We start from the raw sequence: 58,588 nt of genomic DNA on the forward strand, positions 1-58,588 counted from the left end.
CGTGAACTGCTCTACAGAGTCTCCTTGGCTACGTTATAGGAGTAGGTCACCAGGTGCCACTGGGTGGGTGAGTGTAAACTATTTGGTCCACTCAGGGACCTCAGGTTAGTGGGGCCCCTTTTTGATGGTATTCAGAGCCTAATTCAGAGTTACAAGGACTAATATCACAGTTGAAAAAAATCATACAGAATTATATTCTACCTCCCCCTTGGAATCCCCCCTCCCTCATTCCCTCCTGTAAAGGCTGGGGACGAAGCTGAATTGGCTTTATGGAAGGCACAGGGAATTACGGATGGGGGTTAAGGTTAAACTCTTATGGATCCCTCTCTGGCCCATAGTTAGCTGAACTCCACCTTGGTAGGGCTTGAATTCCAGAAATTGGTGTAAACATATATTCTGGCTCACTCACCCTGCTAGGATTGCTGCATGTGCATGGACAGGGTAGTTGAAGGCCTTCAGACAGAAAACAATGGAATTCATCATTTCCAAGATCTGAATGAGCCTAGGAATCTGTCCTTGAATTGAAACAGGTTTGCCTGGGACATGTAAAGTAGACAGAAAACCACCTGGGTCTTATGAGCAGTGCTTGGCAGCAGACCGCTTGACTTGCAGGATGTCATCAGTAGCCTGGTACTCCCCAAGGCATTGATATGTAGTACTGAATGGTTCAGAGAAGTATCAGGGATATATAGAGTTGCTAACTCCAAGGCAGGAGGACTCTAGTTGAAGCATTCATGTTACTGCTGCCAAATGTGGCTATCAGGGAGAGCAGAGGAATCCAAAGTTTCTTTCAACAGAAAGGACAGCACCAGGACTCCAACTTAGGTCCTGGTTTACATATTTCGATGGACCACCGGTTTGAGGAGGGAAACCAGTAAATTGCTATCTGGAAGATCTGGAAATGGATTCAATGGGGTGGGGGTGGGGGTGAAACCTGCATATTCAATAGGATTTCATTTATGGTAACTAAAAACAAAAACCTCACTGTCATCAGACAATTCCGACACATTGTGGGTTTCTGAGATTGTAAGTCTTTATGAGAGCATAAAGCCTCATTTTTCTTCTGAGGAGAAACAGGTGGTTTTCAAAATGCCAACCTTGCTGCTAGTAGGCCACCGCACCATATATAAGTAAACAGGAAGGAAATGTACTAATACTTAATGGAAAGGGCATCAACACATCAGGTTGGCTGCTCAAACTTAGTCTATTCGAAGAATACTCCTTGGGTAAAATTCCAGGTTTTGACTCAACAGGAAAACTTTCCATCTTTGTGCCATTCCACAAGTCCTACAAAATTCTCACTATACTTCCAAGAGCAGAAAAAAAAGATACCAAAGTGTGTGGGTGCTGTAGCAATGTGTGGTGAAGAAACCAGATGGTGCCCAGCTCTCAGACTAGCCTCTGGAATCTTAAAGGCTTGTTTTCAAACAAGCAGCCATCTAAGTGAGGTGTTAACTAAGTGCACATGGAAGAAGCACACCAGCCTGTGTGATCCAAGGATTGTAAACAATAGAATCCAAATTTAAAGGAAGGAATGATATAAAAGCTTGAATTGTGAACATCTGGTTTTCAGAAGGTTATGGATGAGAGTGGAAGCCCAAAATCCTTCTGCCAGGTCCACACATGGATTAAGCTTCTGGGGATTCTCTCTGCATGCAGAATTGTTGCAGATGCAACAATTGTTGCAGATGCAGTTAGGTTACTTTGGTAGTTACATTATCTGTTATTAACTTGAGACTATTTGCAGGTGAATTGTTGCAGATGCAACAATTGTTGCAGATGCAGTTAGGTTACTTTGGTAGTTACGTAATCTGTTGTCAACTTGAGACTATTAAGAGTGAAGGAGTGTAGGTTAGCCTGTCAATCAGTTGACAGCTTGATGACCTTATTTAGAGGCGCTAAGGAGATAAATAGCTTGCTGGAGGCAGGACACACACACACACACACACGCACACACACACTTCTTATTGACAAGTCACATGGAGACCCCTGATGGAGCCAGAGCCCTGGAGCTGGAGGAGTCACATGGAGACCCACACCAGCACTGTGATGGTCCCACTGCTACTGTATCCACAAGAATTTCCACCCACTGGCCTGTGATCGTCCAGCATTCAGTGCCATTGCATGTGTTTCATGAGTATGAAGAGGAAATTATAGACTGGTATCAGATATATGGGCTAATATCAGACTTATGGATTTGACCTGAACTGGGCTGGGATGTTTTCTTAATGTGCAATTGCTCTTTGATATAAAGTTCTCTCTTGCTCTCTTGTGATCAGACCAGCATGCGGCTGCTTTAGCTAGCTCTCTGCCTCAACTTGTGCGCTACACTACCTGTGGGACAAGCCAACCCATGGAGAGTGTAGCTAGAGCTTGAGGTTCCTTTGAGACCTGCTTCACCACGCTGCTGGTGTGTACATTGCTTGAGCTTGAGGCTGGTGGATCCTGTTGTCTTGCATTGGCTTGAGTTCCACATCCCACCCAGGCCTGTTTCACTAAGCTCCTGAACTGCTGACCCTTGGTGACCACCCTGTTGTTTGCTGCCTGTGGGTGGACTCTGCCTGCATTGCCCAAGGGAAGACTCAGCTGCTGGTTTCGAACCGCAGCCCTGGTGAGTTGAAGGACTTCCAGTATATATATTAATACATCATTTTATTGGGGCTCATACAACTCTTATCACAATCCCTACATACATCAATTGAGTAAAGCACCCTGATACATTCGTTGCCCTCATCATTCTCAAAATTCGCCTTCCACTTGGGTTCCTGGAATCAGCTCATTTTCTTTTTTTCCCTCCCCCTCCCTCCCCACTCCCCCCTCCCTCATGAACCCTTAATAATTTATAAATTATTATTTTCTCTTATCTTACACTTCCCGGCGTCTCCCCTCACCCACCTTCCTGTTCCCCATCCCCCCAGAGAGGAGGTTACATGTAGATCCCCGAGATTGGTTCTCCCTTTCTACACCACCTTCCCTCACGATGTTGCCACTCTGACCGCTGGTCCTGAGGGGTTCATCCGTCCTAGATTCCCTGTGTTTCCAGATCCCTACTGCACCGATGTGCATCCTCTGGTCTAACCAGGTCCGCAAGTTAGAAGTGAGATCACGATAATTGGGGGGGTGGGGGAGCATTCAAGAACTAGAGGAGGGGGAAGCGGGGAGGGAGGGGAAAAAAAAGAGGACTTGATACAAAGGGCTTAAGTGAAGAGCAAATGCTTTGAAAATGATTAGGACAAAGAATGTACAGATGTGCTTTATGCAATTGATGTATGCATATGTATGGACTGTGATAAGAGTTGTATGAGCCCCTAATAAATGTTTTAAAACAAAACAAACAAAAGAACTAGAGGAAGGTTTTAAGTTTTATTGTTGCTACACTGAACCCTAAGTGACTCATCTCCTTCCCACTACCCCTCTGCAAGGGATGTCCAGCTGTCTACAGATGGGCATTGGTTCCCCATCATGCACTCCCCTCATTCACGGTGGTGTGATTTTTGCCCGCCCCCCCCGTCTTTGTTGTTTGAAACCTGGTCCCCTCTGCCCGTCATGATCACACATGTTGGTGTGCTGCTTCCATGTGGGCTTTGTTGCTTCTTGGCTACATGGCTGCTTGTTTACTTTCAAGCTTTTAAGTCCCCAGATGCTGTATCTCTCAATAGCCAGGCACCATAAGCCTTCTTCACCATACTTACTTATGCATACATTTGTCTTCAGCGTTTATGTGAGGAAGGTGATCCCACAATGATGGTTTTTGTTCTTTGGTGTCTGCTACCTGGTCTGTTCAACACCTTGTATTCACTTAGGCTGTGTGCTTCTTCTCTGTGGGTTTTGTTGCTTCCGAGCTAGATGGCTGCTTGTTTGCCTTCAAGCCTTTAAGACCCAAGACGCTGTATCTTTTTGATAGCTGGACACCATCAGCTTTCTTCGCCACATTTGCTATGCACACGTCTGTCTTCAGTGATCATGTCAGGAAGGTGGGTATCATGGAATGACAGTTTAGCTGAGCAAGGTGCTATTGTATTGAGGGAGTGTGCGTGAGAAGGCGCAATGTCCACCTGCTACCCTACTACTGAACCTATAGATATATGCACATAGATCTATTTGCCCCATAATCATAAATATATTTACATATGTACATGTTTATATATAGGCTTCTATGTATTCCCTTTGCTTCCTATTCCTTTCCTCTATTTCCTTACGCTTTCCTCCTGTCCCACTACCATGTTGAGCCTTCATTCTGGTTTCAGTAATTCCTCTCAGTTACCTCGCCCTTGGTCACTCCCTACCAGTGCTCCCCTCCCCTCCCTGGCACTGATTTTGAACCACTCGTTTTTCCCTTGCCCCTGTGTTGGCCAACACCTCCTCCCTTCCCCTACCTTCCACACTCTCATGGCCCTCCGGGACCGTTGGTCCCGTTATTTTTTTCTCACATTGTTTTTCCAGCCTATCTTATCTAGGTGGACCTGCTGATATAGTAATATGTGCATACAAATGCAGATGGCTTTGACAGCACCCAAGTGACACATAAGAACATGGCACCGACAGCAGCAACACCGACACGCTGACAGACAAAAAAGCCACCGACATACAAACTTCCAGTATAATAACTGTTCCACGGAAGTGAGTTGAACTGAGCCTTCTGTACTGTTGTGTGGACTAATTAGCTATTATATTCCTTTGTGCTGTATAAACCTATTCATATATATGTATATGTATATATGTAAAATCATAAGTGTCCTTGTTTTGTTTCTTAGAGCAGTTTAGAGCAGTGGTTCTCAACCTGTAGGTCTCAACTCCTTTGGGGGGGCCAAACGACCCTTTCACAGGGGTCACCTAACACCACTGGAAAACACATATTTCCGATGGTCTTAGGAACCTACACACCGCTCCTCTATCCATCTCCAGGCAGGTCTGCCCTCAGGCAGATACACCCACGTATGAGAACCCAGTGTGAAAACTGTTACCCATGCTACACCATGCTTCAAGACAAAATTTCAACAAAAAAGAAAAAATTACATTTATTTGTAATTAGAAATAAACATTTCACAATATAGAATTACACAGTTTTGTGATAAATCACTATGCTTTAATTAAGTTCAGTTTGTAACAATGAAAATACATCCTGCAGATCAGAAATTTACATTATGATTCATAACAACAGCAAAATGACAGTGATGAAGTAGCAACGAAAATAATTTTATGGCTGGGGGGGTCACCACAACATGAGGAACTGTATTCAAGGGTCACGGCATCAGGAAGGTTAAGAACCACTGCTCTAGAGAACGGTACCTAACACAGTTACAATTTAACACCCTATCAGTTGATCTCCCTAATGATTCATTTAAATTTTTTCTAGTTTTTTAGATTTTCTGCTTTCTTTTCTATTGAGGTTTTCATCTGTTTTACTGTTATTGTTGTTAGTTTTTGTTGGCTTGTTTGTTTTAAAATATTTTTCTGATTGTGAAATCCAGGATAAGTAAATCTATAGAGATAGTAACTGGATTAATAGTTCCTTGGGGGTGTGGTTGTGTGGAATTAGGGAGCTAATAACAATGAATATAAGAATGAAGAAAATGTTCTAAAATTGATTGCAGTGACTATTTTATAACTTTTGTTGCGATGATTGAATTATTAAATTTAATGATGTATGAATTATATGCCAATAAAATTGTTGGGGGAGGGAGGAACATTTAGTTCAGTGAACTAATGAACCACTGGATCAGAAGAACTAGATGATGCCATTGTCAACTGTTCTGAAAGGAATCACATTAGAAGGTACTGAATAGAATAAGAGAAACAAAATCATTTTTACAAAGACCAAGCTCACTTGTCAGATAGAGACTGGTGGACCCCTCACTGATACTATGACCCAGAACATAGATCCAGAACTGAACCTCCCACTGTGTCTCAGTTTTCACTCAAATAATAGATGGGTCCATGAGGGGACCAATATCACTAGTGAGGTACCCATACATGCCTGATAATAGTCAACCTTTAGTGATCAAAAGGGCATTTACCCAAGGAGAAAATTCAGAAGGCTTAGAAAGGGAGGAAGCATGGAAACAGGAAATGTGGGATGAAGAGGGATAAGTGAGGTTACACTGAAGGGGTTGCAATGAATGAGATGAAATAAATTGTGTATAAACTGTTGAATATAAAACAAATGGCCTGCGATGTAAACCTCCACCCAATTGACACTAAAAGGTTTGAAAAACAAAGACAGGAGCCCAACTGCCCATTTCACTTGTGTCTATTTGGCGATGTGGTCCAGTTAAAGATGGAGAATTTTCTGGAGTCTTTTTCAAGCACACCTTCTGTTAATCCAGTGATGAGAAACCAGCGACATATGGAGCACTGCCACAAATCCCAGGCAGTCGTCTTCATAAAACACAAGAATGGGAGCAGAATGAATTTCACGATTACAGGGAGTGGATCTGGTGCTGCTTCAGTTTCGGACTCCCAGTAAACGTGACTCCCAGTAAACGTACATGCTGCAAAGAGCATTGCGTCGCCTTGAGGCTTTAAAACGGGCAGAATGAGTGTACCATCCGGACTCTGTGTGTGGAGGTGAGGGCTTTAGGATAGTTCGGGCAGTTGAATTTTGTCTTGCTTTGTTTTCAGGGGAGGGCTGGGATAATTTTGGTTTTGGCCACCATTCATTCCCCACTGCCCTTAGAGCCAAAGGTACACATCTACCATCAAGTGAACTGATTTGGGTGCAGTTATTCAGAAACCCACCTGGGAAATATTGACAACCCCCTGTGGTTGGCCTCTTTTAAGACTCTGAATTCCAAGGACATATATTCATTCATATAATTTTATGTGACCTTTTGAAAATAATTTGTGAAAAAGAATACCAAGTACGAACACAGGACCACTTCCGTCTTGCACTCGCAGCTCTGACTAGGAACAGTTTGCATAATCTTCCACAGTCTGCATTGAAGCTTAAATATTCTGCAGATTTTCAGAGTTGGCCACTTCCCTAATCCTATCGACCCATTTGGAAAGTTTGGGCCTGTGTGTCATAAGTGACATTTATATTGGAAGCTATTCCCCTTTGATTTCTGAGACATACAGCTAGGCTGCCTCATTGATAAAAGCCATACAAAATGCCGCATTCTGTTTGGTAATGAGGCCCAGGGGTGGCTCGGATGATGGTCTCCACATGTGAGGGAGTGTGGCTGCGTGTCGCCTCAAGACTGCTGAACTCAAGCAGCCAGAACTACTCCGTGTGCAATACTCACCCGGCTGCTGATTCGGAACACTGAGGGATATCGCTGGTGAGTCATGCTCTTGGAGAATGTGCTCAGTTTCCTCCATCAACCATCTCAGCCTTAAGTGAAACAGGAGTGGTAAAAGCCCCGTTGGCGCTTTAAATTTGAGCCATACCCAAACACTTTTGTCTCTAATTTTGTCTCAAGTTCTAGTGATGATCTCCCGGAGAGAATCCTAGGAAATAAACAACTGACGTAAACTCTACAATATCCCCCTTAAAAATCCATTGGAAGAAGAAAGTCTGCTCAGGATTCAAGGTGGAAGGTGAATCCGGCTGTTTACCAGAAACAAATGAGTGTTTTTGTTTAGTGTAACACAGTTTTCCTTCCTGTCTCTCTACTTGTCCCCTGCCTTCTCTTCTTGCCTTTCCTGTGCCGCAGCAGCACCGCCACATGCAGAAGATGTGCTCAAGTAGCAGTAAATAGACAAGTTGATTCTAGCAATAGAGTTTTTTAAAACATTTTCTTAGGGGCTCATACAACTCATCACAATCCATACATATACATACATCAATTGTATAAAGCACATCTGTACATTCTTTGCCCTAATCATTTTCTTTTTTTTTTCTCTTCTTTTAGTAATAGAGTTTTTCATTCAGCTTTAAAACTACTCAAATAGACTTCTGGCAACCTACAACTGCAAGTACTCCAAAGGAAACCGGCCAGAGTTCCCAGGAACAATAAATACATACTAATGATTGACCTGCAGCTTCTTGTCCTAGTAGCTCCATTATAGAAACTCTCTCATTTGGTCAAATGGATCTGCCCACCATTTTCCTAAACACATCTCATCGCTTCCTATCACCTGGAATGCTTGACACTTCCACCTTCTTAACAACCCAAGTTCAACTTGGAGCCCTGGTGGAGTGATGGTTACATATTGGACTGCGATCCTCATGGTCGGCAGTTTACAACCACCTGCAGCTCCGCGAGAGAATGACTAGGCTTTCTACTCCCATAAACAAATACAGTCTGATTGAATCCCAACTGATAAAAAAGAAAGAGCATGTTATTCATTAACATTTTCCCCTGCAAAACAAACAAACAAAGCAGTTACAGTCTCAAAACCCCACAGAGGGTCACTATGAGTCAGCCTGGGCTCAATGGCAGCCAGCTTTCTTCTCTGAAATCCAACTTTTTCCTCATACTTCCGAACTCCTCTGGTGCACCTCGTATCTTCAGATGACATTTTAGAACACACTCCCCTGTAGGTACTCATGTGCATGTTTCATTTCCTCTGTTGGCTTAGAGTTTTCTGAGGCCAGGGGCATTTCTGATTCAGATTTTCAATGGGACCAGAGCTTATCAGCAAACAAGTTCTAGAGCCAGACTGCCTGGATTCAAATACTTTGGACATTTGGGGGAGGTTTATCCCCAGCGCTTTCTCCCAAGGTTGAACTCAAACCTCCACCCTTTCGTTCAGTAGCTGAGCACATTAACCAGGGACTAGCTGAGTGACCTCAGTTATGTCATTTAGCCTCTCTGCCTTGACATAAGTATATTAATCGTGCCTGCCTCATGGGGTCTTTGTGAGGCTCAAACACGATAATATATGCACGACCCTTTGAACAGCAATGCCTGCTGAGAGTACAGTTGGAAGTAGATAACAAAGACCAGCCTTTCTTGCATCATTGTTGTGTAAAAGGCAACGTTCAAAGAATAACATTACAGACTATGGTCCGTGAGATATTGCTCAGTTTTGCCTTTACCAGCCCAGTGTACTAGATCCTCACTAAAGGAACTCTCTAAGCCAGATCCATTCCCATCCAGTTGACTGACCCACAGTGACCCTATAGGACAGAATAAAATGACCCGTTGGGGTTCCCAAGGCTGTAATCTTTACAAAAGCAGATTGCCACATCTACTAAGTTTGAGCCACTGATCTTCACGAATTTCCTACCTGATTTTTACATGTTTTCCATACTCTGGGCACCTCATCGAACTTCCACAGCTCTCCAACATACTCCTGCTTCCCCGTTGTCTCCCAGGTACGCCTTGCTTGTCCCTGCGCTGTGCCTTTGCTCACACTGCTCTCCCTTTCCCCTTTCCAAATCCTGCACGGCTTTTATTCCGCCACATGCGCCTCACCTCTCCTAGGAAGCCTTGTCTAATTCAATTTTCTCTCATCTTCCTTTTCCTTGAACTCTCTCAGTCTTCAAAGTTGGAATCACACAATTAATTGAACCTCTGCTGAGGCGCATGGTTATTTCTTGGTACATGTCTCCTCGGGAGATTGGTAAATTGGTAAAGCTGTCCTTAACAACAGCTGGCATGTTTTCCCCTCCCTGCCACCTACCCACAGCATGTAGTCCCTAGGCTGGGCATTCCATATGAGTCCGGTAAAGACTTGTTAGTTGATATATTGATATGCCTGGGTTTGACTAAGATAGGTTGAGGTTTGGGCTCTCTTTCTGGCAGTGGGCACAAACTGGGTGAAGAGCAGGAGGCAGAGGGACCAGGGTCTGCTGGCTCCATTAATTTATTTTATGCCACTCAAGCTTTAGATGTAGTAGCGTAGTCAGGTTCAGCTAAGTCCTCAGTGTGGAGACCTTGAAACTAGACTGATCCCCCAGTTAATAGTTGACAGTCCCTGTTTACCTTAATGATTGCCAAGATTTGTTGCTGCACAAGATACACTTTGCGGTTCAACTGTGTTGGCCCCAGATGAAAAGCAATCTTTCATTTTAAGGTTCTCAGACGAGATTGGAAATATTTTGGTCCAATCCCAGGCATTCAGGATGTGGACAATGGGCAAGGAAAGAGCCAAAGGGTACCTTGGTACTGCCACATGGGTGGGGAGCACCGACATTCCCCAAGTTCAGCCTTGAATGCCAGTAGGCATCACACATGGTGTTTTTCTCCTGAGAATTCTATCATTTCAGAGCTCAAAGCTGGAAGGGACGGCATCCAGTGCAGGCGCCCTCTCTGTAGCTTGCCCACACACTTAGAGCTACCTGAAGCCTGTTTCAGGGTGTCGGGAGGGCATAAGGCTTATTAACAATCCCAGATCCAGTTCAGTCTCCCATATGGGCTAAATATGGTCACATGGGTGGCAGTGATGCCTCTCTTTCTCTGGGGCAGGGCACTGACTCCAGGCTATGTGATCTGTCTCTCCAAACCCATTGGAAACTCATAGGATCAATCTTGTTTAATGATTGTGTGTAGGGAGAGGTGGGGCTGGTTAATGTTTGTCTTGTTCTTCTTGGGCTGTGGGCCATATCTGGCTCTGGCCCTGGACTCATTGTCCCTCCCCTGGGCTGGGCTGACAATACTTAGTGGCATAGGGCAAACACGCCTGCAGACATTCCCTGGGAAAGGGCAGCAGTCGTCAGGTGTAGCAGTGCCTGGGAGGTGAGGAGACCCGGGGCTGAGGGAGGGCCAGGAGGGCTGGTTTGGCACAGGGTGGGCATAAATGGGGACTAGGGAGAGGCCCAGGTCCTGGCTTCTCTTTGTCTCAGCATTCAGTCATGTATACTCCTTCCGTGCTTATCCTCTGAGCTGGGGTGAGGCCCCTCCTGCCAGGTGTCAAGTTTGCTTAGGCTCTCTCTGCAGTCCCCAACTCTCATCCTCTTTCCACATTCAAAGGTGTTTCCTCTTTCTCTCTCTCTCTCCTCACTCAAGTGTTTCACTAATTCTCACAGGGTCAAATTCCCAGGAATTCTTAAAGGACCCCTTAGGCTCAGGGCAGCCAAGTTCTTCTCCATACAACATTTCCTGCCACTCTGGCACTCTGAGTTAGGGTTACTTGAGACTACTGGGCACAGGCTGGTGCTCTTTTCCTGCCACAATTGCAAGGTGAAGCACGTGTGCCACCAGCATAGGGCTGTGAGTGGGAGAATACAGTGTGCTCAGCAGCTAGCAGAGGGCCAGCCAACAGGGCTGATTTGGGAACATGCACTTCCATTTTCTGGAGGGAGACCAGCAAGCTCAAGAGGTGCTTGGAGTTGCTGTTGCTTTGGGAATCTAAAGGAGGGATGCCCTGCCAGCTGTTTGGAAGTTGTTCTAGCTGTTGAGCTTGGCATTGCTGAATGCATGGACTTATAAAATGAAATGAGGAGAGAGAAATGGAGGCAGGACAGGGATGAAGGGAAAGAAGGATAGATACAGATGCACTGTCGCAATGCAGAGAGGACTGAGGATTGGGTGAGGTGCCATGAGTCTTCCTCAGAGCCCCAGTTCTTACGAGCTACATGATAAGCTGCTCGACTTCTTCGAGCCTTCATCCTCTTTATGAACAAAGACAAGAACCAGGGTGTTGTGAGGCTGAAAGCTAATGAATTTATAGCTCCTAGCACATGGTAAGCATTCCATAACTGGTCCCTGTGACGATAAGCCTAAGTAGAGAGTCAGATGAGTGATGGAAAAATAAGGGGGTACAGTCCAACCAGTGAAGAAAGGAGCTGCCACTAGCAGTTCTGTGGAAAGAGCATAACACAGGAAGAAAACATTGAAATTAGCTACACTGGACCTGCCCTATGCCTGGTCACAGAGTATGCAGGCCAGAGGGCGAAAGGTAAAGTCCAATGAGTGCGATACTCTAGAGTCATTGAGTAGAGGCAGGGACAAAGAAGAGAGCTTGAAAAAGAGGCTGGCTTTAGCCACCCAAACTAATGAAGGCAGCCAGAGCGTTAGAAGGACATCTCAAAGAAAGCCCCAGGTTGTTTCCTGCCCCGAGGCTGGGTAATGGGTTGCCTTGAGAGAGGGGTCCTTAGTGCCACTGAGAGCATCGAGGGCTGCCTGGGATGTGTGCGAGCCAATGTAGTGTTGGAGGCTGAAGAAGGTTCCTCATCCCACCCAACCAGGCTCCTCTTCACCAAACTAAAGCAGCACAAGGGTTTTCGTGTCTTTAGATGGGGGTGGAGACAAGGAAAGAAGTGGGGGGGGGACTTGATTAATATGTGTGTGGCACCTACATATACAGACAATCACACAGGAAGGAGTTTCTGAGTTGTGGGCCTGGTCTCAGCTATAATACAAACTCCTTAAAGGCAGAGAGGTTGTCAAATACAGTGGTTTTGAGGTGAGATGAAAATAAATTCGAAATTTGACTCTACGACTTAGCAGCAGTACAACTGCTATTGAGACGAGTTATTTAATCTCTCTCCGGGCCTCAAATTCCTTGTCTGAAAAATGGGATAATATTACAGAATCGTTGTAAGGACTAAGTGTGATCCCTTGATTTTAAACTGTGCTTTAGTGCTGGGGCAAATCTGAGTCTGTGGGTAGGGCCAAAGCCTGACATGAACAGAGAAGTCCTCTTGAATTAAACAGGACAAAACATGGTTGGAATAACACAGAACCCGGACTTTAGCCCACAGTCACTAAAATGGTTAGAATTTCAAAATCAGATTACTCCCTTGGATGTTTTTGTGGTTGTTAGAGTCTTCGATGAAGTCCATGAGGTATTGGTGTTGATATAATGATCCTCTTCCAAAGTGGAAGGCAGAGATTGATAGCTCAGTGTCCACACAAGGGTCATAAGGGGCACCAAAGAAAACTAACAGTTTATGTCCGAGGTGGCTCAAGAAGAAGAGAAACAGAGAACCTAAGTACTCCATGGTAGAGAACCTAAGTACTCCATGGTAGCCAAACTGTCTGTGGGAATGCAGCTGCAGGTACAGAGAAAAGAGAATAACTGGGGCTAACTTTGGAGCAAGAGGAAGCAACCCGGCAAAGAAAAAGTTGGGTGTGAGAGCCAAAGAAGAAGCAATAGAAAGCCCTGAGGGGAAAAAAAATAATTAATTAAAAAAAAGAAAGAAAGCCCTGAGAAAGAAGGAGGGAAAGAGTTGTCAGCTGATAGGAAAGGGTAGAGGGAGGAATGGTTAGAGAAGAAGGGCCAACTTTGAAGCTCTCCATTTTGAATAACCCCTACAGAAATCAAAGTGGTCATTTCATCCAAGGCAGTATTTTTCTGAGAATGAGTATGGGCTCTGAATGTCATTTGGGCTAACTCAATGGCCACTTTTTTTTTTAACTCAATGGCCACTTTTGACACTTATTATGTGTCTAACCCTTGAGCAAGTTCTTTCACCTTCCTTTGCGTTGGTGTCCTCGCCTGGAAAAGGAAGATAACCACCTCTACCTGAGAAGGTTGTTCAGAAGATTACACAAGATGGAGTGCTTGCAAAGACCTGGCCCGCAAGTACTCAGCGAACGGCTGTTAGCCTTCTCCTGGAAACCGCCCATTTTCCAGTCTGATACATGGCATTTCTTTTGAGCGAACTGTGTGGTGTCTCCCACAGCACCTCTGCCTTCAGAATCCCAGGTTGAAGTGGAAAGGTACCTGTGCTACCTTCCCACAATGATTTGAGCACACAGTATGGATTCACAAAGATGTTTTTTTAGCTAAATAAAGAGGCATTGTTAAGAGAACCTATGTCTCATAGACCATGTCTTCTCACATTTTCTTCCATGTCTTTCTCTAATCTCTTTCAGTTATGTATGTCCTACCCCTTCCCTCTACAACAGAAAGTCTCATCTAGAGATAGGTATGGGCTTTCTCCTACTACCACTGCCCTGGCAGTGGGGTAATGACTGAGGGCAGGAAATGCCCGGCATTTCCTGTGAGTCCAGGTCTTTACATCTCACCCAGTTCCTTGCTTCTAACTTGATCTTCTTGCAGACTTAATAGCAGAAGTTGAAGGTAAGGAGAGGCCTTTGTTTGTCTGCCTGGGGGCAGAAGGGAATTTCTCCCCTAGCACAACTGACAAGCTCCTGAAAACAGGATGTTAAGATAATGTATGTGCTTAACCTTAGGGGCAGGGCAGGAACTGAACAGCCTGTCCTATTCAGACAGATAATGGAGTTCAACAACAACATAAAGAAGTCAAAAAGAGGGATCTTGAGGTTAGCAGACCACTTACCAAGTGATTCTCAACCTTCCTAATGCCACAACCCTTTAATACAGTTCCTCATGTTGTGGTGACCCCACCCAACCATAAAATTATTTTCGTTGCTACTTCATAACTGTAATTTTGCTACTGTTATGAATCAGGCGGCCCCTGTGAAAGGGTTGAGAACCGCTGACTTAGTCCCTTAAAGCACATTGTTTTCTTTTCCTGAGAAGTTTCTTACTTCTCTTGATCATCAACAATGAAATTGGAGCTGAGCTAAGAACTTTTGCATGTTTGTCACATTGAATGTCCTAATACCCTCAGGTACTAACGTTGTTTACATAAAAGCATGCAGGCTCACAGAAGTTAAGTAAGTAGCCAAAGGTCGGGATTTGAATGAACCCAAAGCCACCAGTGATTCTTATGCATTCCATCTCCTAACCTTCTGTCTGCTGGTGACTCTATTTTCTCCTTCTGTTTTGTACTCCCCATATGCCCACTTTACTACATGCTGGCTGAGTTCCCTTATCTCAAACTCGGAAGGATGAACAGGGTCTGTTCTAGGACACTGGAGTTGAAAGTGCTCACAGGTCCCTGCTTCCCTACTTCTCTTATGTTTACCAGTAAACATTTACTTTTGCATTTTGCTTTGTTGTTGTTAAACCCCTAGCCTCTCCTTTTCCTGACACCATCTGTCAAAGCACAAGGAGTGTGCTGTGGACAGACCCTAGCCTTCTGCTTCAGCCTCTTCTGAGGCTTACTAAATAGGTTCAAAAAAGAAAGAAATAAAAGTACACATGAAAATACACTTAGATCGATTGGTCTCTGGCTGGATAAATGCAGCGCTGGGGGATAAGCATTGGCCTTCAAACTGCCAGGTCAGCAGTTCAAACCCACTAGTTGTTCCACAGGAGAAAGGTGAGATTGTCTGCTCCCATAAAGATGACCACCTCCGGAACCCTAAGCGCCATGACTAGGAGTTGACTTGAGAGCAGTGGGCATTTTTTTCATTGTTGTTGCCAGTTGTTGTTGTTTTTTGGGGGGGTTCCCTCTGGGTAGCTCGCTCACACCCTGGAGTGGATCCAAGCCTAGGAAAAAAATCCTGCTGACCCTAAGTTTCTCATAAGGACATTGGAGGAGGGCCTCAGCCCAGAAACTCCTGATTTCCTGAGGTCCTCTCTTACATACACCTGTCTTTGTTCCATCTATTTGTCTCCATTCCCCCTATTTCCACCACCCCCCTGCCACACACCCTGCAACCATGGCCGTTCTTCTGGTGGGGCTATGTTACGGGGGCGGCGATGGACCGGGCGGGCACAGAACAGGTGGGTGCAGGCTGGGTGTCGGGCGCTGGGACACAAGTGCTCTGTGTGTAGGGTGGGCGGAAGTCAGGGCGTTTGATCTGAATTCTAAAGGGCGTTGTTCAGAGCCCCACAAAGGTCTCATTGTGCAAACACTGGGTATAAAGCAGCATATGACTCCCCAGCACCCGGCTGTGATGAATTGGAACACAGGCACGGACCCAGGGACTGCTCCCCCTGCACAGATATGAGACCATAGGGGACCTGTCTGGGTGGCCTCAGAGACAGGCACTCAAGGTAACAGGGCTTTATTGAGTTTGCCCCAGGTCCAGAGCCCACGAGCTGAGAGACAGGGAGCAGGGAGGACTAGCTGATGGGAGAACAAGATTGGTCTGGCAAAGAGAAGGGCTAGAGACGAAAAAACGCTTTGGGTGAAAGTGAAGAAAGGGGATGGGATGCGGGGCTCAGGAAGGTCAAGACCAGTGTGGGAGGAGGAGGAGATGGAGGAGGAGGAGGAGGAGGAGAGGTAAGCAAAGGAGATTATCGTCATGGGAAAAACTATGGCTCTTGCTTCCTTTCACGCCTGACTCTTGGAAGAGGTGTGGGGCAGGGGCTGGGGGTGGGGGTGGGGTGCGGTGTGGGGGTGTGGGGTGTGTGTGACTGGCAGTGTTATAGCCCCGATCTTATTGTCCCACCTCTCTGACAGCTTGCTTTGTGGCTCGTGTTTTACAGGTGTGAATGAGGCAGGATGAACTGGGCAGGTTTGTACACCTTGCTCAGTGGTGTGAACCGGCACTCTACCGCCATTGGCCGGGTGTGGCTCTCGGTCATCTTCATCTTCCGAATCATGGTGCTGGTGGTGGCTGCAGAGAGTGTGTGGGGCGACGAAAAGTCTTCCTTCATCTGCAACACCCTCCAGCCTGGCTGTAACAGCGTCTGCTATGACCATTTTTTCCCTATTTCCCATGTTCGGCTGTGGTCTCTGCAGCTCATCTTGGTCTCTACGCCCGCTCTCCTTGTGGCTATGCACGTGGCTCACCAGCAGCACCTAGAGAAGAAAATGCTACGGCGTGAGGGCCATGGGGACTCTATACACCTGGAGGAGGTGAAGAGGCACAAGGTCCACATCTCAGGGACACTGTGGTGGACCTATGTCATCAGCGTAGTATTTCGGCTGCTGTTCGAGGCCGTCTTCATGTACGTCTTTTATTTACTCTACCCTGGCTACGCCATGGTACGCCTGGTCAAGTGCGACGCCTACCCCTGCCCCAACACCGTGGATTGCTTTGTGTCCCGCCCCACAGAGAAAACGGTCTTCACTGTTTTTATGCTAGCCGCCTCGGGCATCTGCATCATCCTCAATGTGGCTGAGGTGGTGTACCTCATCATCCGGGCCTGTGCTCGCCGAGCCCAGCACCGCTCCAATCCGCCCTCCCGAAAGGGCTCAGGCTTTGGCCACCGCTTCTCACCTGAATACAAGCAGAACGAGATCAACAAGCTGCTGAGCGAGCAGGATGGCTCTCTGAAAGACATATTGCGCCGCAGCCCCGGCACTGGGGCCGGCCTGGCTGAGAAGAGTGACCGCTGCTCAGCCTGCTGATGCCACATACCAGGCAACCTCCCAGGCCGCCCCCACCCTATCCTGGGCCTGTTCCTCCTTCCTCCCTGCTGCTACGCAGGCCTCTGCCTGCTAGGAAACACGGGATCCAAACCTTTCCTCCCTCCCACTTTGTCTTCCTCCAGGGCCTTCCTCCAGAGCGACTGGAGAGGGAGAAAGCCCGAAGGCACAGAAACCAGTCCTCCAGGGTAATAGGGGATGCAGGGTGGGCGTGGGCAACTCTTTCTGCCTGTACCCCTACCCCTTGCTCTGCCCTCTTCCTCTCCCGGAGACCACTGGGGACAAGAGATAAGATGGTCTGACAGTAGCTCCAATTATGAAACTAATCTTAACCCTGTACTGTCAGATACTCCATTCTTCAGAGTCACATCAGTGGGGAGGGATATGGGCCAGTGAAGTGAAGACCGGGATGCTGTGGGCTTATGGAAGGAGAAGGGGCGGTAACAACAAGGAAACCCTTTGCTGGATGGCAGAGTCTGCAGCGGGGGAGTTAGCAAAGGAGAAGCAGGCAGATCAGTTGGTGGTTGGGAAGGGCTGCCTTTGCCTTGAGTCCCCAAGGCCTCTCTCTCTCTCTCTCTGCCTGGAATGTTACACATTAAACAGGATTTTACAGTGAACGAGGAGGTGGCTTGTGTGTTTGTCAAGTTCTTTCTCCTGTAACCTCTGACCGCTCTCTGGATGAGCTGGCCTTGGCTTTTTGTAGAGCAAGAAAGGAATGGGGCAAAAGAAATAGTGGTATGAGGAAATGAAGCTGCAAACCGAGAGACCACTGCACTCCTGGCCCAGCAAAGCCAGCCCCTGAGCCCTTCTCTCCTCTGCTGTGCTGCTTTGTTTTCATTTTTTTTAATCACACCTCTAGTGAGATATAATTCACATACCTCCCTCCTCTGATTTTAAATTGATTAAAGTAACTCCATCTGGAGAGACAGGATATGATAAATTCCTCAAGTCTTAGAGAAATATGCACATATTCCCCTGGCACCTTGATGAGAGACTCCCCTGCTCCTTCATTCCTCCAAAATCCAAATCCAACTCACTGCCATTGAGTAGATGTCGACTCATAGTGACCTTATATGACAGGGTAGAACTGCCCCTGTGAGTTTCCAAGACTAGAACTCTATTGGAGAAGAAAACCCTAAGTTTCTACCTTGGAGTGGCTGGTGGTTGTGAACTGCTCACCTTGTAGTTACACCACCAGGTTGTTTCATTGCATGCCTAGGGCGAGGTATTTCCCTTCTCAAAATCAAACTCACTGCCATCAAGTTGATTCCAACGTATGGTGACCTCCTAGGGCAGAATACAACTACCCACCCACCCACCCACCCACCCCCCCCAAAAAAAAAGAACTACCCCTTTTGCGGCTTCTGAGGCTTTAAATTTTTACAGGAGTAGACAGCCTCATCTTTCTACCCTGGAGTGACTGATGGGTTCGAACCACTGGCCTTGTAGTTGGCAGCTCATTACGCTACCCTCAAAATTAAACATTCCCTCCAAAGGAATGCCCCTACCACTCACCTGGGGGATTGCACAATTACACTGACCCCTTTCCTCTGGACATCGCCTTCTCATTTTCTCTTCCTCCCCAAGTTTCTTCCCTTAGAAATCAATACCTCCACTCCACAGATGTCTCACCACAGGTTGAAAATTCCCACCAGCAACTTCCTGCTAGTATCGCTCTTCCAACTGGAAGGTAGCTTCCCTTCTCCCAGGCAGCTGGAGTAGGAAATGCTCCAGATGGGATCGGACAAAATTGGTTCAAGTTCTGGTTCTGTCACTTAGTAGCAAGACCTTCTTCCTCAAAACCCAGTCTCCTTGTAAGCAAACTTGGACCAGCCTAGTACATCTCTGAGCTCCTTTTAACATGCTCTGTTCTATGATTCCTTAAGGTTTCCTCAGCCTCACAGGGATTTCTCCATGTTAGAGTCACGGCCCTCACAAACGGTCTCTCATAATAAAAGTTTCCTCTATGGCAAATTTCTCTTTCAGCTTCCCAACCTCCCAAGCAGGAAAAATGATTAGCCACTCCCTCTCAGAGTATGCTGACTCCATGTGGGAAGAATAGCAGAAAGGAAGAGAGATTCTGGCATAACCTCATTAGAATTGTTCTCTGGGTTTTTGGTTTTGTTTTTCCTTCGGAAAGCAAGGAAGGTTTACTCTGTTCAAGGAAGTTCCTCCTTTAGGAAAGGAAGGAAAGAATAAGCACTCCCTCCCCTCAAATGCTACATTCTCTGAGAGAAAACTCTCTGCCCACCGCCCTCCCAGCCACCCCACCCCCCACTTGAAAAAAGAAACACATTCCTTTACTGCAGAGATTTCCTTTCTCCTCAGAAACTGACATCCTCTACTGTCAGAGGAGAGGTCCCCATCCTCCTCAGGGTGGGAGAGGGTTCCTTTCATGTTGAAGTAGACTTTCTCCCCCCACAACATAACCCAAGATAAGACAACAACCACGGAGTGTGTATCCTATGTCCATCCAAAAGGCCACCAAGAGAACGATTTCCTTGGAAATTTTCCATCCGGAGTCAGGAGGCAGCCTCGTGCTTTCCTCACACTGAGAAACGCTAAAGCTATCGTCTGCGCAGGAACGTAGTTTCTCTTCAAAGGTTCCACTGTTGTTCCCCTTGGGAAAGAGACTCCAACTCCACATCAAGACTTACCTCCCAGGCCTGGCGGTTCCTAAAAATAGATGACACAATATTCTTGTGTCCTATGACCCAGCCGGTGACTGGCCACAGGAATCGTGGAGAGTAGCTGATCTATACAATGTCTCAGGAAATAGGCAGGAAGGTCAGGCAAACCCCCCTGAGGCTATTTTTTTTAATTGGAAACTCTAGCACAATGATGTGTGAAAGAGAGAGGGGATTGAGGCTTAGTACCTGCCACTGAATGGACACTCAATGTTTTGAGTAACTGGAGTAGTAAATTTGTTGATGTTAGGTTCCAGGGAGTCAGTTTCCACCCAGAGTCGGTTCTCACCCATACTGACCCTATGCACAACAGAACAAAGGGCCTTCCTCTTGTTCCCGGCCCTTCTATGTTACCAAGCACGATGTCCTTCAGGGACTGGTCTCTCCTGACAATATGCCCAGAGTATGTAAGGCGAAGTCTCGTCATCCTTGCCTCTAAGGAACACTCTGGCCCTACTTCTTCCAAGACAGTTGCGTTTGTCCTTTTATTTTACAGTTGTTTGTCCATGGACTTTTCATCAATATTGTTCACCAGCACCACAATTCAAATGCATCCATTTTTATTTCGGTCTTCCTAATTCATTGTCCATCTTTTCACATGCATGCGAGACAACTGAAAATTCCATGGCAAAGAAAGAAAGAAAGAAAAACGAGGAGCTGATTCCAGGAGCCCAAGCAGAAAGTGAGAATTTTGGAGAATGATGAGGGCAACGAATGCATAGGTGTGCTTTACACAATTGATTTATGTGTGGATTGTGATAAGACTTGTATGAGCCCCAATAAAATGAATAAAAAATAAATTAAAAATTTTTTTAAATAAACTAAAAGTCCAAGGAAAAAAATTTTTTAAAAGAAAATTCCATGGCTTGGGTCAGGCACACCTTAGTCCTCAAAGTGATCTCCCTGCTTTTCAATACTCTAGAGAGGCCTTGTGCAGCAGATTACTTAGTGCAAGTCATCTTTTGATCTCTTGACCGCAGTTTCCATGAGGGTTGATTGTGGCTCCTAGTAAAACAAGATCTTTGACAACTTCAACCTTTTCTCGATTTGTTACCTATTGTTCCAGTTGTGAGGGGTTTGGTCTTCTTTATATTGAGTAGTAAGTCACACTGAAGGCTGCCAACGTTGATCTTCATCAGCAAGTGCTTCAAGTCCTCCCCACTTTCAGCAGGCAAGGTTGTGTCATCTGTATATAGCAGGTTGTTAAGCCTGATGCTGCATTCTTCTTCTTAGAATCCAGTTTCTCTGATATAGTAAAGAGAGTCGTAAAGAGGGTATTCAAATTAGGAAATTTGTTCTCCATTTATTAGTTATATCCCTTCTCAGTTTCCTTATCAATGTTGTTATTGTTGTTCCATGCCATTGAGTCAGTTCCGACCCATAGAGACCCTGTGCACAACCAAATGAAACACTGCCCGGTCCCGCTCCATCCTCACAACTGTTCCTGTGCTTGAGCCCATTGTTGCAGCCATTGGGTCAATCCAGCTCCCTGAGGACTTTCTTTTTTGCTGCCCTTTTACTTTACCAAACATGATGTCCTTCTCCAGGGACTAGTCTCTCTGATAACATGTCCAAAAGACAGGGTGAACAATAACCTCCCTACCTCTTTCACGGGGCTTTTATAAGACTCCAGTAAGATGTATTCAAAAGCTGTTTATAAACTCTAAAAACCAAGATGTTGTCATAAGCACCGAGACCATAGCCTTAAGGTATGCTAAGTACTTGAGATGAGCTAGAAAAGAGTGAGGTTGCTTCAATTAGGCTGAATTTGGAAAGAGTTGGCCACGCCCAGGCAGTGGCCAACAGTCCAAACAGCAAAGTCCAAGAGATGTTGCAAACTCGAGCATGACTCATTTAGGGTTGAGTTGAGTTAGTTAGTTTATTGTGGCAACCTGGCCAATAAACACATGTGGGGTTAATTGAAGGGCGGAGGGATAAATGGCTCGGTGAGCCTCGCCTTTCTAGTTTTCGGGTCGCTTGCTTTCTGATGGTCGGACCAGGGTGCAGCTGCCTTAGCCAGTTCCCTGCTTCAGCTGGCAAGGCTCACTTCCTGCAAGACATCCCTGAGAAGTCGCATGGACTTACCTCGATGCAGCCCTGGGTGCTGGAGCACCCGTGTGAAGAACCCTGCCAGCGCTGAGATGCTTACACATTCACTGATTCAGCTTTCCTCCTGCAGTCGGCGCCATAGTGTGTGCTTTGTGAGATGGAGGAGGACTTTGTGGATTGGTGTCGGACATATGGGTTAATGTTGGACTTGCGGGCTTGGGCAGCACTGGGTTGGAATATTTTGTTGATGCGCACTTAACCTTTATATAAAGCTCTCTCTTAAACATGAGTTTCTGTGGATTTGTTTCTCTAAAATACCCAGACTAACAGAGGGGTCAATGTTTAAGAGATTTGTTCTAGGGACAGAATAGGCCTAATCAGAGGGTGTCCGTGTTTATTAGGGATCGATCATCTAGGACCTTGTCCAGGAATCCTGGTGGCACTGTGGGGTAAGCACTGGGCTGCTAAACCCCATGGTCGGCAGCTCAACCCGGCAGCAGTTCCTCCGAAAAAAAGGGCAAAAAGATGAGGCTATCGGCTTCCTGTAAAGATTCGCTGCCTCCAAAACCTTACAAAGGATCACCTTGGGCAGGAGCTGATTCTATGTCAGTGGTTACAGTCTTTTAAAGAATCCCTGGTGGTACAACAGTTAAGCGCTTCACTGCAAACCCCAGTGTTGGTGGTTCAAATGCACCCCACGGCTTCATGGGAGAAAGACCTGCTGTCTGCTTGCAACTAGATTACAGTCTAGAAAACCCTAAGAGGTAGTTCTGTGTTGCCACATGGGTTCATCGTGAGTAGAAAATCAATTAAATAGCACCTAATAACAATAGCAACATGTTCTTTTAAGGTTCTAGGATGGTGCAATTGGTTTGCATTCAACTCTTCACTAAAGCAGCGGTTCTCGACCTGTGTGTCGTGACCCCTTTGAGGGGGTCGAACGACCCTTTCACAGGGGTCGACCGATTCATAGCAGTAGCAAAATTACAGTGTTGAGGTAGCAACGAAAGTAATTAAGAAAGTGGTGTTAACAAACCCAGGGACAAGGGAACAACAAGTGATCCAAATCAGTGGTGAGGACGGTGTAGGAGGCCTGGTAGGGCTTGATCAAGGGTAATGTAACCCAGAGGAATTACTGAAAGACAAAGGAAGGCTGAGCACGATAGTGGGAGAAGAGGAAAGTAAAAGGAAATAGAGGAAAGAGCTAGGAGGCAAAGGGCATTTAAAGAGGTCTAAATAAAGGCATGCACATAAGTAAATATATATATGAGGATGGGGAAATAGATCTACGTGCATATATTTATAGGTTTAGTATGAAGGTAGCAGATGGACATTGGGCCTCCACTCAAGTACTTCCTTAATGCAAGAATATTTTGCTCTATTAAACTGCCATTCCATTATGCTCAATTTCCCGACAGGATCACTGACGACAATGCGGGTACATAAGCAAAGTGGTGAAGAAAGCTGACGGAGTCTAACCATCAAAAGATATAGCGTCTGGGATCTTACAGACTTGAAGGTAAAAAAGCGGCCATCTAGCTCAGAAGCAACAAAGCCCACATGGAAGAAGCACACCAGCCTGTGTGATCACAAGATGTCGAAGGGATGAGGTAGCAGGCATCAAAGAACAAAAAATCATATCCTTGTGTGCTCACCTCCCCGATACAATCGCTGAAGACAAATGGGTGCTTAAGCAAATGTGGTGAAGAAAGCTGATGGTGCCCAGCTATCAAAAGCTATAGCATATGGTGCCTTAAAGGCTTGAAAGTAAACAAGCAGCCATCTAGCTCAGAAGCAACAAAGCCCACATGGAAGAAGCACACCAACCTGTGTGATCACGAGATGTTGAAGGGATGAGGTATCCGGCATCAAATAACAAAAAATCAGATCATTGTGAAGGAGGGGGAGTGCGGAGTGGGGACCCAAAGCCCATCTGTAGGCAACTAGACATCCCCTTACAGAAGGGTCGCAGGGAGGAGATGAGCCAGTCAGGGTGCAGTGTAGCAATGATGAAACATACAACTTTCCTCTAGTTCCTAAATGCTCCCCCCCCCCCACTACCAGGATCCCAATTCTACCTTACAAATCTGGCTAGAACAGAGGATGTATACTGGTACAGATAGGAACTGGAGTCACAGGGACTCCAGGATGGATGATCCTTTCAGGACCAGTGGTGAGAGTGGTGATACATGGAAGGTGGAAGGAAGGTGGGGTAGAGAGGGGGAACCGATTACAGGAATCTACATATAACCTCCTCCCTGGGGGATGGACAACAGAAAAGTGGGTGAAGGGAGACGTTGGACAGTGTAAGATATGACAAAATAATAATTTATAAATTCTCAAGGGTTCATGAGGGAGGGGGAGGGAGGAGGGAGGGGAAAAATGAGGAGCTGATGCCAGGAGCTTACATATAGAGCAAATGTCTTGAGAATGATGAGCGTAACGAATGTACAAATGTGCTTTAAACAATTGATGTATGTATGGATTGTGATAAGAGTTGTATGAGCCCCCAATAAAATGATTAAAAAATATTTTTGAAGCAAAAACAAACAAACAGAGATGGGGGTAAGTAAACAGAATTAGTTCCTGGATGAAAGGGGCTAACTGAACTAGGAGCATAATCAGGCCCTACCCAGCTGATTTGGGATTTAAAGAAGGCTGCAGTATCCACAGAGAATTGGCATGGCAACCACAAACTGGTTCTGATGCTCAATCAGATCACCTGGGCACACACAGAGGGGACTAGAGGGGAATGATTGATCTATTTACTGATTCTACAATACTTAAATTCCAGATCTGACTTATGATAGCGAAAGGGACAAAGAAGATCTAATCTCCCAAGTTGGGCTGCCTTTGATCCCTGGACTAGGCCAGGCTGAACCAGTCATCAAACGGGGGTGAAATTAAGGTGTATCTTCAGGGTTAGGTACAGAATCTGTGATGGAGGGTTCAAGGAATGGAATGGCTGGAGATGAGTTGGCAAAGATAAACTATGACCAGTTTGTGATGGGGTGATAGGTCATGGGAAACCATTAAAGGTTTTGAGTAGGGGAGTGACACCTTCAGATTTGTATTTGGAAGCTCATTTTGGCAGCAACGTGGAGAATCGATTGGGGGTTGGAAAGAGTAGCGACAGAATGGCTCGTTACGAAGCTACTGCCAAAGACCAAGTGAGGACTGAAAGACTAGGGCAGTGGCAGAGGGCATGCTAAGAAGAGAGATATGAGAGATATCTTTAATATAGAATCTCAAACAAGACTTGATGTCTGAGTGTGGGGACACGGAAGAGCTAAAAATCATTTGGAGTTTCCCTTCCCTCTCTTAAGGAGCCCTGGTGGCATCAGTAGGTTACTAGTTGGACTGCTAACTGCAAAGTCAGTAGTTCAATACCACTAGGTGCTCTCTGAAAGAAAGATGAGGTTTTCTACTGCCCAAAAGATTTACAGCCTTGGAAACCTATGGTGGCAGTTCTGCTCTGTCCGGTGTGGTTGATATATGACAATGAGAGAGAATGAGTTCCCCGTCTTTGACTGTCAAACTCCTAATCATTCAAGACTGCTCGAATGCCATTTCCAGTGGGAAATTCACCTTTCTTCTCTGCCTCTAGCGAAGACTCTCACAGAAAATTCTTCTTCCCCTTCACGCTGAGTTCCCATAGTGCATTCGAATGTATACCTGTTAGAAGGTGGTGATTAACACTTTTAAAGTGTTAAAAGCAAAGATGTCCTTTGGAGGAAGGGAAAAGGTGCACTTACTTGACCCAAGCCAGTATACATGTAAAAGCTGAACAATGAATAAGGAAATCTGAAGAAGAATTGATATTGGAGAAGAGTGAATGTACCACAGACTTCCAGAAGAAGGACCAAATCTGTGTTCAAAGCATAGCCAGAATGTTTCTTATGTAAAAGTAGTATAACCAGAATGCTCACATTAATTAGACATGGTATCAAGAGGGCCAGCCCCTGGAGAAGGACATCATGCTTGGTAGAGATTCACTAATGAGATTCATTGACACAGTGGCTGCAACAGTGGGCGCTGAAATGGCAGTGCTTACTAGGACAGCGCAGGACTGGATAGTGTTTCCTTTTTTTGTACATGAGGTGTACTGAGGAGTTGTACCTGAGCCAACAGCACCTAGTAACTAAAACAGCTACTTGCGTGTTTGACCCCTAGTAGCTGTTGATGTAGGCCGGCTGACTTGAGCAAACAGAAAGAGGGTATAAGCGTGTGCAAAGGCTTAGAAGTTTGAAAGATGCGGGGTGATGTGTAGGAAGTGAGACTGATAAAGTAGGTTGGGTGAGTCCGTGAAGGGTCTTATAGAGCGCGCACAAAAATTTGAACTCTATCATACAAAAACTTCAAACGTTTTGAAACTGCGAGCCCTTCCTAGCTTGCAGGCCAGTAAGCACAATGGTTAAGCACTTGGCTACTAATTGAAAGGTTGGTGTTTTCACTCCCTCAGAGAAAGATCTGACCAACTGCCGTCATAAAAGATTGCACCCTAGAAAACTGTATGGGGCTGCACACGGGATCACTATGAGCTGAAATGGAGTCAATGGCAACTAACAGCAGCAGGATTAAGGGAGAAGAATGGTGAGAACTGAAGAACGGGTTGCCTTGCTCTTAGATAGGAAAAGGAAGTATGGGGGGAGAGGGCATGTCCAAAATTTACCCATCCTCAGAAACAAGGCAATTTGTGGGGTACAGAGACAGAGTCCCTACCCCCAAAGGCCAAAATCAAAGTAAAACTTGTTTTTAATGTGATGTTGAATCACTTTATTGTGATTTGGGTGAAATTCTAGAGAAAATTAAGTCTCAACCCTTTTACACATTTTGTTCTGTGGCGTTACGTTCAGTCCCCTCAATGTAGCAGGCCTCTTTCCCACTTCCTCCATGGGTTATCTGTTTCCATTTGTTCATATTTCCTGTCCCTTCTTACAATCTGAACTTGGTTGGGGAGAAGCAATTCCTCAAAGGTGTTCCCATTCACTTCATAGTCGTCTTGTTTTACTGAAAGGTGATCTCCTGGAGGGTGTCCAGTTCCAGGTCTAAAGAATGCCTAGGAGTCATGGTCTCAGGGGTTCCACCAGTCTTATCAGACCAGGGAATCCAGTAGGATTTTGATTTTTGTTCTGGAGTTTTCATTTCCTCTGCCCAGGACCTTCTATTATGATCCCAGGCACCACATCGTGCTTCTGGTCTCAGGCACGATAAGATATTGAAACACCACTGTGATTATAGTATTCCCTCTAACCCCCACCCCCACCCGGCTCTCTCTTTCTTTTTAGCGCCTCCTCTTGCTTCCCTTCCTCCTTGCCTGCAATTCTTTGAACAAGGGACAAAGACTTTCCTTCTTCAATTAGAGACAAATGTCTTCAAATGAGGATAACTTGGAGAATTGAAACCAACTAAAACCCACTCAAATATAATCAGTTAACGAAACAGTCTGGTAATTCTGCTATCCAAATCTTTCTCGTATCCTTTTGCTCCACAGCATTCCTATTGCTGCTGCTGCCTTACCTTGGGCCTCCTAACTGATAATGAATGTCACCAATAAGAGCTGACATTAGGTGTCTGGTCTAGCACTTCAGGTTAGCTCTTACTTAATCATTATCTTTGATGTAAAAGCATCACTACTGTCCTTATTTTACAGATGAGGAAACTGAGACCTAGAGAGGTTAAGTAACTTGTCCTAGCTGCATAACAAGAAAATAAGGAGCTCGGCTGAGGGGATTGGATCTCATATCTGCCAAAGTTGAAGCGCGTAATCATTTCTGCACCATATTAACCTCCCTTGGAATAATGAAACATTTCCAGATGCCTAAGTGGACACCTCTTCTCCCTTTTAAATCTCAACTCAAAAGATTGGGGTCACTATGAATTGGAATCAACTCGATGACAGTGAGTTTGGAGTTCTTTGGAGTGGAAAGGGAGCCCTGGAGGCCTACTGGGCTGCTGACCACAAAGTCAGCAATACGAAACCACCAGCTGCTTCTCAGGAGAAAGACCAGGCTTTCTACGCCCATAAAGAGTTAGCCAAAAAAAAAAAAAAAAGAGTTAGCCTTGGAAACCCACACAGGCAGAACTATCCTGTCCCTATAGGGCCACTATGAGTTGGAATCGACTTGATTTGCAGGGAGTTTGGGCTTGGGGATCTTTTTTTTTTTTTAGTACATATGGGGTCCCTGGATGGCACAAATAGTTGTGTTCAACTGCTGGCTGAAAGATTGGTCATCTGAACCCATCGAGGTGCCTCTGAAGACAGGACTGGCCATCAGCTTCTAAAAGGTCACAACCTAGAAAACCCCGTGGACTAGTCCTATCATAGCAATAGACCAAGGCAAAGGATTTAAACCTTCTAAAGCCTAAGGGTGCAGTTGGATGGAAAGCATCAAGGACTATAAGAAATATGATGTTAAGTGTCCAACTTTGGGATAATAAAAGCTCTTTTGAGAATAGCTCGTTTCAGTCGGAAATTTTAGCTCAACAGCCATTGTAATAGAAAGCATTTAATCATCACTATTCAGCGGGGCCCATACCAGCATCAATAACCTGAATTCTAGGACCATGGCTCAATATGAGCAAAAGAAAGGAATTTCATTTTCCAAATTCCACTCATCTAAGAGAGAACCCACCAATTGCATCTAGGGACCAAGTTCCAAATGAAAGAAGTTGTCATTAGATGATTATTCTTATTCCTAGAGACCCCATCAGTGGCAGAGTAGAACTGCCCGAGGTTTTTTATTATTATTATTACTTTTATTGGGGGCTCTTACATCTCTTATCACAATCCATACATTCATCCGGTGTGTCCAGCCCATTTGCTCCCATCATCATTTTCACAGCAATCTCTTCCCACTTGAGCCCCTGATATCAGCTCCCCGTTTCTTCCTGCCCCTCCCCCTCCCACCCTTCCTCACAAACCCTTGATAAGTTATAGATTATTTTTTCCGTATGTACATTTTTTAAACGTCTGGAATTTTATTTTAAATCTATCCCTGTCCTCGCAGCCCCATTAAAGCGCAATGAATTTTAGCCACACTCCTTCCACGGATCTCCCCGTCTTCAGATCTGTCCCCATCCCCTTTTATATCGGTCTAGGTATTCTCACCCTCAGTGACAGATCTGACCCTGTCGTGCCCTGTTTGAAACTCCTCAGCTTTGCACTTTTCTGTCCGTTGACCATTGATAGCGCTGATGTGAGGCACAGGTCAAATGCCACCTTCCACAGTGAAGCCTCACTCAATTTCCCCATATCCCTAAAATGAGTTTCTCCCACCTCTGCTGTCCCATGAATTCGTTTCACTCTCGATGGCAGTGAGTGAGTGCTTGCATGACTATGTACTGGCCTAGCTCCCCCATAGCACAGGAGCTTGCTGGGGATAGGGCCCTGGTGTAATCAATCTTAGGTTTGTTCTTGTTTTTCTAAGGCATGGAATCCAGAGCCTCAAATCCAGTAGGTCCTTAATAAATGGTCATTGGATAGCTTTTTTCTTAAGTGTTTAGAAACTGATCTTAAAAATCATCTTCCTACTGGATTCATTCAGAGAGGTATTTCTTATCAGCAAAACTGATCCTTCAACCGGAATAGGACATGACTCTTTTTATGACACCTTGAGAGATCTGAAATTATCCAGGATTGCTCCTCTATATCCCTCCCCGCTCCCAACCCCACTCTAGCTCCTCCAGAGAAAGTAAAAGACCCTTTTGACTCTTTATTTGAAACAAACAATTCCATAGACAGAAGATTAGTCCTGACAACAGGTTTTCACTATAACACAAGGGTAGACATGGCTCACGGAAGGGATAGGCCAGGTGCCTCAGAACAATATATACAATTTAAACAGTGGCTAAACTGATGCCAGTTATAAAAACACCAAAAAAAAAAAGAAGGCCGAGGAACAGCAAAGCTGACAGGGAAAGAACTGGGTGCCCCCTTTACTGGACACTGATAATTTGCTACAAAGGAAAGATGGGAAAGAGGGACGATGTAGGCAATGAAGGCAGGACCCATGGCCATAGCTCCTCACCAATCCATTAACCACAGATTCCATCCTGCAGGACCTGGGTCCCCAAAGGCGTGGCCTGGCTCTTATGATGGTAGAGAGCAGGAGCAGGGAACCCAGCCCCAGCCTAAGTCAGAAGCGTTTGTTTCTTTTTTGCCTTGGAATCTCTGTCCATTGAACTTAAAAGGAGGCAGTTATAAAAGGGGCTACACACGTTGACATCATGGCTCATGCCAACCTAAGATGGCAGGGAAAAATAAAGAAATAGATAAAGGGGGCCAGGGGTCTGCTCCCCATACTTAGAGTTTCATTCTCTGCCTCTGAGGGGGGAAATGCCAGTTGGGGGGAGGGGGCGGGGAAGCCAGTCAGAAGTCTTTGTTCTTTGAATCACATCAGCACCAAGGGCTGGTGCTTGGGAGCAGCAGGGTGAGGGTGGGGGGATGAGGTGAGTCATAAGGTGGTGAGAGGGTTCCCATCACCGAGTTATATCATGGGAAGGGAAGTGTCTAAGCCCTGTGCTTTAGGTAAATGGTCCCCTCATTACTTTCAGAGTTTCTTTCATACAAGACCCTTGATGTGATGCTGGAGAAGAACGGAGAAGGCAGTGGGCACAGGGCACAGAAAGCAGCTGGGTTCGTCCCTGGGCCAACCCTAGGAACAAGGGGCTTGACTTACATGGGCTGGGCGAGGAAACCCAAAGCCAACAGGATCACCAGAGCTAGTAACACTCTACCCAGTCTGGCCCGAGGAGAAGTCATTACTCTGAACATAAAGTAACCGCATGAGCTTGGTTGGTTTGTTGGTTTGTTTTTGCCCATCACTGGGAAACAAGTCCCTGAATACAGAAGGCTGAGGCCCTGTGGTCGTCCAGTGGTATGTAAAAGCTAGGGGCTTCTAGGAAAGGCAGGGAATGGGTGAGTAGAGACGGGCAGTCACAGCCCTTCAGAATGAGGAGCATTGGCTCCTGGGCCAATCACCTGAAGGAATTTGGCCACGGGACAAACATTGGTATGAAAGGTGAATATGGATGGCACATGGGTTCAGTCCAGGTCTTCCTCCCCAGAACGACCCAACTCCTCATAAATCTCACGTACAGCCAGAATGCGATTGAGCATGCTCTCCAGCATGCTACGGTCCATGGGGATCACAGAATACCAGAGAGGTGATTCGGCGATGCAGGAGCGCTCGGGTTGCAGGTAGAATACATCGTTACGAGTCCGGAGGCTTTCGGGACTGCAATGTTGGGGGGTGGGGTTGAGGGTGGCAGGACAAAAGATCAGTACAAGGCAAAGTAGATCCTTCGATCCCAGTGCTAACAACATTCCTGCGAACCCGCCAACTCACCATTTTGAGAGATAGAATTCATAGAACTTGACAGGACAGCGAAGGGGATTCATGCGGTTCTCGCGCTGCTCTAAGACAGGGGCTTCGTCTTCTCTCTTCCGTTTCCCAGGACCGGTGTCTGTAGTGGAGGCAAGTGACCCCCACTCTCAGAAGAGCAGAGTCTCCAGGAGCCACCTCCAAGAGCTCCGTCCAGGACACACGGGGGTGGGGGGGCGCTTAGGACACAAAACAGTCTCATAAAGAAATTTAGGCTGAAGTTGAAGTTAGTCCTTGCCTTCACGCCAATCAAATATCTCATAGGTGTGTTGTTCTACAACCCTTCCTGGTCTGGCTGTTAGTATCTCTGTAAGTTCCCCTTATGTTGATTTTCCTGAAGAGCTGATCACAGATCTTAGACCAATTGACAAAACAAACTCGATGGAACAACGCTGGGATTCCTTTCTGGGACACAGAATCCGTATGACCCCAGCTCTCTGCACAGCAGTTGAGGGAAAGACTTAGATCCATTGAAGGGACCTTGAGAGCTGAACACAGAGAGGACGAGGACTCCAGAGGCGCAAAGAAAGAAAACAAAGTTACGAGTCTCATTCCAACAGCAAAGAATGATGGAAAGCCTATCGTCTACTCTGTCAGCTCTCCCCTACAGCCAGACCCACTCAACAGTTTCCTGCCCATTCACCATCTTAAATTTTAAAACAAAAATGCGCAAGCAAGTATGTTGTCTGGAAAAGAGGAGGAAAGCGGGCATTTGAAAATGTAACGCAACCAGCCACCCCATTAAATCAAAGGATTGGACATTTCTACCATGTTTACATACACAGGAACAGAAGGATGGGGAAATGAGTGGCAAAGGAAGTTATGGACCAACCGGGAAGTTGCCATGAGAGCACCAGGGGACGACCAGAGAAGGGCGAAAAGTAAAGGCAAGTGGGGCGGTCTCGTACCTCGTCCTTTCCTCTGGCGGACAGGAGCGTAGTATCGGATGCTCACCACCTTGGTGGTGCCCCTGGGGGTAGTGCACTTGCGCGACTGTCGGAGCACGTTAGTAAAAGAGAGCTGCATGTGTTCCTCGGCTGTCTGCAGCCCAAAGAACTTGGTGTTGAAGAACATGAGGGTGTTGAGGAGGACAAAGGGGGAATAGACTCCCAGCTGCTTACACTCCCAGAGGTGCTCCTCCTCCACTCGGGAAAACACGGTATCTGCCAGGGAACGAGATGCGTCAGGAGTGATAAGCCTCCCCCACAGTACATCTGAGCCCAGCTGCCTCTGCTCACCAGAGTCTATCGCATAATACCCACTCGGTACTGACATTGTACAGAAAACCTGGACACCCTAGACTGTATGTAGGACTGCTTCCCCCGCCCTCAGCACAGGGACGTCAGATGTAAACCTTGAGAAGTCCCACAACCCCTTGCTTGCTCGCTTTGCTTCCCACCCCACCTAGAACTAAAAACCAAACTCACTGCCATCGAGTCATTTTGACTCACCACAACCCTACAAGACAAGAGAGAACTGCCACTGGGGGTTTCGGAGACTTGAACTCTATATGAGAGCAGAAAGTCTCCTCTTTCCCCCAAGCTAATGTCATCCCTTTTTTTTTTTTTCTCTCAGTCTCAGAGACAGTTCTTCAGACCTAACTCTCGATCCCCTCTTCAGGTTCAAAGTGTTCCACTAGCACTAAATCCATGCAGCTACCAGCTCGTGCCCTCAGTTTCTTTTTTTTAATGCATATTTCTTTTTTTAAATCATTTTTAGGGGCTCATACAACTCTTATCACAATCCATACACACATCAATCGTGTAAAGCACATTTGTACATTCATTGCCCTCATCATTCTCAAAACATTTTCTCTCCACTTAAGCCCCTGGCATCAGCTCCTCATTTTCCCCCTCCCTCCCCGCTTCCCCCTCCCTCATGAGCCCTTGAGAATTTATAAATTGTTATTTTGTCATATCTTGCCCTGTCCGACATCTCCCTTCACCCACTTTTCTGTTGTTCGGCCCCACGGAGGAGGTCACATGGAGATCCTTGTAACCGGTTCCCCCTTTTGCTGCCCTCAGATTCTTTGTGAAGAGTGGCACCCTGAACAGAGTGAGGCTCTGGAAATGGTCTCTTGGAAGAGTGGAGATAAGAAGAATGGAGGGGGTTCTAAGTCCCTGTTCCTTACTGTTGGGGAGGAGTGTGGGCTGCCAGGTACTCAGAGACTTGTTGAGTTCTTGAACAAAAGTCAGGTAGTAGAGGTCCGTGAAAATGTTCACCATTCGGTTATTTTCCAGCAAGTACTGGAGAAAGAAAAAAAGAGATGTACATCGAGCTGGACGTGAAGTTCTCCAGGAAAGACGAGGATGCCCAAGGCCCCAGGAATACTAGCCTTGATTACGAAACTACGGGAAACTGTTTCCTGATTAGGGAACCTTGGGTGCGCTGCTCGGGTATACCTACAACTCTCAGGTAGCAAGGTTTGTTGAAACAGGAGGTGGCTTATGGATGGATGTGGCTTGTCTCTCCCAGCGCAAACCCAACATTATCCCACCACTCAAGGAGCCCAGTTGTGCTCGTTCCTCACCTCCTAAAATGGGTTTGGGGACTAAACAGGGGACTCAGATAGCAATAAAAACTGTTCCTTGGCCAATAGTCCTGCAATGCCGTTTTAGAAGAGTATTGTCATCTCTTACCCTGTTTGGAGTAGGAGATTAAAGGCACACTACCTGCTCAGGGAAGGAGGAGAGGTGAGGAGCAGAGAGTAGGACAGAAATGATTTCTGGTGGGACCCTGCCTGTTATGAGGGCCTAGTGGGGTGGTGTGCAGGGTATCTGCCAGGGGGTACCTGCTGGATGCCAAGACACAGATAGTAGATGCTGTCAGGTTCATATCGTTCACCATTGGGGCGGGTGATTTCTCTCACAAACTGGGCTAGGCCGTAGTTGAGCTCAGCAGCTGAGCAGGCCAGAATATCCTCTTTGATGCGCATAGGTTTAGCTGCAGTGATATGCAGTGGAGGTGGATGGGATTAAGAAAACTAGACATGGAGAATCTCATTTAGCTCCACCACTAACCCCTTCATGCTCACCCCCAGAACAAACCCATCAATCCCCAAAAACACCCTTAATCTTGAAACCCAGACAGCATCATCCTTTATCATACAACTCCTCCCCATCTTCACAGGACACCCCTTTAAGCAATCACACCCTTATCATTCCCAGACATCTCGAGCTGAATCGCAGAGGCAGGCCTCCCTTCCTCCTCCCTGTCCCTAGCTTCCTCTCCTGGGCACTTACGGCCAAAGCGTAGCTCATCCCCCTTGCTGGTTTCTCCATTGGCATATTTTGACTGTACCCAGCATTTCCAAGCATTTACACCATATGAATAGTTGAGTCCGGTACAACTAGGCTGGCTGCTCATGGAATCCCTGGAACAGCTTTCAGAGAGCACTAGCCGTTTTTGACCCTAGGGAGGAAGTAAAGGAGTAGAGTGTGGACGTACGGCCGGAGGCACCATGAAAACTAGTCAGGGCAGTCTGTACCACCAGCAGCTTGAACACAGCATATTTCTACAGCACAGAGCCCCAGGAATAGTTTTGATGATGTTGTAAATTGGGGAGAGAGCAAAATTCCGCTGTATCTTGGTACTCACAGTGGTGGGAAAAGGTGGTTAGCGAAGGTCAAACTGAGGTTGCTGGCTTGGCTAAGACAGCACCCCCTCCCCTTTGGGCCTCCATCCTTCTTTTGTGGATACAGCAGCCCCAGCCCTCACCTTCCTCGTGGTTCGAGGTAGGTCTTGTTCAGTAGACACGTCCTCTGGCCCCACAAGACCACAGTCAAAGAGGAAGTCCACACTGGGGTTAATGTCCAATGGATCTAACAAGAGGGGAAAGAAGGGGGAAAACAATCCATGTTTTAAGCTATCAACCCTGAAGGAAAGGAGAGAGAAAATCTTGAAAAGGTGCTGGGGCTTATCCCTGTGATTCTATGGGGTCATTCTCAGCATCCGACACATTTGCACCTTTCAGCAAAATCACTGTTGCCTATGGGTACTTCGTGAGATTAACTGCATTGGAGACCTTTCGGTCCTGGTTTAAATAAAAATGAATACACTGAAGTCTTTGATACACTTAGGCTTCAGAGAATACAGCATTATTTTTTTATTTTGCATTTTTTAGAATACAGCATTATTCCAAAAAAATAGAAAAAGATACCAGCCTTGTACTCCTCCCACTTTTTCCCCTGCTACTTGTCCCCCTGACTCGAGAAGAATCTCTCAGACTGCTTCATTGTATTCAGGAAGAACCAGAACTACATCAAAAATATGTTCAGAGGCACAAAATCAAGATTAAGTCTTAACTAATGGGTCTTTCCTACTATCTCGGTTACTACTCCCTGTGAGAACCTTGTCTCAGGAACACAGAGCACATTGTTCAGGATCCCAAGGAACACTCCCTTTCGGATGGCATAAATTCTACTAAGCCAGCAGGCTTCGAGTCTTACTCACTCTTGGGAAAGTCTGCCTCCAGGTCTTGTCCAGGCTCATCCAAGACATTGGCCATCTTGACAGCCATGGCCAAGACATCATCTCGAGCAGGCCCAAAGAGGTCACAGTCTTCCAGAAGTCCCTCTGCACTCTGGTTGCTCACCAGGTCTGGGAGGCAGAGGAATGGGCATAATCATGGCAGCCACTTCCCAGCACCCTTAAAACCCTCCAAGGGAGTTAAACCCAACCATTCCCCACCCTTCTCCTATTCCACTAAGTATACCAAAATCACTACTTTCCACCGCCTTAGGCAGAAGCAGACTAGTATCACCTCATCTCCCTCAATATCACAATATTGCTGTCCATAGCATACCACAAAGGTCAGAAGAGGCCTTGTCTAACTCCTCAGCCTCTGCGATCATTTCTGCCATAGCCAGGATGTCAGCCTCCAAAGGGTTGGAAGGGATCTTGACCTTCAGCTCCTCAATGGTCTCCACAATCTTGTCTGTGTTCTCCAAAGTAGTGGGCAGGAACATGGGCACAGGTACCTGGTGACACAGACCCCAGCTAAATGCCAAGATATGTACTAGAAGATGAGAGGAACAGCTGGTGAGAGTAGGGAGCCTGGTGCATATCCATTCCCGCTGGGCAGGGAGACTTACTGGGATAGGCATCGAGAAAGGCACTGGGACTTTCTGGCAGTACAGATGCATAGGCACTGGCACGAAGATGGGCACTGGGATGGGCAGCACGATCACCTGGGGCTTCCACTCTTCTGCTGACAAGAAAGAGTCTCCTCAGTGCTTCTGCCAGACTGATTACATCCTACTCAACACAGGTGGTGCTCGCTGGTTACCCCCTAAAAGCTCTAACGCGTGCCCAATGTCACCGAACTGACCTGGAACCAAAGGCTGAGAGATAACTAGAGATAACTGTGATTTTAGGGCTACCACACACTCCACACTTCAGCCACCCCCAAATAGCGCCCAGGTATAGGGATGGAGGCTTTGGATGTCAGAACATGGCTTACGGTGTCTAGGTGCCCTAGCTCACCTGTCTGACTCCCTTTGGACTTCATCTCCACCTTGCAGGAAACTCCCCTGTTCTGCATCAGTGGCTTACACATGGCAGCTTTGTTTTTACGGGGTGTTGCCGGAGGTGGGGGTGGGGGTGGAGGGGTGGGAGCAGTTGGAGCTGATCGGGTCTTGGCAGGGATCTGGAGAAACAAAGGATTGTTAGTACCACTAACTACCTTACCCTCCTCAAAGATTATCCACCCCCAACCCCCAGCTTTTGCCTTGACCTTGCCCAAATTCCCATTTTCCTCTGGAGTCCTCACTGTGTTGCCGTTCTCCACTTTGGTTTGAGAGGGTGTCTGGGGCTTTGACTCAGAAGACTGACCTGCAGATCAAAACAAATGAATGCTGTCATCTGAGGACCTGGCTGTCCGTCTCATCAACCCTGTTCCAGGAAAGCTTCATTAAGAGATATACCCAATATAAATGGGGGGAGGGGTGTCTATGCTCTCCTTTGCTCATCACCTCAGGCCTAGTCTTCTCTAAGCTCCAAGAGTGTGACCAAGAAGATTCTTTGTTCCTAACTGCCAAAAAAATTTTAAACAGTGTTATTTCCCACACTAACTCACACTTTGAGACCTTCCATTCAAACCCCTCAGGAGTTTGGCTTTCCTACAGCAGAGGGCTGGGGGAGCAGTCAAGAACCAACAACATTGTTCAGTCCCACCACAAGCTGTGCTTACACTGACACTTCCTTCTCTGAAACTAGGATCATGGGAACCACAGTCCACGCCCTCCCCGCCATCCTACTTCAGCGGCTAACTGCTCCCTAAATATCTATTGTCTTTTAACATCCAGTAGGATCTCACGCCGAGGACTTTAAAACTAGACTCTCCCTAGTACTTTCAGGATGTGGAAGCTACATAAAACCACAGTCCCAGGAACTCAGGCCAGGGATGTGGTGACAACATTAGAGGAAGGAGAAAGGGGCTGCGCCTGGGACGACAAGGTGGGGGTCTAGTTCTAAAGGAGTGCGCCCCCCTGTCCTGGACTCACTGTTCAGGAGGCTCTCAGGCCCACTCTGGGTGTCCAAGTTGGGCTGGTTCTGCTGACTATAGAAGCGTAGCAGACACTGCTGGTTGCAGAAGTGACGGATCTGCCCACGCCAATGAATGGTCTCCAGCAGCTTCCCCTGGCGCTTACAGGCATGGCACCGCGCAGCCTTTGGGAATCAACAGGACAGTCAAACTGCCTCCCTAAAATATGCTGGGCCCTTTCCCCTGGCCTCTCCCCTTGGAGATGGGGCCAGCTAGACCCTGGTCAGGTAGTAGCCCCTGGAGGAGATCATCGTGCTTGGTCATGTGGTAGGGCAGTGAAAGAAAGGAAGGGCCTCAACGAGCTCGGTTGACACCGTGGCTGCAATCATGGGCTCAGGCATAGGTACCATGGTGAGGATGGCACAGTTGTCGCTATCGGGTCTCTATGGACCGGAACCGACTCGATGGCACCTAACCATGACAACAGACCCCTCCTAACTCCACCCCGAAGATCTGACCGTACTCCCACTGCACAGTGCGATCGTCCATGCTCCCCACCGCCGTCTTCCCTCCGCGCGTCCTAACCGACTGCTGGTCACCCTTACCTTGCAGTACCACAGCAGGTACCTGCTTTTACAGTCCTCACTGCAAAAGTCCCAGGTGCTGCCATCCAGCTGCTCAGTGACACCGCGTTGACAGGTCTGAGAGCAGTAAGTACAAGTGATGCAGCACAAACCCAGCTTCTTAGTGAAGTCCTGTTTGTACAGCAGCACGCAGCCTGGAAAGAGAGAGACAGGAAAAAGTGTCCCGAGACACCCGAGGCTATGGGACTCAACCTTTTAAAGGTGCCGCACTTGTAACCTCTCTAACCCCCTGGACACGCTCTCATGCCCAAAGCCTTCAGAGGGAGAGGGGTCAAACCCAGAGAGCAGAAAAGCCTGGTCCAGGCTGCATTCCAAAGCCTTCCCCGCCTTCCCCCTGGCTGGGAGCTCCTTACCTTCACTGCAGAAGCTCTTTTCCACCCCACTGAATCGAAGCTTCTCATGCAGGAGCTTCTCTTGCCGGCAATGCTCACACTGAGACACCACACCCCGAAGCCGTTTGAAGTCCTCACAGCAATCTCGGCAGCAGAACTGAAATGCCTGGTCCTGTGGCAGAGGCAGAGAGTGGGGATGGTAGGACTGTGGCATTGGGACTTGGCAGGAGTCAAGGGACAGGACCCCTTCAGTCATGTTGCCTGGTTGCATGGCAGATGTGGGTGAGGTGGGGGTCTTACCTGCCAGTCCAAGACCTCAGGCTTGCCACTGAAGAGGCTATGGCAGTAGTGACAGCTCAGGTGAATGCCCCCTTCAGGGCTTGTGCGCTGGAGGGAAGGAAGACAAGTAAGGAAGGGGCCAGATGTGTGTGGTGGTGGTGGTGGTGGTGGTGGTGGGGAAGGGGAGCCAGGCTTGTTCTTTCCTCTGCCCAGGCCTACCTACCCCAATTCTCCTACCCTCTCTCTGTTGCCACACCCTTTCTCCCTGGTCCAGGGCCTTGAGTACCTGGAACTTGGTCCAGCAGCTGGGGCTGCAGAACTGGTAGACTGTGCGATCAACCTTGTTGTAGTAACAGGGGTCAGAGAGGCTGCGGCGGCAGAAGCTGCAGGGTCGGGGAGGGCCTGGGGCAGAGAGAGAGAGAGAGAAAGAGAGAGAGAGAGAGAGAAAGAAAGAAAGAAAAAGGGGGCGGGAGAGAGAGAAAAGGAGAGAGAGTACACAGAAGGTGTAAGGCAGTGCAGAGCTGGAACAGGAAATCCATGGGAAGATATTGTTGGGGCTGAGGCTGGGCAGCAAGGATTACTCTAGAAGAGGGGAGCACGGAAGGCCAGCAAGGGTCTCAAAGAAGAGGGCTTTGCACCTACCAGTGAGCCCTGCCTGCTTCACTTTGTAAGAAGTGGTACAGCACAGGGAACAGAACAAGCTGGTCTTGCCATTACGATCCACATGTGATAGCATCTCAAAGTTCTTACACAGGGTCTTGCACCAGACACATGGGTACACACGTGTGTTTTTCTGTGAGGATGGGGAAGGAGAGGCTGAGGCTGGATTTGTCCCTTCACTTTTATTTTTAAATTTTTTTAAACATGAAATATTCAGGCATACAAAAAAAAAGTATAGATGATGATATAACAAACACCTGTGCATCCACCAGCCAGCTTAAAAAAATGAAACATAACAGATACAATTGAAACCCCCTTTTATTATTAGTAGTAGTAGTAGTAGTAGGAGTAGGAGGAGTAGTAGTAGTATTAGTAGTAGTAGTATTTTTTATTTTCTCCCAGCCCTTGACCTATCAGGCACCTTTATTTATCACCCCAAGAACCGCTCCCCCTTCCACAGCCCGCTAAGTCACTACTCCCTCGGCCCCACCTTCTTGTATGCCCCCAAGCAGGTTGTGTTGCAGAACCGCTTCTGTTGGCCCTCATGGAAGAGGAGCTCGGGGCCAGGGCTCCCAGTCTTGGTGTAGATGTAAGCCCCACACTGGTCACAACAGTTGGTTTTTAATCCCTTGTTGGCCCGGAATTTGGAGAAGCAAGAATCGCTGCAGAGCCGATGCACCACGCTGCCATTGCTGACCTCATGTAGGACCTGCCACACATACACACACATATACTGAGCTAGGGGTTGGTTACTACCACCCACCCCATCGCAAGGACATATACCCATCTCACCCTAGACCTTCACAGCAGACAAAGGGCCCAGGGACCCCCCAACCTGCAAGGCTGCCGACTTGATGGTGAAGTCCTGGGAGCCAAGGAAGGCCAGCTGCACACATCCTGGAGAAGCTCTATCCTTGAACATGCTCCCTTATGAGACCTGCCTGTCCTCCCCACTCCCTTCTTTCCACAGGGCTGGCCCCTGCAGCCCCAGGGTTGGAGGGGCAGGCCAGGAATTGCCAAGCTCTGTTATCAGCCCCACCAAGCCTCCTCACCTCTCCAGTCTGCTGGCATATGCTGCAGCGAGTGGCCTCGGCAGGATCTCCAGACTGGGGGAGTGGGCGCTGCTGCTGGGCCTCATACAACGAGAGACAGACAGATGTGCAGAACTCATGGAAGGAGCCTCCTGAACCAGTTTGTGCCACAACGGAGTCCTTGGTGTTCCAGATCTCCCTGAAAGTGGGAACAGGTTTCAATAGTCCCCTATTATCACCCTCTCATTTGATCAGTGCCCACCCTCCTTGGAGATCAATGACCACCAAGCCAAGAACGCTGGCTTCCTCCCTGTCTTGTCTCTCGCTCAGTACCACTCTTTCCCTCATAGGTTCTTTCCCTCATAGTCTCAGACTTGGTCAGTTCTCCCAGCCAGATCCCTGCCCTCCCCACCACCGGGGATCCTCACGCACTTCTTGCAGAAGGTACAGGGTTTTTTGCCTGATGGCTTCTTGGAGAAAGTGGTGAGACAGGATGAAGAGCAGAAGAGCTGAGGCAGCCCCTTGCGCTGGTAGGCCGTCTGCCCCTTTTGCAGTGGTGTCCGGCAATGTGCACAAGTCATCTTGGTGCCCACTGCAGAGCGCCCAGACCTTTGTGCCACACTTGAGCGCAGGGACATGCGAGGAGAGCGCCGGGGCCGGAAAGGCACAAAGTCCTCATCATTGGGGTCATCTACCATGGCATCAGAATCCTCATCTGATACTGGAACTGAGGAAGTGTGGGGGCAGTAAGAAAAGGCAACCTGACCACATCTCCTTCCACCCCAGGACCTATAGTTAATCAGCTCAACTATGCTCTTTGTTCTTGCCTTCACCCCCCACCCCCCATCCCCGCCCCATTATGCTGGTATCTTAAGACAACGGTGGCTACTATCCCCCTTGGTTATGCCATAAGCTCTCAGGGAGGGTAAAGGAGAGCTCTAGGTGCAAAGATTTAGGGACAGGGATGGCATGGCTAAAACCGGAAACTTTCTATCCTCACTGCTCCTTTACAGTTTCCCCCACTGTCCCTGGTTCCCATGCCAACCCAGAGCAGAGACAGGCATTTCATGCTCTACATGGAGCAGAAATAAAGGAACTAGAAGATCTATGTCCTGCCACATCCCACTTTCTGTTCTCCCATCCAGAATTCCCAGTTACACTTCCTCAAGTCCTACTCACTGCTCTCAGTGGAATCCACAACCTCGGGTTTTGGAGGCTCCATTCTCCGAACGCGCTCACTTCTCTTCTGTACCTTAGGAACATCGGGAGGGGAGGTAAGATGATACCCTGAGCAGGCTCAGGGGCCAGCTGTACTACCTGAGCACAGGGTTCAGGGGCAGAAACCTGGGAGTAGGGAAAGAGACTAACTATAAACCCTTGGTCCAGGAGGAAAGACGAAAAGCGGGCTAGCTTTTCTCCTTGAATAGACACAAGAGCTCCTCCCTCCTCCTAACTCTCCACTCTCTACCCGCCCCCACACCATCATCTGGGCTGGGAAATGAAGTATCTGTCCTTCCCAGAGCTATGGGGAAATCAGATTCCTTCCAATCCCCTCCCACCCTCTCACCCTCTCAGGTGGCTTCTCACTCGCCTTCCCAGTCAGGCCATCTCCTGCAAAGGAAGCAAAAGGCAGCCTAAATCTTGAGCCTACTCTCACCACCTCCACCTGATCTAACCCCTGCCACCATTCCAGGGAGGAATTTATACAAACTGGAAAAGGAAAACTCAGGAGTATCTGTGGTTGCTTAGGGTTCCTTTTAGGAATACTTCTGACTAAGAATGTGTGTGTGCTGGGGGAAGAGCAGGGCGAGGGTGGCTATTCTCCACGAGGGAAAGTCCTATTCTTCCCACCAGCTTTCAGCCCCTCTCATTAACAGTAAATAAAACACAGGTAAGATATGTTTCATCCATCATTCGTATTTTACCAGCAAAAACAAATGCAACCATCCACAGGGAGCAAGGGGGTGAGGAAGAAGCATAAATGTATGACTAGGTTCCTCTGACCTCAGGTGGTTGTATAAGCCCCAAGACCCTGCCCACCGCCTGGCAGAGACACACCATTAGGCACAAAGGAAAGAAATTAGACTCGCTCATGTCTAGGATGACCCTTCCACCTCAGCACAGAATCTCAGATCCCAAATTTCTGTAATTTCCCAGAAATCATGACGCTGTTGGTGGCTCCAGAATCTAGTGAGCATTTCTCAAACCTAGAAACCCTGCTCCTACCTAGAAGAATACAGCCAGCAATATCTTGGAACCAGGAAAGCTGGTGTCCCCCTCAAATCCCTGGCACCCAGAGCTCACTAGGGTTAAGAAAAAAGGAACCTCTCCTACCAAATTCACTTCTCCTAATAATCCACCTCTATACCTTACCCATATTCCCCACATGATCCCGGGGCTCGCCATCCCTGCTTCCCACATCCAACTCCTCCTCGCCATAATCTTCCTCTTTCCCCCCAAACACAAGTCCACCCCTCCTTACTCCCACCCACTTCTCAGCCTTGGTTTTCCAGCTGATTAGATAACCTACCTGGCAAGGAAGGATGTGCAGGGGGGCTAAGGACCCCAGGTTTGGTCTGAGAACCTTTCATTTCATCCCCTAGTGTCTCTCCCATGGAAGGGCTGGGAGGGCCATTAGGGCTCTGTGGCTGTCCCTGGGGAAGCTCCTCTTCCTGCCCCGGGGAGCCTCTTCTCCCTGTAGTTATGCAGGTGGTCTCCTCTTCTCCAATGTGAGCAGACTGCAAGGTTATTGGAGAATCTGGAGCCAAAGGCTCTAATAGCCCCTCTGGCGAAGAGGGATTTGCCCCAGCCCCTGGGTTAGATGGCACAACCTCAGGGGTCTGGCCTCCTGGTCCAGGCTCTAGGGTCTGATCCCCCGCATCCCATGCAAGGGTCCCCTCAGGACCATGGTCCACCTCTGGGGAAGAAGGGGCTTTATAGAGCAGCCCCCCCAGCCCCAGCAGCTCAGTGGCTCCATCCAGCACTTCAGGGTCTTTTTCCAGGCCAGCAGGGGTATCAAGCAGGTCTAGGGCTCCAGAGGATAGAGATGGGCCAGGGGGGGCCCATCCTCGAGTTGGGGCAGTCTGAGACTCCAGCAGATCTTCTCCAAATTCCATGTCTACTGGAAGGTCTCCAGGCAGGGGCTTCTCTGGCAGGGTCAAGGAGTCAAATGGACTGGGGAAGTCACTGGGGTCCATTAGGATGGCTGGGTATGTACTGTAGATCAAGGGTAGAAGAGGAGGCAAAAGAGGTGATCTTAACCAGATTGTCTTACAGACTCTAGGACACACCCCACCATTCACTTGGATTTCATGTGAACGCCCCCACCCCCACCCCCACCCCCACAAGCCGCCCCCAGCACAACCGACTAGCATTTCCACAGGATTTAGTCCAAATGACCGCTCCCCCACCCATACAGTGCCGGCTCTCCGCCACCCCCACCCCCCAAGGATAGAAGTGTTCCCTGCCCTGGCCTAGGGCCCAAATAACCAGGCGGGTCATTGCACCGCCTGCGCCCCCTCCCATCCCAGACTACAACTCACAGTTCCCCTTCACCCTTACCTTTCACACTGACACCCCCCCACCCTCCACCCCCCCACCCCCGCCCAACTCGGCTGAACTCCTTCTTAGTCTCCTAAGGAGGTCGCCATCAGGAACCTTTCCCATCTCCTCGATATCAGTTTCTATCCTTTTCCCACTCCCGAAAGCCCCCCAGTTTTTCAGTCTTTACCCACCCTATCTAGCCCCACCCCCTCCCCACGTTGCCCATTTCTCAGCCTTTCCCCCACCCCCACAAACTGCCCTTCCTAACCCCTCCCCCACCTTTTACCTTTCAGGGTTGCCCACTTACTCAGGTCCATCCACCCTTTCCCACTGCTCCCTCAATCCTCCCTTCTGTTGCCCACCCCCACCCCCAGGCATTTACAGGAAGACATTTTGGAGCTACGATCTCTCATTAGACACCCCCACCACCACCCAGACTACAGCAAAATCCAGCCTGCAGGTTCGGTTTGATTTGGCCAGAGCCCTACCTGCAGCAGGGTTAGTGTAAAGGCTACAAGCCTAGAACTGCAGACAGCGATGGCCCCGCGCTCCTTCTCCACCTCCCTCCCTAGCAGCCTGGACCGGGGTCGCGGCCCCTTTAAATGGCAGCTCAGCTCACAGCACCCAGCGCTCTGCACCAGGCGGGCGGGTGGCGCAAGCAACCAACCCCATTGGCTGGCTCGTGGAGGGGGCTCGCGAGACAGTGCCGGCCCCCGGCGCGAGACTCCCAGCCCAGTGGCCGCCTGGAAATTGCGGAATGGAGCAGAGTCGTGGGAGATGGAAGCTTGAGCCCCCGCTCGGGGGCCCCGTTAGTTGAAGAGGAAAAGCCTCCTGCGCTTTGAAGCCCGCCCCTAGGAAAGGCGGCACCCCATTTCCAATGAAGGGCCGAGTCCACCAACCCACACAAAACACAGACCTACGCACCTGCTTCCTTTACCTGGCCCAAGTGTCTGGCCCCCGTCACACCAGAGCCTGCCCTACCTCCAGGAGCCCACTCTACCGTGATCCCCTCCTCTCATTCAAATGGTTCCCGGCCCCCTCCGCCCCCACCCGCCGTGTCGCTCTTCTCTTCCCACTCGTGTTCGATCCCCCGCGTTCAACAGTGCCCCCCGCCCGTGCGTCCGTCCCCCTCACCAGTCCCTACCTACGCCATGCAGCAGACGCCAGCTAAGATTACCCTCCCCCATCCCCACCTCTCCAGGGCCCGCCCTCTGGACGACTGTTGGGGTAATGAGTGACAACAGAGGGTGGAGGGAGGCTGGGACCCAGCTTTCACGCGCCCCTCCTCCTCTTGTGTGCAGCCTTCGGCCCCCTCTCCAGTATGAAAGTCATAGTTATGGAGTGTCTTAAGCTTGGTCTTCAGCCACCTCGGGCATGTTCTATGGCTCTGGCTCGGTGACAACGCCTCTGCAGCAACCTTTACTACCTGGTGACCCCCGAACCAGACCCTGCACAAACACCCCACCCCCTCAAAGATCTAAGCGTAGATTCTGAATTCTTCACCCTGTGTCCCCCAGCAGGAGCTCCTGGCATTATCTCTGAAGTAGTTTTCCTCACCAGGGCTCTTAACTCTCCTTCCTTCTTCAATCTGTCTCTTTCTCCCTCTCCCTCTTTTTCTGTTTCTATCCTCGTCTCTTTCTTTCTCGAGCTCATTTTGTCATGGTCTCTATCTCTCAGCCTTTCATACCACGAACACGCACGCGCGCAAATACACTCCCCACTCCACCCCCGCCCCCCACTTTCTGGAGGGCTTAACATGGGGGTGTGGCTAAGGTTGAGGCTAGGGGAGGGGGGAGGGGCACTAGCATTTGGCTATGGGCTTTTCGAATCAGCATAAAGATCCCTTCCCAGTCATACAGTTAGAGCACTTCACAATCTCTGCCAACCTTCCTTCTCCAGTCTTTAAGGCCTGGGAAGCGTTTAGCAGCGGAGACACTCGAGAGAATTCGTCCACAGATTTAGTTCCTAGACTTAGCTTCCAGTGACTACGCTGGCCTGTCTCTTTGCCCTGGGGCCTAGTGCCTAGTCTCCTTTTCAAGCCGCATTTCTTCCAACCCTGCAGTCCTCTGGTGTTTTATTCTAGCATTTCTCTTTTACTTTCCCAGAAACTTTATCCTTCTTAGCTTCCCACAAGACCTTGAGGTTATGTTTGTTATCTCCCACATAAAAAGATAAAAGAGCTGGATTTTTTTCTATGTAATCTTCCCAAACCTAGGTTGTTTTTTTTAATATCTTAACCAGTATTATGTGTACCCATCTCCCATCTTCTGCTTATCTCTATGTTCTGGTGCATCTATTTTCTTTGTTCCATCTCAGTTGGGTTACCCAGTTATTTTGTATCACTTCTTTGTTCCATCTCAGTTGGGATACCTTGTATCACTTGTTCTTATTGAGGGAGCTCTTCTGACCACGTAAGTGCTTAAGGCATTGGGCTCAAGCCACATGGTCAGCAGCTGGAAACCAATAGCAGCTCCATGGGAGACTCCGTGGAAAAAGACTGGGCTTTCCACTCCCAAAACAGTTAGTGTTTGATATGAGTCAGCATTGACTTGATGGCAGTGAGCTTGGTTTCCGTCGGTTTGTCCTTATTAACACATGCTTGGCCCCTTCACTGCTCTGGTTACGAAAGAATGACTGGTATTATCTTTCAAGATGAACGGAAACAAGGAGTAGTTAATGGTATATTATTTATTCTAGGGATGATATGGTAGTATAAAAAGTACACAGGCTCTAGAGTCAGACCAACCAGGATTCTAATGTAAACTCTGTCTGATTTTTAGCCAGGTGACTCTGGAAAAGGCACTTCTCAAGTCACTGCATTTAGTTTTCTCCTCTTTAAAACAGATGTAGTCAATTCCCTGTTTTGGACACTTAGATTGTTTCCGCATGTCTGTTTTGATACATTTACACAATGGATGTAGCCATTGACCACCATATTTTTTAAAAACTAATGATGCAAAAATGCTCATGGTATAATGTTAAATGAGCAAAAAAGAGTTAAAATTATCTATGTATGAAAAAAAATTATCTATGTGTGAAAATATTATATGTGTGTGTATATACAGAGTGAGCAGGACTAACTATACCAAAATATTAAGCATAATTATCACTATGTGGTGGGAATACATGAATTTAAAAAGAATTGTCTCCATCACTATTGTTAGTTGCTGTTGAACCAGTTACAATTCATGGCAACTTCAAGTGTGTCCAGTTGAGCTGCTCCACCCATAGGTTTTCTTGGAGAGAGAACTGGTAGCATAGTGGTTACATGTCAGGTTGTGATGTGCATGGTCAGCAGTCCAAAACCACCAGCAGTTCCATGGGAGAAAGACTGGGCTTTTCATTCCAATAAACACTTAGGGTCGTGGAAACCCACAGGGGCACACAATGAGTCATCATTGGCTTGATGTCAGGGTGTTTAGAGGGATTTTGTTGTTCTTTAATCTTAATGGAAGCCAATAGTCATGCTTATATCTGAGTGAGTTCCAAGCACCAACCAAAAAAAAGAAAAGCCTGTAAATAGTTTAAGGTCTATTTGTTGGCCTTTAGGAGTGTTTTCCTGTGGAGTCTGATGAGGTTCCAAGCCCTGGCCCCACCCTCTATTTTTTGGTATTCCCTAGGGACTTCATTGCTCTGTTCCTCTTGCTGTTCTGTTGCACGCCCTTAGTGTTTCGCCTCAGTGTGGTGGGGTCAGATCGGGGGCAATTCCCACACTGTGTCTCCAGTGTTGTCCCCCATAGCGCTATGGGTTCAGTAATTGTTTTAATGTGTTTTTTTTCAGTAATTTCTTTTTTAAGGAACCAGTGGTGCATAGTAGAAAGAGCATGTACTTTGCTGTCAGAAAGTTGAGGATCCAAATCCTAATTCTGTCATAAATAGATATATGCACACCCATGTTCATTGAAGCACAGTTTACAAAGGTGCTATCTTTCATAGAAGCAACCTAAATGTCCATTGGTGAGAGAATGGATAAATAAACTTTGGTATATACATAACATTAAAAAGTAACGATGATCCCCAATGAAATGATTAAATAATAGTAATGAAAATGAAACACCTCATAACATGGATGAACCTAGAAGATGTTATGCTGAGTGAAATTTGGTTGATTACAAAAGGACAAATATTATATAAGGCCACTACTATAAAAAGCCAAGAAAAGATTTTCCCAGTAAAGAAAAATACTTTGATGGTAACCAGAGGTGGGATGAAATATACAACTGTCCTGTAGTTCCTTTTTATTATTATTTTTTGTCCTCTAGTTCTTTAATGTTTCCTCCCTCCCCATGCCCCACTATCATGATCCAAAGTCTACCTTACAAATCTGCCTAGACCAGAGCATGTACACTGGTACGGATAGGAACTGGAAACACAGAGAATCTAGGACAGATAAACCCCTCAGGACCAGTAATGAGAGTAGTGATACCAGGAGGGTAAGGGTAAGGTGGAGTCAAAAGAGGGAAGCGATCACAAGGATCTACATATAACCCCCTCCCTGGGGGACAGACAACAGAAAACAGAAAAATGGGTGACGGGAGATGTCAGGTGGTATAAGACATGACAAAATAATAATAATTTATAAATTATCAAGGGTTTGTGAGGGAGGGAGAGTGTGAGGGGAAAAATTAGGAGCTGATACCAAGACCTCTACTTGATACCAAGTAGAAAGAAAATGTTTTGAGAATGATGAGGGCAACAAATGTACAAATGTACTTGACACCATGGATGGATGTATGGATTGTGATAAGAGTTGTATAAGCCCCCAATAAAATGATTAAAAAAAAATCTAATCCTAAAAAAAAAAAAGTTACAGTCTCAGAAACCCATAGGGGCAATTCTACCTGTCCTAAAGTGTCACTATGGGAGAGAATTGACTTGATGGCAGTGATTTTGATGTAGGGTTTGGATAGCGTAGGAGAAAATATGAAGCACAATTCAAAGTCATAACAAAGACCAGGTTTATTGTTCAGATACACAGGTGGGACTCCCAAGACTATGGCCCTAGTCTTCCTGTACTTCTGGACCAGAACATGCCCTGTAGAGCAGTAATCAACCATTTAAGATCGAAAGGAAGCATTTACTCAACAACAAAGTTCAGAGGGTTCTGAAAGGGGCAGGAATCAAAAAGGAAACACAGGGATAAAGTGGGATAAGTGATGGCACATTAAGGGAATTGCAATGGATGAAAATGTATGTTAGTTGTTCGATGTAAGTAAGACTGATGATGTGCTCTGTAAACTGTCACAAGAAAACGTTGAAAGAAAACGTTAGAAAAAAGAAACCTTGTACCCTTTAATATGCTCTTATGCCTCTATCCCACCAGTAGCAAGCAACCATTAATCTACTTTCTATAGCTATAGAATTGCTTGTTTTGGACATTTCGTATAAATTGAATCACATATTATTGAATCAAATAATATGTGGTCTTTTGTGATTGTCTTCTTCCACTTAATATGTTTTCAAAGTTCATCCATGTTATATCAATATTTCATTCATCTTTATAGGTGAATAATATTCCATTGTATTCATCTACAATGTCGTGTTTTTCTATTCATCAATTGATAGACATTTGTGCTGTCTCCACTCTTGGACGATTATGAATACTGCTGCTAGAAACATTCTTGTATAAGTTTTTGTTTTGTATGTACATGCTTTTGAGTGCACACATTGTCATTTCCCTGGGGTAGACACCTAGGAGTGGAATTGCTGGGTTTTATGATAGCACTATGTTTAATCATTTATATGACAACTCTATGTTTAATCATTTGAGAAACTGCCTGGCAGTTATCCCAAGGGGCTGCATCATTTTATATTCCTACTGGTTGTGTATGAGGGTCCTGATTTTTCTAAATCCTCACCGACACTTATTATTTGATTTTTTCATTCTCAACATTCTAGTGGGTGTGAAGTGGTATCTCATTGTAGTTTTGATTTGTATTTTAGATAATTATGACTATGAGTATCTTTCTATGTGTTTATTGGATATTTTTTATATCTTCCTTAAACATCTGTACAAATTCATTTGTCTATTGAGTTGTGAGAGTTCTTTACATATTTTACATACAAATTCCTTATAAGATATATGATTTGCAAGTTTTTGTCCTTTGAAGAACAATGTTTTTATGAAGTCCAATTTACCTGTTTTCCCCACTATTGTTATAAGTTCTTTTAGTATCACATCCAAGAATCTCTTTCCAAAAGCAAGATCTTGAAGATTTATATCCATGTCTTCTTCAAAGAGTTTCATAGTTTTAGCTCTTACATTTGGGTCTTTGATTTTTTTTTTGGTTGATTTTGTGTATGTTCTAAGGATCTAGCTTCATTTTTCTTATGTGGAGATTCAATTGTCTCAGCCCCATTTGTTAAAAGACAATTCTTTCTGTCTTAGCACTTTTGTGGAAGGTAAGTTGATCATAGATACATGGGTTAACATCTGGACCATTACATTAATGAACTACATACAATAATTAATTACATTACATTAATTAATATCTATCCTTATGCCAGTACTACATTGGCTTATTATTACTGTCTTGCAGTAAGCTTTGAAATTGGGAACTACAAGTCTTCCAACTCTGTTCTTTTTCAAGATGGTTTTGGCGATTCTGGATTACTTTCAATTTCATATGGATTTTCAAATCTGTTAATTTCTGTAAAATGCTAGTTGAAATATTGTTGGGATTGTGTTGCATCTGTAGATCAGTTTGGAGAGTATTGCTTCCTTAATCATATTAAGTCTTCTGATTCATGAACGTGAGATTCCCACCCCAACTCTATTGACTTAGATCTTCCTTAATTTCCTTAACAGTATTTTCGTTTGGTTTTTTTTTTCAGCGTACATAGTTTATATCTTGTTAAAATTGTTCATTTTATAGCTCTTGTAAATTGAATTGCTTTGTTAATCTCATGTTTGTATTGTGCATTTATGCTCAGGCAAGAGCTGAAACAGATGAAGGTATAGTAATCTTATGAGATTTCTGGAAGAATTATAATAGTCTTCAGTATATTAGGAACATTGAATCTTCCTGGAGGGAAGTTATAGAATGTACATGAAGAAGATATGGGGTAAAAATGCTGGGTTATGTCAACATGTTCAGGCATTTGATTAGGACAATATGATGGGCGAGGTTGGTGGGAAAACTATACATATGGCAAGAACACTGAATTAAAAACTTAATATGGCTATATGGAACAGCTCATAGACACAAAAAAGGGAAATAAATAGATTAGGATTTGATGATGAATTTTGAAGAAGAAAGAAGCGATAAGGATGAAAAAGGAGACAAATTATCATTTTTTAAAATTGTCAAATATTTTACAGTGAAAGAGTTAGTTGGAATTTTTTTCTAATCTAAACCAGGGCCTCCAACTTGCTTAAAAACATGGACCCATGTAAATGAGGGGGAGGGAAGAGTGCAGACCCAAAGCCCATCTGTAGACAACTGGACATCCCCTTATGGAAGGATCACAAGGAAGAGACGAGCCAGTCAGTTTGCAGTATAGCACCAACGAAATATACAACTTTCCTCTAGCTCTTTAATGCTCCCCCACCACTATCATGACCCCAATTTTACCTTACAAATCTGGCTAGACCAGAGCATGCACACTGCTATAGATAAGAGCTCAAAACACAGGGAATCCAATACAGATAAACCCCTCAGATACTATAATGAGAGTAACGATACCTGGAGGGTAAGGGGAAGGTGGGGGGGACAAAAGGGGGACTGATCAACATATAACCTCCTCCCAGGGGGTCAGACAACAGAAAAGTGGGTGAAGGGAGACAACGCTCAGTGTAAGACATGAAAAAAAAAAAGATAAATTATCAAGGGCTCTGGGGGGGGGGGGGGGAAGAGGGCCTGATGCAAGGGGCTTAAGTGGAGAGCAAATGCCTTGAGAATGATTGGGGCAGGGAATGTATGTATGTGCTTTATACAATTGATGTATGTATATGTATGGATTGTGGTAAGAGTTGTTTGAGTCCCTAACAAAATGTAAAAGAAGAAAAGAGAAAAAATGATTAGGGCAAAGACTGTACAGATGTGCTTTATACAATTGATGTATGTATATGTATGAACTGTGAAAAGAATTGTATCAGCCCCAATAAATTGTTAAAATAAAAAAAAATTGGAGAAAAAAAATTATCAAGGGCTCATGAGGAAGGGAACATGGGGGAAAGGTAAAAATGAGCTAATACTAAGGGCTCAAGTAGAAAGAAAATGTTTTGAGAATGATGATGGCAACATATGTACAAATGTCCTTGACACAATGGATGTATGTATGGATTGTGATAAGAGTTGTAAGAGCTTCCAATAAAATGATTAAAAATACATGGACCCAAATTCTGATTGTTTTGCTAAAGTCACTATGCAAATTCAAGAAATAGTGAGGTGTTACTGTGATGTACAGGAAGAACAAAAGAAACCTATCATGCAGACAACTTTCATTCATTTTCTAACTACAAATATCATCCACATTCCAATGGATAATCCAGAACCTATCATAACTGCCAAAATGTTAATATCATCCAACTCTTCTGAATTGTCAAAGTAAATTTTTATGATTTGTGGTAGTTACATAATCTGGTACCAACTTGCGACTATAAGAGTGAAAAGGTGGAGTTCAGCCTGTGAGTCAGGTCACTGCTTAATGACCTCATTTGGAGGTGCTATGGAGATGAATAGCTCGCTGGATGTGGGACAGACACACTCCCTCTGAGACATTACTGATGAGGAGCCTGATGGAGCTACACTGACGCTGCCAGAGCGCTGGAGCTGTAGGGGGAGCACTGAGATGCTTCTACTGTCACTGGACCCACAAGACTTTCTACCCACTGCCCTCTGATCTTCCTGCATTTGGCATCATTACATGTGTTTCATGAATCCAAAAAGGAATTTATAGATTGGTATAGGACATATAGGACTTATGGACTTGAACTGGACTGGGCTGGGATGTTTTCTCAATATTCAATTGCTCTTGTATATAAAGCTCTTTCTTTTTTATAAAGCTTTTTCTCATACACAAATAAGTGTCTATAGATTTGTTTCTCTAGTCAACCCAGACTAACAAACACATAATTTCTATATTTTATGTATATATGTGTATATTAAAATCTATCTACAAGGTTATATGTAATGTTTCCAATCCTCAAAGACAACTAGACATAAGATACATAGAGATGTTGATAATAAAAGATAATAATAATAAAAACTAAAACAGAAGAATTGGAATTACATCAGAACTGACTTACAACTGATTCATGAGAACAGAATCCCATTGTAAGTCAGAGACTACCTATTATACTAGAGTGCTTCAAAAAGTTCCGTGGAAAAATGCTATAAAAAAATAGGATTCTTCCACAAGCTTTTTGAAGCTTCATCATGTTTGAAGCTCTATCATGTGCCAAGTCAGTTCTGACTCAAAGTGACCCCATGCACAACAGAATGCCATCCTCACAACTGTACCTGTGTTTGAGCCCATTGTTGCTTCCACTGTATCACTCCATCTTCTTGAGGGTCTTGTTTTTTATCCACTGCCCTTCTACTGTACTAAGCATGATATCTTTCTCCAGGGATTGGTCTTGAAGCAAAGCCTCACTGTCATTGCCTTTAAGGAGAATTCTGGCTTACTTCTTCCAAGACAGAGTTATTTGTTCTTTTGGCAGTCCATGGTATAATTCAAATGCATTGATTCTTCTTCAGTTTTCTTTATTCAATGACCACCTTTCACATGCATATGAGATGATTGAAAATATTATGGCTTGAGTCAGGAGCACCTTAATAACATCAAAGTGACAACCTTGCTTTTCAACATTTTAAAGAGGCTCCATTGTATGTGTGTGTATCTATCTATCTATATATTATATATATGTATATATATGTGTGTATATATATGAAGCCCTGGTGGCACAAGGGGATAAATGTTGGAATGCCGAGGTGGGGAAGCTTTTTTTCTGCCAAGGGCCATTTGGATATTTATAACATCATTCTGGAGCCATGCTGGTCAAACATTTAATTACCATATGTACTTGAGTATAAGCCTACCCGAATATCCACAGAAGCACCTAATTCTACCACAAAAACTGCATTAAAATGTGCTGAAAAACTCGGTTTATACACGAATATGTGCGGTAAATCACTGTAATGTGATAACTAGAATTGCATCTCTTTGGTGAGGCATGTGAGGTTAGCTGATAGTGATGATTTCTTGGGTCTTATACACCCTGAGGGTTAGACGTTCTCCTCCCCTGCTATACAGGGTCACTATGAGTTGGAATCAACTCTGTGACAGTAGGTTAGGGGTGTGTGTGTGTGTGTGTGTGTGTGTGTGTGTGTGTGTGTGTGTGTGTGTTAGATGGTCTAGAAGAAAATATGCCAAAATCTTAACAATTAATTCTGCGTAGTAGAATAATGATGGTTTATCTAATTCTGTTTATTTTCCAATTTCCTTCAATAAGCACATATCAGTTGCTTCTATAATGAGAAAAGGCAATGTTATTTCTTAAAAATATCAAAAACTCTCCAATGACTCCCCATCTTCTATAGGTTAAAGTACAAACTTCCAAGCATGACCCGAAAAAAAACCCAATAAACCCACTGCTGTTAAGTCAACTCTAACTTACAGCAACCCCACATATTTCTGAGTAAAATACTCCATAAAATTTTCTTGGCTGTGGTCTTCACAGACAAAGATCATTGGACTCTTTTTCTGTGGCACTGCTGTGTGGATTTGAAACACCAACCTTTCCGTTGGTAGCTCAGCACAAGCTGCATGACATTCAGGGATTGTATCATGGCACAGGTCCTTAATTATTTAGCCTATGCCTAATTCTCTTTCCCAGTTTCCTATCACTCAGTCCTCATTTCATTTCAGCTATGATAAACTGCCTAAAATATAAATCATTATACCTCTGACCCTTTGCATCATGACATCTCTGACTTCATCCATGCAGTTAAGACCCAAGATGATCTTTCTGTGAAGCCATTTCTGATCTACTCAAGCAGAGTAATGATATCTAGAATTACCAATGTATCTTCTACATGCTTCTACTATTGCATGTGCCTATTATAATTATTATTTACATGGCCATCTTTCTGCTTACATTGTGAGTGCCTTAACGATCTACACACACAGATGAGCCAGTCAGGGTGCAGTATAGCACCGATGAAACACACAACTTTCCTCTTTGGTGCTTCCTTCATCCCACTATCATGACCTCAATTCTACCTTACAAGTCGGATTAGACCAGAGCATGCACACTGCTACAGATAAGAGCCTGAAACACGGGGAATCCGGGATAGATAAACCCCTCAAGGTCAACAAGGAGATACCAGGAGGATTAGGGGAGGGTGGGGGGGAAAGGGGGGAAGTGATCACAAAGATCAACTAAAACCCCCTCCCAGGGGGATGAATAACGGAAAAGAGGGTAAGGGGCAATAGAGGATGGTGTAAGATATGGAAAAAATAATCTATAATTTATCAAGGGTTCGTGAGGGAAGGCGGGTGGGGGAGGGAGGGGGAAGACATGGTAAGTTCAATGGGGGAAGAGAATACTTTTAAAATGATGATAGAAGCATATGTGCAAATGTACTTGACACATTGGAGGAAAGTATGGATTGTGATAAGAGATGTAAGAACCTCCAATAAAAGTACTTTTTAAAAAAAGATCTACACACGCACACTTTTCCTTGATTTTGCTTTGTTAGTTTTTCAAGAGTATATAAACAGTTGTTCTATTTAATTCAATATAAATATCAATTAAATAAAATGCTTTCGAATCCATAGTAGTTGTGTTAGTCCAGGTTGACTAGAGAAACAAATCCAGAGACACTCATATATATAGGTAAGAGAACTTTATATCAGTAAAACATCCCAGCTCAGTCCATATCAAGTCCATTAGTCCGATATTAGCCCAAGAATTCCTCTTCAGACCCACGCAACACAAGCCATGATGCCGAATACAGGAAGATTACAGGCCGATGGGTGAAAAGTCCTGTGGGTCCAATGTCACTGGACACATCTCCAGACTCTGGCTGCCATCAGTGTGGCTCCATGTGACTTGTCAACAGGAATGTGAAGTAGAGAGTGTGTGACCCGCCTCTTCCAATGGCAGAATCAATAAAGTTCCCAGAATGCTCATGAGAAGTCCATGCCCACAAGGAGGAATCAATCAGGCTGTTACCTGATTGATTGACCCTTATAACCTATTTATCAAGTTAGTATGAAATTATGTAACTGCCACATTAGTTTTTTGCATAGTATCTATTTTATAATATGTATTTCTTTCACTCAACAGATGCTAAAAACTATCATGATAGAGTCTACAAAATATTTGATATTAAAAGGAGTTTGCATAAATCTTTATGTGCTTATGTAGAAAGATAGTTAAGGGACTTTTTAATGTGAGAAATTCATTCAGAAAAATATGTATATATTAGTTCTACATTAATAAAACAATATACACATGTATATCTGACCAGAACAGTACATACATAGAACATAGAAATGTAAGAAAATTGTCATAATAGTTATATCAGGAGAGGGAATGGGGGATAAGTAGAAAAGGAGATATTTCCCTTAACAATTCCCAAATACTGTTGGGTATTTCTTGACCTTGTTCAATGAGCTGGTATCACTCACTGCCACTGAGTTGATTTAACCTCATAGCAGCCCAATAGGACAGGGGCAACTGCCCCGTGTGGATTTCCAAGATTGTAACCCTTTTCAGAAGTAAAAAGCCCTATCTTTCTCCTTCAGCATGTGTTGATGGCTCTTAATTGTGGACCTTATGGTTAATAACCCAATATGTAACCCACACTGCCACCAAATATAAAACAAACACAAAAATTAACAGCCATCGAGTGGTTCCTGACTCATGGATGAACAAGATGGCATTGCCCCTGTGGGTTTCCAAGGCTGGTACTCTTTACAAGGATAGAAAGACTCCTATTTCCAACTGCTGACCTTTCCGTTAGCAGCCCAACTCGTGATCATTATGTCGACTGGGTTCCTCTGAGTAGGCATTAAAAAACAACCCCAAACAAAAAACAATGCTGTTGAGTCGATTCTGACTCATAGTGACCCTATAGGACAGGGTTTCTGATACTGTGCCTCTTTCCTGGAGTAGAAAGCCTCATCTTTCTCTCACAGAGCCGCTGGTGGTTTCTAACTGGTGACCTTGCAGTTAGCAGCCCAACAGGTAACCCAGTACACTGAGTAGATAAACCAAAACCAAATTCGCTGCCATTGTGTCATTCTTATTCGCAGCGGCCCTATAGGACAGAGTAGAACTGCCCCTGTACGTTTCCAAGACTATGAATCTTTGTAGAGCAGCTCTGTCTTTCTCCCCAGGAGTGACTGGCAGTTTCGAACTGCTGCCCTAGAGAATCACAGCCCAATGCCTAACTATTGTAACACCAGGGCTCCTTCATCTATGTAGGGACAAGGTTGATTTAATTTAAAAGACGTTATTCCTGAGGAAGGTCTCTGGGTGGCGCAATGGGCTTGTGCTTGACCACTAAGTGCAGTTTGAACCTACCCAGTAAAGGCCACCCACCACTTATCTGTTAGTATGTGGGAGTGTGGTTGTTTGTGTGTTGCTGTATTTCACATGCCAGCAGGGTCACCCAAAGTGAACAGTTTTCAGTGGAGCTTCCCGGCTAAACAGACAACAATATTTCCTTCTTTGTACTCATTGTTATATGTGTAATTATTTTTCAATCATGGCCAAAGATATACACAAAATATTCTCCAGTTCAATTTTGACATGCATAATTCAATGCCATTGATTATATTCTTCATGTTGTACAACCATTATTGCTATTCTTTTCCAAATTATTCCACCACCATTAACATAAACTCAATGTCCCCTAAGCAAAAACTCTTCCTTCTTCATCCAAGGTAACCATTGGTTAAGTTTGGTTTCTTTCTTTTTTTTAAAAGTAGTTTTCTTGATATAATATTCACATAGCATAGACTTCCATTGTTAAATCACTTTTAAAGAGTTGTATATACATCATCACAATCAGTTCTAATGCTCCCTTCCCTCACCCACATTCATTGTTGGCTCCTCAATTTCCCTCCCTCTCCCTGACAAACTGTTGCATCAGTTATGGTTTCTATGCATCTACTCTTTCTGTGGTTCATAAACTGAGAAACCTAACATACAATGAAGAACAAAAGCAAAACGAACCAGAAAGAAAAAAAAATAATAACATAAATACAAAAATACAAATAAAGAATAAGAAAGAAAAGACCATCAACAATATTTAAAAAGTCAGAGAAGAAATTTCTGTCATGGACCAAGTGAAAAATACTTGAGCCAGGAGCAAATTCAGGTTGGGTCAGGAGGAAGGTCAACTGACTAAGTATCATATCATACCATGGTTCTATCACCATAATGAAGTTTACAATCATCTCTGTCTGACAGTAAAGTGTTTGAGTCCCCTGCCTGTGGCTCAAAGGGATC

The 58,588-nt window shown here is 45.8% G+C and overlaps 2 protein-coding genes across 6 annotated transcripts; one reads left to right on the forward strand and one right to left on the reverse strand.

Moving 5' to 3' along the window:
• The first annotated feature begins 16,156 nt into the window (after window positions 1-16,156).
• GJB1 (gap junction protein beta 1) lies at window positions 16,157-17,008 on the forward strand. The gene has a single exon (XM_075539285.1). The coding sequence runs from the start codon at window positions 16,157-16,159 to the stop codon at window positions 17,006-17,008; it is 852 nt and encodes a 283-aa protein (XP_075395400.1).
• Window positions 17,009-29,464: 12,456 nt separating this feature from the next.
• ZMYM3 (zinc finger MYM-type containing 3) lies at window positions 29,465-45,324 on the reverse strand. Of its 5 annotated transcripts, none has more exons than XM_075538588.1 (25): window positions 45,266-45,324; window positions 43,109-43,794; window positions 42,146-42,189; window positions 41,758-41,830; window positions 41,011-41,305; window positions 40,600-40,777; window positions 40,038-40,256; window positions 39,530-39,680; window positions 39,174-39,289; window positions 38,909-38,995; window positions 38,630-38,780; window positions 38,238-38,410; window positions 37,652-37,817; window positions 36,883-36,980; window positions 36,633-36,795; window positions 36,242-36,357; window positions 35,953-36,127; window positions 35,601-35,747; window positions 34,866-34,969; window positions 34,391-34,559; window positions 33,940-34,091; window positions 33,280-33,394; window positions 32,057-32,311; window positions 31,113-31,230; window positions 29,465-31,001 (listed from the first exon to the last, which is right to left on the reverse strand). In XM_075538588.1, exons 2-25 carry the CDS (start codon window positions 43,773-43,775, stop codon window positions 30,809-30,811), a joined length of 4,125 nt encoding a protein of 1,374 aa, XP_075394703.1. In that variant the 5' UTR covers window positions 43,776-43,794; window positions 45,266-45,324; the 3' UTR covers window positions 29,465-30,808. The 5 variants fall into 5 exon arrangements, with proteins under 5 accessions (XP_075394703.1, XP_075394706.1, XP_075394705.1 ...); XM_075538591.1 differs by lacking the exon at window positions 45,266-45,324 and adding an exon at window positions 44,610-44,742 and having other exon boundaries at window positions 36,242-36,354; window positions 41,758-41,824; XM_075538590.1 differs by lacking the exon at window positions 45,266-45,324 and adding an exon at window positions 44,610-44,742 and having other exon boundaries at window positions 41,758-41,824.
• Between the last annotated feature and the right edge of the window lie 13,264 nt (window positions 45,325-58,588).

Source organism: Tenrec ecaudatus, chromosome X, assembly GCF_050624435.1.
Source record: "Tenrec ecaudatus isolate mTenEca1 chromosome X, mTenEca1.hap1, whole genome shotgun sequence".
In the NCBI taxonomy this organism is placed as follows: domain Eukaryota; kingdom Metazoa; phylum Chordata; class Mammalia; order Afrosoricida; family Tenrecidae; genus Tenrec; species Tenrec ecaudatus.

Bases quoted from the DNA above. Each gene is read 5' to 3' on its own strand.
- GJB1 (XM_075539285.1), top strand. From the start codon at position 16,157: ATGAACTGGGCAGGTTTGTACACCTTGCTCAGTGGTGTGAACCGGCAC.
- ZMYM3 (XM_075538588.1), bottom strand. From the start codon at position 43,775: ATGGACCCCAGTGACTTCCCCAGTCCATTTGACTCCTTGACCCTGCCA. The intron at 37,818-38,237 runs GTAAGGGTGACC...TGATTCCCAAAG, and splicing joins ACCTGCTGTGGTACTGCAAG to GCTGCGCGGTGCCATGCCTG. The intron at 34,560-34,865 runs GTGAGGGCTGGG...CTTCCTCCCTAG, and splicing joins TACCTCGAACCACGAGGAAG to GGTCAAAAACGGCTAGTGCT.